Source organism: Camellia sinensis, chromosome 3 (assembly GCF_055761805.1).
Source record: "Camellia sinensis isolate YWXY chromosome 3, ASM5576180v1, whole genome shotgun sequence".
NCBI lineage: Eukaryota > Viridiplantae > Streptophyta > Magnoliopsida > Ericales > Theaceae > Camellia > Camellia sinensis.
This window is the reverse complement of record NC_138963.1, coordinates 173,397,004-173,469,092: the sequence shown is the minus strand read 5'-3', so window position 1 is coordinate 173,469,092 and position 72,089 is coordinate 173,397,004. Positions and strand designations below refer to the sequence as shown.

The window sequence follows — 72,089 nt, the reverse complement described above, 5'->3', positions numbered from 1 at the left end:
AGCTACCTCTATGGTGGAGGTATATTATTAGCATTTGAAAGTTGTTTTCCACATAGGGTGAGCCACAACCCAGTAGAAATATTCTAACACAGTATATGAATCTTAGCAAAATTATAATTTGAATGCATATACATGTCATTTGTCAAACATTCCTCGTTTTCCATCTCAACAATGCAATGCCAAATTATAAATCAATTCATGAAAATAATCCTTTTACATAAAAAACCAAGGCAATGGATACATCACACTGAGAATCTCTAGGTACATATTTGCTAGTAGGCTATACAAACACTACCAAAGCCATTTTACTGGTACTAACCAAAATGGTCGACACATAACCGTGTAACACTTTGTACTTTTTAGAATAGCGGGATTGCTTTTGACACTCTTATTATTGTACTTGGAGTCTCTTTGGTTCATTTTGGGATATTGATTGAGGTGGTATTATAATGGTAAAGTAAGATTGAACCAAAAATATTGATTCGGAAAATTGTCCCACGAGTAGTCTTCACTATTTTGCCCATTTCTCTTTCTACACTTTGAATTTGGATGTGAGGTTAGAACCATTGGAAAGATTGTATTTGGGGCTTTGATTTGGACACAAGAACAACCTAAAATGGAGTCCAGATGAGGGAGTTAATGCCTGTTTGAAATTTGGGTACCTGTGTTGGAAGTAAGTCGGTTCGAGCAAACTTTGGACTGCTCGAGCGGTCTGCTCGAATTCTGGCACTTTAAAGTCACTTTTTGGCCCAAAATCTTCATTTTTTCTTCCTCTCTTCTCTCACTCTCCTCCATACCCGAAACCTTAGAGCTCCAAACACTTTATTTCTCCAATTTCTCCCTTAAATCCACCCTAGATCCTTCAAGAAAATTGAAGAACAAGTCTAATTCGAAATATCTACCGATTGGTTCACATTTTCGTTGAAATTTCAAGTGGGTTTCCATCTTAAGCTTCCATTCTTGAGGTAAGGGTATCTTTAACTTATTATATCTTTAATTTAAGACCCACATGTGATAATTTCATTAGATATTCACCTTTGTATATATATATATATATATGTGTATATATTTATGGATTGTGTTTGCTAATAAATAATTTGGATGGATGAGGGCAATAATTCATGATTATGGATGGAATTAAGTCTATTATTGAGGATTATTATTGTTGATGATGAAAATTAGTCTCTAATTCATGAAAGAGAGAAAACTCTTAATTTTTTACAAACCCTAGTTTTGAAACTTGTTCAATAAAGAGGGGTTTTGCTCAATTGATTTTTAAAACATGAAATTGGGTATGTTTATTTGACTTGGAGGTTGAAATATGAATTATTGGATTGTTGTGAATTGAAATCATCTTAGGAGAAATTGAAAACTTTAAATTCACGCATCATATACATTACTTAATTTTTCTTGTGATAATGTGTATGAATGGCTGGAAGAGTTAAAAGGGGGTTTTGCCTAATTGGCCTCTAGAACCTAAAATTAAGTGTATTTACTTGACTTTGATGTTGAAAAGTTAGACTTTGAGACTTTTACACCAAAACTGGAGATGATGATGGTTACGAATTGAAGAATCTTCTCATTGTTGACATGTGAACTATTGAATTGTTGTGCATTGAAATTATTACAAGGAAATTGAGATTTAAAAAATTATGCATCATAAACTTTTAAAATTTTATTTTGTGACTTTTAAAATGTTGGCGTATTGAAGGAGTTGAAAGGGGGTAAATAGTCTATAAGTCTGGGTAATGAGTCGAATTTGGTTGAGTTATGTAAAGTAATTGGTACCTGCACAGGGGGTCAAAGTGCCTAATTGTCCTGTTTGTGCATATCGCCGGATGAATGTAGGAAAATATTTTTGGGTGTCCACGTCCCTGTAGTTTCAGGAGTCGGCAAATATCATTTAGGTGGCCCATCGCCTCGCCGTTTCTGGAATTGGCAAATGTGGGCCTATTTTCACTATACAAAATCTATATCTATGTATATATTTTGAATTACGTTAATTGGGATGTCATAGTATATTTACCACCCCTACTTTTAGAAGAATGGTTATCTAATATCCTGCATGGTCATTTAAACTTATAAAGAAGATTTGATTTAACATAATTTCTATACTTGCATAGTATGATCATGTGCATTTCAATTAATTATATAATTTGTTAAATATACTTCCTACTGAGCATTCGCTCACCCCCAAAAATTAACCATTTTCAGGAAATGAAGTTGACGAGCCACCTAAATGATTTACTATGGAAATCAATTTGGACAAAGCATGAATGATCACTTGTTTGATGTTTTGTGTTGAAGCCTTGGGGTTATTTTGTATAAATGTGAAGGATTTTCTTTTTAAATCATGGACACTTTGATAAAGTGTTGTCCCTTTTTGATTTCTCTATTTTGTATAACTTTGTAGCTTTTGAACTATTTCATTTTAACCATGGATGTAAACTGACTGTATTGAAATTCTTGAGAATAGTTCAATGGGAATAAGTGTTATGGAATTGTATTATTATTTCTTTATCTACTGTTTGTATCAATGTGGATTGAGATAGGGGAACAAGATTTGGGAGGTGTTTTCTCAGGGCGTTACAAACTGCGTAGGTTTCTGGACTTTCACTAAGGACACACATGCCAACATAATAACCACAACTACACCTCCTAACCAAATTCATCAAGGTATTCACCCATTTTTCTTAAAATCAATACATTTACAATGTTCAATATGAAATGATGCTAAATGCACAATGTATGAGAAATTAGTTTCAATTCAACCTAATCTTCATGCAATGTCTACAACAATCAAGACTATTCTCCATCGATAGTACATAACAGTTATTTCTATACACAGATAGTTTTACAATCAAAATATACAATTCCATCATTTTACAATGGGAGTGATATTACATATCCAACTCCATCATCACCATCATCACCATCATCATCATCGTTCCAATCTTACAAAAGCTCACAATATTTTCCATTTCCTTATACAATTCCAAATATCCAAAATTTAGGGCAAAGCCCCCTATTTATTTTACAAAATCAATTTCAATAAGAAATATCCACAATTTTAACATTTCTCACCCATAAACATATTCCACAACCATTTTCGAGAATCCATTTGGAAAACCCCCCTTTTGATTTCACATCCAAACCTTAGGTTTTCCCAAAATTCCCAAATCATTAATCCTTTTCAAAGAGAAAATAAATAAGCTAAAAATCATATAAAATAGTCAAAGAAAATCCCTATCTCAAAGTATAATACAAGAGGAAACAAAGGGTAGAACTTGACGGAGCGGAAAATACTAACTTCTCTGATTAAAATGAAGCCCTCGACGTGCTCATCATTTTTCTTTAAAGAACTAGGGTGAAGAGATCAACAGATTGAGAGTATTATGAGCTAGAAGTAAGAACTAGAGAAAGAGAGAGGGAGAGAGAGAGAGTGAGTGAAGGTTTTCAGGATTTTGAAATGTTTAGAAAGAGAAGGACATAAAAAAGTGACACAAAATGGCCCTCTCTCGGATTGATATACGCACACATTGCACGAGTGACCAAAACACCGCTCGAGCGAACAAAGACAAAAAGTTGACACGGCTCGAGCGAACAAAATCAACACTTGAATGCACAATGACCCCCTCCCAATAGTTTTGCAGATTGCAAAAGACCGCTCGAGCGATAGATATCACACTTCCAGTAGTTTTGCAGACTGTAAAAGACCGCTTGAGTGCAAGAAAGACCGCTTGAGCCAAGAAGTAAAAATATGGGCAACAACCCATGGAAAAACTAACTTTTCAACATGTTCAAACACAACCAAAACTCTCAATAGCCAATCTTAACAAGCAATAAGATGGAAATAAGATAAATAACAATTAAGTACATGGGTTCTAGGATTCAAAAGTAAAAAAATGGGTCGGGTCTAAACCATAATCGTTATAACTGGTCCTACTTCTAACTTATGAATAAGGGGTTAACACCTCTCCCTAGGTTTCATCACCTGAAAGTGTTTAATAGTTATAAGTGTATGACAGAGTGAGAAATATTATACTGAGAGCATAAAGATATAAAATCACCATGGATAATTATTTGGGTTAAACAATAAAATGTTTGAATCGAATAAATAAATCATTTTAAATAACACACATATAATGCAGAAATCATATAAGCAAAGTAATAATAACTATGGTACATAACATAACATAACATAACATAACAGAACAGAGAGTTAATAGATCTATGACAAATAGAAGGTCACAAAGTGACTAACCAGATGGCTAATAGTTATTTGAGTCCCCTAAGACATGAGATCTACGTGGTGGTATTTATAAAATAATTGCTCAGAAACACATTTAATAAATAGCTATATCAATGAGTTTCTCTTTTTTTTTTTAAAAACAAATATGATTCATTTAACAAATAATATATCTTAAAAACTAATATAATCTGTAAAATACAATTTATAATAGGGCAAATTATATTAAACCCCCTCAAACTATTGATTATTTACAGTTTACCCCCCTAATGTTTTAAACCTAACAATTACCCCCTCAAACTATTTGAATTTGAACATTAAGTCCTTTTATTAGTTATTTGTTAGATATTTGGATGAAAAATTGTCAAGCGTTGTGCACATGATGATCATATTAAATTTTTACAAAAGATAAAATAGGATTATTTTTAATCATAAAATTCAATATAATCATCATGTGCACAGCACTTGACAATTTTTTCATCCAAATATCTAACAAATGACTAACAGAAGACTTTAATGTTCAAATTTAAATAGTTTGAAGGAATAATTGTTGGGTTTAAAACATTAGGGAAGTAAAATGTAAATAGCTAATAATCTGGAAGGATTTAATATAATTTACCGTTTATAATAACTCAAAATATAATAAAACACACCTTAATATTGATTCCTAATTTGTCCTCCCCTATGCTCTACTGAGCTCCTTCCCTCACTACAATTTTCCATTTTGTTTTATCAACTCTCTTATATATATATGAGCCCAATTGACGACTCACTGTCCCTTTGCTTATCTTACCTATGTTTTTCTATCATGTAATGCCTCGAATAAATGACAATAACCCATATAATACGTTAGTTAAATAATAACACATGATGAAATAATTATCTTCCATTAATCCTAATTATTTACAAAAGGGTAACATATGTAGGTATACTATAGCGATTTCGGTTTTGACCCGACCTTTGTTGTATTCCGGACTCGGGTTTCATGGTTTAATATTGTTATTTATGTCTTCTCTCCCTTCCACTCTTTGAGTTTGAGTTTTGGAATGTGTTGGGCATGTTTGGAACAGATGGGTTGTGAATTGGTCTAGAATGAAGTTGTCCAGATTTTGGCTTTTTCGCTCGAGCGAAGCTTTTCTCGCTCGAGCAAGCATAGTGATCTCTCAGTATTTCTTTCAGACTTGTAGAGTTCTAAGAGGGCATCGTTCTTCGCTCGAGCGAGAACTTTTGCGCTCGAGCGACGGTCTTCTATCTGCAAAACTTCTGGGGATTTGTATTCTAAGCTCGAGCGACTCTTCATGTACTCGAACGAGGTCACTTATTGTGTCTGGTTGTTCGAGCGACAACTCCTTCACTTGAGCGAGCCTCGCGTATATCAGTTCGCAGTAGACCATTTTTATATCATTTTTTGGTATCTCTTCTCACAAAAACCCTAAACCATCTCTCTCTCTCTCTCTCTCCAAAGTTCGATTTCTCTCTACAAATACACCTAGATCTAAGGATCTCTACACCCTACATTCTTTGATAAAGAGTTGAAGCATCTCAAGAGCTTCCATTTCATCCGATTAAAGTTTGATTTCGTCATTCTTGAAGTTCCTCCTCATCTCCATTGGGCTTCTACACTTGAGGTAGGGATATTCTATACCTTAATATGATCTTTAACTGTAGCGAGTTGAATCAAATTGAATTTATACTTTAATCTCAGTTGGGGATTTATTTTAAGTTATGAAACTCCATTCATTTTGGACCGAATTGATTGAATCATGACCCGTTAGTAACCATGTAATATTGTTGTGGTTTTATTATTATTATTTGATTACCATAAAAGAGTTGTGAATATTTATGGTATATACCATTAAACGAAATATATTTTGTGGTGAGAAAATATTATATTTACTTTTGTCATTAAAGATGTTGAAATGCATTTTAATTGATATATATATATATATACACATATAGGTGTATATATATATGGTCAGATATTTGTTTAGTTAAAAAAAAAAAAAAAAGAAATATCTATAAAGGTGACCAAATAGATTTTTTTACTTACTTTTGGGAGTTCTTGGAGTTCTTGCCATGAGGAAAGAAGAAAAAAGGGGTTCCAAGTTTGTTTTTCATGGGTTTAATCTAGTGTAATTCATTTTTGACCCCTAGTGCTTTGGATCAAAATGTAGAGGGCGGGAAAAGCATCATTTGGCTCTGAACAGATTTAATTTCTGTTGCCAAAAATTTTGAAAGCTTCTTGGCTTGAGGTAGGAATTTTTCATACACTTCTTTATGCACTTTTACTTGATTATATGGAGCTTAGATTTATATATAATTTAATTAGAATTTTTGAAAATTTTGTGATTTATTTGTTTAAAAGAGAAATTTTGAGAAAAATAAAGAGTTGATGCCCAAATTGCGAAAGTGTAAACTTGGAATATGTTTGTAAGGTTATGAAAGAGCTATGTTTTAAATTTGAACAAAAACGGACTTCAACTCGATTAGTTTTGAAATTTTTACCGGTTTACAACCAAAGGAGCATTTTTAAAGAAAACAAATGAATTATGTTTAACTTTTGGGGCTTTTGATCAAAATAGGATGTCATAGTTGAATAATGCTTGGAGAATGAGTTTGGAAAGAAAATAATATTTTCTTGAGTATTAACGGTATTATTTTGCTTAATGTATCTATTGAAATAAAACCGATAAAGTTAGAAATGCACCTTGAGAGATTACCAGACGTAATTGTGATATGAAAAATACTGTAGTTGTTCCTATTTTATGAGATTTGGAATAGATTGTATTTATCAAAATTTTTGAAATTTAATTCTTTAAATATCGATTTAGAAATATCTGTTTTGGGCTATCGGTGGAGGATAGCCATGATTGTTGTAGAATGCATGAGACTTAGGTAAATTTAACCGCATTCCTCATTTGTTGCATTGGACATTGCCTTACATTATTTCATTGAAAATGTATCTATTTTTTAGAAATGTTTGGAAATGTATATGTTTTCAAAAAGATGAATACTTGGTGAATTTGGGTAGGGAGGTGTAAAACCGCGCGGTTAGGTGTCGAGCCTTCCAGTTTACTGGTAAAAATGACAGTGGTAGTGCATTAGGGCTTACTTGCAGACACTCACCTAGATATTCACAGAGCCTGTATTCATGAAACAGATATGGTTTAAAATGGAAATGGTTTTATATCTGTTGTTGCATCTCAACATTGCATGCTTTATAAAAAAAAAAAGATAAATTGTTTTATCATGAGCATGGCATGAGCATACTCCTCTTTAGTCTTGTCATGGTCCATATGTTGTGTTATATATCTCTACTAGGTTGTGGCTCACCCTATAAGGGAAACCATTTCAGGTACAGGTGTTATGCCTCCGCCAAGGCACTGACTTGGGAGGAATCGAAGCTGAGGCTCCATTTTTGTTTTATGGTTATTTATTGAATGTAAGCCCAGGGCTGTATTTGTGTTAAGTTGAAACTCCATTTTGTGTAACCAAGAATGTTCTTGGATAAATTTGTAAGCCTGTAAAGTACTTATTATCTGTTTGGCTTTCATTTCATACTTGTTGTAAAATGCATGCTTAGGATTGGAACTGGGTCATTGAGATGTGAACAACATGTATTTGGCATTTGGGATTAAATGAAAATGGATGTATGGAATAGTTAGCTATAAATATGTGTTTGTCTATCAGGTGAGTTTGTTGTATAAATAGATATATCCTGCCTAATTTTTTTTCAGGGCGTTACAATCTTTAACCTAGGTATTTGTTATTATGTATAAATGATGAGATTTGGTGGTGTTTTGACAAAACCTAGGGTTTGAGATCAATTCTAAAAGAGGGGTTTTCATGTGATGTTATGTAAATGACTATGGGGTTTGGATGTGAGGGTATCTTGTGTTAAACTAGTTGATTTTAGCCTTTGGAGTGATATTTGAAATAGAGGGAAAATTTGTCCTAATATATGTATATATATGATAATTATTTTGTATAAATAATAGAATTGAGTTGAAGAATGTGAAATTTCGGTGGATATATGAATGAATGGTGTAGTTGGATTTGTTTAATCACTCACCTATGAAAATTTGATAAATTATCTGTTATAAAGATTGTATATCTGTTTAGAAATATCTGTATTGGATTATCCGTGGAGGATAGCTATGATTGTTGTAGAAAATGCATGAGGATTAGGAAAATTGAAACTAATCATTTTACTATGACGGTTTTGAGACATTGAATATGTCTCATTGAATGTTATTGAATATGACGATGTTTTTAAATACATTGTATATGTATAATGTTTTGGGAGGAGAAAATGGATGTATTCCATGTTTCGGGAGGAGATAAGGGATGGATTCTATTGAAAATTAAGTTGGCCGGAGTGTCCAGGGTGAAAATCCTGAAGTCTTATGTATATATGGGTGCCGATCCCGCGGACGAAATTTTCATAAAATGGCAAGATTGAAGTATTTATATGATTGTCATGTTGATTGAAAACCATTAAGTTGTAGTCTCAGTTGGGTTATTTGGAAAATTATGCACTTGGCATATGAGTTGAAGTGAAACGAGTTAACCTGAAATGAACAAATGGAAATGGATTGTGATATGAGTATCAACATTGAATGTTCATGAGAAAGATGTACGTTGGTCATAAATATTGAATGTGTACTTGACACTTATAGCTTAGTTAAATCTCATATATTGTGTTAGACTGTTTCTACTGGGTTTTGGCTCACCCTACTTAGGAAACCATTTTCAGGTACTGATGATATGCTTTCTCCAAGGACGTAGCTTAGGAGCACCTAAGGGTTGGAGGCTCTATTTTTTTGTCATTTTGTGTTTAAATGTTTATTCAAGCCGTGGGCTTTATATGTATGGAGCTTATGACTCCCTTTTGTTGTAACCAAGAAATATCTTGGAAACATGTAAGCCCGTAGGGTATTTATTTTGTTGTTATTAATTAGTGTTGCATGCTATAGATTCAGGATGAACATTGATGAATGTATGAAGCATGTGATATTCTTTTGTAATACGAACTCTGATGAATGAAAATACACCAATTCTATTATACAGTTTTTCTTATGAGTTGGGTTATTTGTATTACTTTTGGGGGCGTCACATATACATTTACAAGTCTAACTTTGAATCTATAGCATATGTTACATTATAAAGAAATAGAATGAAAGTTGAACAAATAAGAAGTGTCTTAAAGGCTTACAACTTTTCAAAACAGTACTTGATTATAACAAAATGGATTTAAATCCAATACAGTTAAAACCTTAGGTTTGTACAAAATAAATACAACAAATTAAACAAAATGAAGCTTTTGTTTCCAAGTCCTCCCAAGCTATTGCCTTGGTGAAGGCATATCATTAGCACCTGAAAATGGTTTTCCTAAATAAGGTAAGCCAAAACCAAGTAGAAATAATCCAACACGGTATATGAATCTTAATAAAGATGTATGGTGATATGCATATGCAATGCTTGTGCCAAAACATTTTATATCACTTTGCCAAAACCATGTAATGCTAGGTTTATCACAATTATGAAATCATTTCCTTTACAATAGAAAACAGGGCAGTAAATCATAATCTCCGGGAATGTCAAACAAATACAACCTTTCATGGAAATTCTGTTCGTAGAAAACTGTAGACCGGCACCCATGTAAACGTAGGCTATACAAGCACTACTATTGCAATTTCACGAAAATTTTGTCCGCTAGATCAACATCCATATAAACGAGTGGTTTTTAGGGCTTTCACCATGGACACACAAGCCAACTTATTTCAATGAGGCAACACTTACTTCCTAGATTCACCATTTTTTCTCAAAACAATGCACATTTTCAATGTAGTATGTATGCAACAATGCTCAATGTAAAATGACGAGAAATAATTTCAATTTTCCTAATTCTCATGCAATTTCCACAATAATCATAGCTATCCTCCATCAATAGCCCAAAACGGATATCTCTAATAAATAATTTATTTCCATAAAGGTAAACTTTTCAAATTTCAAGATGTGAGTGGTAATACATACCCAACTCCACCATCCTCATCAATATCAACCCAAATTCACATTTCCAACATCAGTTCCAATTATTTATACAAAATCAACATTTGAGATATTTAGGGCCAAAACCCCCTTTTTCTTTAAAAAGCAAATCCAAGGATGAAAACGCATCATTTGATCACAACTCATCATTGTTTACATACCCATTACCCTTTTTAAGAATCCATTTGAAAACTCCTTTTTTGATTTCAAACCAAAACCTTAGATTTGTCCAAAAATCTCCAAATCACAATATTGTTTTATAAATAGCAAATACCTAAGTTAAAAATCGTAAGAAAGCACGGAGAATCCCTACCTCAAGCTTAGAAGGGTGGAAGAGAAGAACTTGAGAAAACTTAACATTGGTGAAACCACAAACCTCTTGGATCAAAAGGAAACTTTTTACACGATCTACAATGTATCTCAAAGGATCAAGGTGAAAAGATACCTCTAGGTGAGTAGATCTAAAGATCTAAGTGGAAAAAGTAGAGTTTAGAGAGAGAGAGAAGAGGAACTCACGGTGTAGAGAGGAAAAGAGAAGGAAAATAATGAGAGGAAAGTGTTTTGAAGACTATTTATAATGACTAGGTACTAATAGAATAATAGCCCCAAGGTCAACAAAAGGAATAAGTCAAAACCCCTAAAAGTAGAGCCCAAAACCGTCCCAAAAACCTGGAAAATACACACATGGGTCAACCCTCAAGACAGTGGTGTCGACCTTGAAGAAAAAAAGTTAAGACACTAGTGTTTTGCAGCAGACAAGGGTCGACCCTAGAAACCCGTGGTGTCGACCTTATATTTCAATAGACAACCCAGAATAAGACAACAAGGAAAGGATTAACCCTAGGAACCTGTAACGCTCCTAAAATTTGGGCAGGATATATCTATTTATGCTACAAAATCCACCTGATAGACAAACACACACACATATGTATATATATATATATATATATTGCTAAGTAATCCATACACCCATTTCCATTAAATCTCAAATGCCAATTATATGTTGTTTACATCTCAATGTCCTAGTTCCAATCCCAAACATGCATTTTACAACAAGTATGAAATGGAAGCCAAACAGGTAATAAGTGCCCTACAGGCTTACAAATTTATCTAAGAACATTCTTGGTTACACAAATTGAGTCTTGCTCATTACATCTTAAGCCCTTGGCTTTACAAATAACAAACATACACACATAAGGCATATTTAAGAAGCTCTTGCTTCCCAAAACTCCATCCACGCTATTACCTTGGAGGAAGCATCTCACCTGTACCTGAAAATGGTATTCCCATATAGGGTGAGCCAACAGCATAGTGGAATAATCTAACACAATTTATGAGGTTTAGCAAATGTATAAATACCATGTACATAAACAATACCGATCCTAAAATATCCACAAGACTTGCATATCCATATCCCACTAAGACCAACCTTATTTCATTTTTCTTTAATTTTATTTCCAGTTCATATAAGCTACTCAATTCATGAATTAAATTTGTTATCTTTCAACAATCAAAATGAGACTACAACTCAATGATTTTCCAATTATGCAAGTCTCACATAAACACTTCAAACCTGCCATTTTACGGATATTTCGTTCGAAGGAATCGACACCCATTTATATATAAAATTTTGGGTCTTTCACCCAAGACACTCCAGCCAACTTGCTGTAAATAGAGTCCATCCCCTTTCTCCTCCCAAACAAATATACATATGTAATGTATTTATAAACATAATCACATATGGAGTACATCCCCTTTCTCCTCCCAATAAACATACATATACAATGTATTTATAACATGGTCGTATTCAATGACACCAACAATGGATTAGCATTAAATCGCCTAATCTTCATGCAATTTCTACAACAATTATAGCTATCCTCCACCGACAGCCTAATGCAATTATTTCTAAAGAGATGCTCATTATCAAAATTAATAGTTTATTCAAAACTTCCATAGGTGAGATAATACATATCCAATATCACCATTTATAATCACAACCCTCTAATTTCATGTTTTCAATGTTAATCCCAATTATTTATGCAAAATACTAATTTAATCAAAATTTGGGCAGAATCCCCCTTTCACCAAATATCAACCCAAACACCAAAATCAACAATTTTGGTACAACAAGATCTTATATTTAAGTCTCATACTTGTTTACCTCATATTCATCAAAACCCCTCTTTTCATTTCACACCCAAATCCTAGATTTGTCCAAACCACAACCAAATCTTATCATCTATACACAATAGCAAATAATTAAGCTAAAAACCATATTAGAGCGTAGAAAATCCCTTCCTCAAGTTTTGAAGAGAATCTGAGATGAAACCCCAAAATCTACGGTGTCAAAATTCAATCTCCACCGCACACAATGAAGCCCTCGAAGTGATGACCAACTTTGGTGAAGAACTTAGGCCTAAATCCCAATGGATTTGGAGAAATCAAAGGGAGAAGATGACTTCTAGAGAAAGAAGCTCTAGACCTGGATATTTGGAGAGTTTTAGAGAGATGGGGGGGCTGCAAAAAGTGATCTGAAACCCTAATTTACGGACTGATATAACAAGGTCACTCGAGCGTGAAAAACACTTTCCCGTAAGCAATTTCGAATGCATTTTGCATTTTTGCTTTTGGCGAGTTAACCGGGCAGCTCGACCCTCGAAGTTGACCGGGTCAAAATCGGGATTGCTACAGAACCCATGGTGTTGACCCTATGTTTCAGTAGCGATTTCCAAGATTAGCAGCAAGATAAGTGTCGACACTACCAAGCTTGGTGTTGACTCCAGAGGCCAACAACAAGATAAGTGTTAATCCTAGAACCTCTGGTGTCGACCTCGGATGTTGAATCCAAACAAGAAAAAAGAATGAGCAATAGCTATAGACATGATTTTTCGAATTCAAAAGTGTTGGCTTTTTGGCTTTCGAAGGTTACTTTTGTAATTATGAGCGTGCCAGCAAGGATCAATCAGTCCTTACAGAATTGTAATTGCCAACCAATTATTCAAACGATTGTGTTATGGTTCTTTCAGCCTCAATAAAGAGGACTTTTACTGGTGGCTTACTGGTAATTTGACTTCAGAGAACTTGAGCATAAGAATAATTAAATAAACTGAAGTATTTCATTAGTATGAGAAACTTATAATGATCTTAGTTCTGTAGAGAATTACAGCGGCAATAAACTCGAAAACTACTCCTACAAATGAAGTGCAGCGCAGGAACTTAAAGGACAGAAATATAAAGGACAGGAAATAACACTGAAATATGTAAAGTAATTCTTCAGATCTTTCTTCGTGCCTTCTCTGAAGTTTTTCCTGCTATTTATACTTCCGAAGATAACCGTCGAATTGCATTTCAAACCGTCGAACTGCTCCTCCATAATCGCTGATCATGCTACCTTATAAGTAGTTCCACTACGCCTTCACTTGCAGTTAAGCTTCCCCCCTATATTCGAATTTGAATGTGAGCAACCGTTGGAGCCACGTCACCGCATGTCTCTTCGTTGATCCGCTACTACTCAGATCTTATAACAACCAATAGTGACTGCCACGTGTATGATCAGGATCGAAGACCTACCTGGTCTCCCCATATTACCCTTATTTTGCCACGCGTCGAATTGTTACTGGCTAGCACAAAATGTGTAGCCAACATTACCCCCGCACTAATATACCCAAGACTTGGTGATATTAGTGGATCAGAGTCCCTTTTCCCACGTCTTAGAACGTGCATGGGTTTTGCATCTTCCCAGAAATGCAACTGTCACACACCATCTGTATTAATACTCTCGTTTTGATCCTTTAAGTACTATCTTATTATTCGAACAGACGGATACATTTCATGGCCAAATTAATTCTTTCCTCCAGTGATGAAGCATACGAAGAGTCATATGTCGATGCTATTTCTCATCGAACGCATGCATTTATTAGCCACCTTTACCCACCTTTCTATATTCAGGTCCTGGACGCCTTTGCAAATCACCGACCTTTGGATTACGAACACATTGCTCTTAATCCTTCGATTCAGAAGGCTATAGAAATAAGAATTTTCCCCTCTAACCTGCCTTTATCGTTCAAACAATCTGCTCTCAAACCTTTGATTCGGAAAATTGCAAATATGAATTTGAGCAACTCTTCTTCGCAAATTTCTGTATGGGATCAAGCTGCAACCTCCTCCTCTTCTGGGGGTTCTAACTGGACAGACTGGTCAGTACGTGAGACTTATGATTTGAAGGAGCGAATCAACCACCATTTTGTTGAGTTCACTGACCCTTTAGAGTTTCCTTCCTATGCTCGAAGTTCAGTTGTTTATCCTTATGTGCCCATTGACCTTCGGCACAGTCTGGAGGAGAATCTTCTTGTAGCATGGTATACATCTTCCATGCCTACAAAGATAGTGCACGCTGCCCCATGCCCAGAAGAAGCACAAGGGTATAACCCATCATTCTTAGCCCAGAAGGCGAAGATCTGTTCTTCTGACTGGCTTGATTATATTAATGCCTTTGTTCCTTCTGCTCCCGTATCACCCTCGGAAACAGAAGCGTCCACATCTTCTTCTTCGTCTCCCGAAATTGAAGTATGCATACCTTCTCCCCTACCAATTCTTTCCTGGACAGAGAAACTGAAGATTGCCCTATCAACGGAGAAAGTCTTTTCACCTTATAAACCTCCACCTCCTTCTACCCCGGCTGAGCGGAAACAGGCTCAACTTCTGCTTGCAGCCTTCTCTCACTTGCCTTTTAATGTACTTGAGGACGAAGTCCCTCTCACAAACCTTCGATGGGCTTGTGACATTCTGACTAGGGGTCATGTCCTTAATCCCCTTGCTCAGGCAGAACTTCATATGTTTCTGGACCAACTTCCATTGCTCCTTTGCTAGCATCGAAACTCTGTGGCTACTACACAATCTTTAGACCAACTTTCGTCCCTTCGAATTCATGCTCAGTACGAAGCAGAGAATTTTATTGAAGAATTCAATGATTTCAAGAATAAAGATTCTGCGTATTGGGATGATTTAGACATTGACGAATTGGAACAAGGATTAAGAGAGGTGGCTTTCGAAATAAAGGCTGAAGAGCTCTACTATGAAGTGAGAGCACATCAACTTATGCAGCCAATGCTAGAAGATTTAGAAGATAGAATAAGGAAAGAACAAAAGTTCATTGATCATTGTTGGACTAAATTTCATGATCTTGTTATTTATTCTATTCCTTATTTTTATGAGCTCGAGTTCATACCGAGATAGGGTCAGCTGATGTAATCGCTCTGCTCTTAATATAAACAAAATTCTTTTTCATTTGTTTTTGTTTGACCCTGTCTTCTTGTGTTTTCACTTGTGTTTAAAAGTCAACTCAGAGCTTCGAATTTCGAACAATTTCATCCCTTGAATCTGGACTTAATTGTTTTCAAATGAAACACTAAATGAGCCAATTGTAAACCTTTCCAATTTGTGGAATAAAGTTTTGGCTGACTTTCAATTAGAAACAGTGCTTTGAACCTAGCAATCTTACGCTTAAAGCCTGTTTTGACCATAGTCAACATCCAGTCATTGTCATTATTGTTTTTGATGTTTCAAACACCAAATCTCATCCTTAAAGAATCTCAAGTTTTGCTTCGAAAGACATTATCTTTGTTAAAAACCTAAAAACAGGTCTTTAAACTCTTTTAAGTGAAATAAACACTGGAGTATTTTATGTCTTGGGTATGGCAACCTACTTCGAAGCTGACTTCTCTGTTTCGAAGCTAGTCTTAACAACTGGGCTTTGTTTTCCCTCCAAAAGCATCAATATTGAAGGAAACTTTTGTATTCATACTTTTAATACTTAACAGCTCATGTAATCTATTTTCAAATGCGAGAGCTTTTAAAACCCTTTTGTTTCGCGTTCTGAAATCACTTGCTCTTCTAATCGCACAAACCCCTCTTATTACCGATCGTCGGCTTCTCTCTACTTCCTTTCCCGAAGAAAAGCATATCATCAATGGCTTCTCCTTCAGTATCAGTCGTAGAGCGTATGAGCCCATCCGTGGCCCTGAAGAGGATTATTGATGTAGAATGCGAAAAGTACAAAGCTGGGGAGAAGAACGCTATTGATGGACGCATCTTTGTCCCTCGACGCCATGTGCAATCGGACTATGTGCTTGGGCCCATATTCAAAGAGGCCTCACTGAACTCCCAGCCTTGTATCCCCGACTAGAAAACCAATGTCTTCTCTATGAAGGTGGTCTTGACTGAAGGAACTGGAGGATAAATCGCCTCCACCGATGCTGGCCCACGGTGAGACCAGAGTGGCAAGAATGGTATGATCGGGTTATTCCTGCTAGGACTCTGGACCTTCAAGAACTCTGCCTTCTCGATGCTCTCAGACTGTCTAGGGTAACTATTTCAGAGGACCCTTTCCTTGTTCCTGCTGCCCTATGTTTTTGGAATCCTGTTTTTAACTTTTTCCAATTTAGATGTGGGATGATGGCCCCTACTGTTCTCGATATTTGCCATTTACTGGGACTATCTCCTATTGGCACCCCCTTTGGACCAGATTATCCTGACTTAGCAGTCCCTTTCTCTCTCCCCTCCATTAACTCATCTTATAGTGATTTCTCTAGGGCTGAGAATAAAAGACAGGGCCCTGTGACTGATAGGGAATTTTTCTCTTTCTTATTGTATTGGCTTTGTAAATTCCTTTTTTGCACTTCCTCTCAGAGAATTATGCCTGAATTTGCCCCTCTTGCCAAAGCCTTTGTTTTACAGAAAAAGGTGGCCTTAGCTCCACATGTTCTAGGGCACGTATATAGAGTCTGCTCCCTTTTTTGTGAGAAACCCTTAGATGCTAATCAAGGGGGGCCATTCTGGATCCTTTAGTTTTGGCTTTTCGCCTATTTTACTGAATTACAATCCAAATGCCTTAAATTTTCCGAGCCAAACCCTCTTACTCATGGCATAAGGATAGCCAATGCTTCACTTTACCCTTCTACCTTTGCTTTTTACTTCTCTTTCTTTCACCAGCTTCCAGCCTCCCTGCCTACTTACCACTTTCATCCCTTCGAACCTTCCATTGGTCCATCCTGGTTGAGGAATTTTCTAAGTGACCAATCCTGTACTTCACTTGTTCACAAGGATATATGGGCTTCCATTCTGATTCCCAGAGAGTTATTTATCGGGACTTTAAACCCGAAGGCCTACAAATGCATTGCCGAACCTTACTGTCCAGCTCAGTTTGCTAGACAATTTGGCCTTACACAAGGAGTCCCAATACCTCTCTGTAGCAATACAAATCTCAGCCTTACCAGAAGGGATTTGAAAGTTAGGAAATCCAGGCTAGAAGAGGCAACTTTGAAATTTGTGGATGACTTAGCCACCTTTGAATACACCCCTTTCATTCCTCAAGGTACCGTGTTGAAGAGGTACCAAAACTGGTGGGTGACTAACATGGAGATTTATTTGGCCATTCCACCTTCAAGCCTACTAACAGTGTTAGATGTGACCAAGCCCAAAGAAACTAGAGAGGTCACTTCTTCCACTGTTTCAGAATTAGCACATGCTGCTCTTGCTGCTTCAATTCCTCCCAGAGTCACTCGGGCTGCCTCGAAGAAAGGTATACCCTTGTCTCTTCTCCTTTAGTTTTTCATAATGCATTTTGCCTTATCTTTAATTCTTCCTTTGTGAAGGTGGTCAATCACAAAAGAAAAGGAGCCTCTTTGAACTCGAGAAGGGAACACCCAATATTCAAGGGAAAGAAAAGGAAGAATCAGATGAAGAGGAAGAGTTATTTTTGAAAAGAAAGAAGAAGGCGATTGTCTTTTCATCCGACTCGGCAACTGCCAGAGAGTCAGAAGATGAACTCATCTCTTTGGAATCTAGATCGCAGCTTGAAGAACTTGAGGGAAAAGTTGAGAAAGAAGTTGAGAAAGAACAAACCCTGCCATTACAGAGGAAAAGGAAAAGAAAGGTGACTGTCTCTCCTTCCGATATGGTCGAAGACTCTGATTCTGAGACAATCGCCAAAGCCATAGAGAGGAGAAAAAAGATGCCTACTTCCGCTCCTATCTCAGTCGAAGATACCATCTATGAAACAGCCGTCAAGACAATAGAGCAAGAACATCCTAAAGCCATAATTGTCTTTGAGAGAGCTGAGAAGAGACGGCGGCAACAGTATCTGAGAGATGAACCTGCTACTGCTGACGTACTACAAAGGGAAACTGTAAGAGGGCAACAAACTGCCAGAGATTACATTATCGCCGGCACTTCTGGAGCAAGTAATTTTATGCTTCTGCGATTTTTCCTTTGTTAACCTTTGGTATCGAGGTTTAACATTGCCTTACATTTCTTCCTCTTGCAGCAACAACTTCTGAGTTCATCTTTCCGACGAGACCTCTCTCAGTTTCATTCGAGGTAGATCAGATGCAGGATGTAGGGACTACTCAGACCATACTTCCATTTTTAGGGTCTATATTTTCTACACTTTTCCTGAGGCCAAACATTCCTGCACCTTTTCCTCTTGGTTTGGCTCCCTATCTTTCTTACTTGACTCTTGACTTTCCTCAATTTACTTCTTTACCGAGCCTTGCTCCTCTCTCTCATTCCAAAGAGACTCCAAGTGCTACCTTGTCTTTGATGGGTGTTGACAGCTCTCCAATTCGTGACTTACTACCTTTACCTAGCTCCAGCCATCCTTCTCTTGATTCAATGGTGACTAGGACCATGGAGACCATCAAAGATGCTCCACCCATTTCTCCTATTGCTATGCAATCTTCCGTGTCTCCCATGGAAACTCTCTCTGCTCCCCTCATGTCTACTGATGAGATTGATATTTTTGAAGCAAGATTAGCTAGTCTTTTTGACATCACTTCTACTTCCCCGACATTTGATGAGGAGGCTGAGCCATTAGTTTTAGCTGATTCTTTGCTGGAAATTTTCGAGAGCTCTCATTCCTCCAGCAGCCAACCTTCTGTGCCTTCGATAGACTTGGACACCTGTCTAGACCTGCTAATTTCTTTTTCGAGGATTCCCTTCGAGGCTCTACAAAGGCCTATAATTAAAAACGGGTTTCTTCAATGCTGCAAACTTGCTGAGCAGTCTGGTATGGATGTCTCTAACCACCTATCCCAGGCAGCAGCTACCATCGATTTTTACATCAGCATCTGCTATGCTGCCAAGGCCGCAGATGAGAAATTGGTCAGAGATCAAAGTTTTGTTTCTCAGGTGCATACTGAAGTATCGACGCTTAAGGAACAACACTCCTCTGCTTCTCACTTCCGAACTCAACTGCTGGAGAGGAAAGCTCAACTCGAAGAGGAGCTTTCTGCAGTGAATCAAGCCTTACTCCGAACTGACCTCAAACTGCAAATCACCAATCAAGGACTGGCTGATCAAAAGAAAGATATGGCTGCAGCTATTCAACTGTTTTCGTCGTTTACCAATAGGAGATCTGTTGTACAAAAATAGCTAAAACATTGTAATGATTTTTGGGCCAACTTATGGCACAATGTACTTGACTTTTTATAAAACATTTCCTTGTTTAATATTTTATGTTCTTGTATTCAGTGTTTATTTTATTCCCTGTGTTTCCCAAATAGTTGGAAAATAAGGTTTTAAATATCTGTCATTAATCTTTTTGGGATGCACATAACCACTTAAATCTTTCAAATGGTATGCCCCAAAAGGCAAAACTCTATGAATTTGATATGGTCCTTCCCAGTTAGGTGACCATTTGCCAAATCTATGGCTTCTTATCCCTATTGGGAGTATTGTCTTCCATACCAAATCACCTTCATCGAAGCCAATGTATTTGACTTTCTTGTTATAATATTTGGCTGTTTTCTTCTTCTGAAAGAGAATGCTATTTAATGCCAAGATTCTAGCTTCATCTATATCTTCTAATTCTAAGCACATACTTTGATAGTACTGCTCAGGATCCAACTGGTTTTGGCATCTTACCCTTAAGGATTTAACATTGATTTCTACTGGTAACACTGCATCATGCCCATAAACTAAGGCATAAGGAGTAACTCCTGTGCTTGACCTTGGGGAAGTTCTATAAGCCCACAATACATCTAACAATAAGTTGTGCCAATCTCTCGGATTACCTTCCACAACCTTTTGTATTCCCTTTTTCAAGGACTTGTTAGATGACTCAGCTTGACCATTGGCTTGTGCGTAATATGGAGTGGAATTCACAAGGCTAATCCCGAACTCAGCCACAAAAGACTTTACCATTTTCCCATAAAAAATAGTCCCATTATCGACCGTTATCGTTTGTGGGATGCCAAATCTATGGATCAAATCTTTAATGAACCCAATAACCTCCGTCTGATCTACAGCTTTATATGGTTTGGCTTCGACCCATTTGGTGAAATAATCAGTAGCCACCAAAATAAAACAATGATGCTTCGACGAGGGAGGGTGTATTTTCCCCATCATATCCATGGCCCATCCTCTAAATGGCCAAGGCTTTACTATTGCATGTAGATCAGTTATGGGCACATGCCTTATTGTACCATGCTTTTGACATGCCTGGCAGCCCTTTGCATATTCTATGCAATCTTTAAGGATAGTCGGCCAATAATAGGAATGTCTTCGAAGCAGCCATCTCATTTTTACACCAGGCTGATGTGCACCACAAATACCTTCGTAAACTTCAGCCATAGCTAATAATGCTTCTTTTGGCCCTAAACATTCTAACAATAGACCATCTCCCCCTCTTTTGTAGAGATCATTGTTGTATATGATATATTGCACAGATTGCAATTTAACTCTTCTGCTGGCTTTCGAGGATGGGCCAGTCAAGTATTGTATTATTGGATGTCTCCAATCCTGTTCCTGCAGATCATTATAATTGATTTCCAGGACCATGTTCCTTTTACTTAAAGGAGGTATAGGTTTTTGGTATGTCGTTTGACTTACATCCCAATGGGTTCCATCTTTACTCTTGAAATTCGAAGCTTTCTGCGCCACATCGTTAGCTCTGTTATTCAAGAATCTCGGGACATAAGTTACATTTACTATTTCAAATTGAGAAAGCAAATGTAATGCGACGACATAATATGGCAGCATACTTATACTTTGACACTTGAAAATCCCTTTTACTTGGTTAACGACCAATTGGGAATCTCCAAATATGTCAACTGCATGTACTTGTAATCCAATAAGAATTTTCAATCCTACTATTAACGCTTCATATTCAGCTTGATTATTAGAACAAGCAGTTTCATCTATTCTGAAACCATGTGTGGTTTCAATTCCTTGTGGTGACTTGATTACTATAGCAATTCCAATTAGGCCATTGGCTTTCGATCCATCGAACCACATTTTCCATGGCTCGACACTAGCCATACTGAGTTCCATTATTTCTTGACTCTCTGTTTGAGATGGATGATCTGCCAAAAAATTGGCTAAAACTTGTCCTTTCACTGCCCTTTGGGGCATATATTCTAAGTGAAATTCTGACAGGGCTAATACCCATTTGCCAATTCTTCCCCTCAACATAGGTCTAGATAACATGTATTTAACCAAATCTGTGGTTGCAATCACCAAGACAGTTGTAGGCAAAAGGTAATATCTTAATTTCATTACAGCAAAATACAATGCAAGGCAAAGTTTTTCTACAGCTGAATATTTACATTCGCAAGAATTTAAAAACCTACTAAGGTAATAAACAGCTTGCTCCTTGCCTTCCTCATTGTTTTGGGCCAAGAAAGCTCCCAATGAATCTTCTGCTGCAGCTATGTACAACTTCAAAGGCATAACGCCATTAGGTGGCATCAGTACTGGAGGATTGGCCAAGTAGGCTTTGATTCCATCGAAAGCACTTTGATGCTCCGTTGTCCATACAAATTCCTCTTCATCTTTCAGCCTTAATAAAGGAGAAAAAACTTTAGTTTTCCCTGCAGTATTAGAAATGAATCTTTGAAGAAAATTAACCTGAACAAGGAACTTTTGTAATTCTTTCTTACTTGATGGAGGTCTGGCTTCAATGATGGCTTTGGCTTTATTCTGGTCGATCTGTATTCCTTTCTTGTGTACTACATAGCCCAAAAAGTTTCCAGATGATACGCCAAAAGCACACTTAAGAGGATTAAGCTTCAATTTGAACCTTCTCATTCTTTCAAAGGCTGCCTCTAGGTGAAACAAATGTTCCTCCATGGATTGGGATTTAACCACAATGTCGTCAATATAACATTCTAAATACCCACCAATAAGGTCATGAAAGATAGTGTTCATAGCCCTCTGATATGTGGCCCCAGCATTCTTCAGGCCAAACGACATTTTAACCCATTCGAAGGTTCCTATATTCCCACGGCATCTAAATGCTATCTTGTGAACATTTTCCTCCGCAATGCAGATTTGGTTATAGCCTGAGTGTCCATCCATCATTGACAAAATGTGATGTCCTGCTGAGCTATCCACCAACAGATCTACTATAGGCATAGGATATTCATCTTTTGGAGTTGCCAAATTTAAGTTTCTAAAATCAATGCATACTCTCATTTTGCCATTTTTCTTGACTACAGGTACAATATTAGATAGCCACTCAACATACCTGGCTGTTCTGATAAAGCCTGCCTTGAGTAGTCTAAGAATTTCTTCTTTGACTTTCTGGATCACTTCTGAACCCATTCTTCTTGGTTTTTGTTTGTATGGCTTGAAATTAGGCTTCATGGAAAGCCTATGCTCCACTAATGACCTATCCAATCCTGGTAGTTCATTGTATGACCATGCAAAACAATCTTTATATCTTCTCAGAATAACCAATAATTGGTCCCTATCAAGAGAACTCAACCAAGCACTTATATAAATGGGTTGTTGTACAGAGTCTTCCCCTAAATTTATTTCTTCTAAGGGATCTTGGATCTGAGTACTTACTGGAACTCCTTCTTTGATCTTCTCTGTCTTCGCAGAAATCTCCTTACTGTGTTCTGCTTCCAGGCTCTTTGATTCCTCCTCTTTATTCCCCTCCTCACAGACAAAATCTGTCCACAAGGTTTCTTCTTCCTGTATTTCTTGGACTTTTGTTTCTATGTCCAATGCACAGTATTTATCAAGGGTCAAAACTCTGGCTTGTTGCTGCTCCCACTGGTAGCCAATCATCATGACTTCTTTCTCTTGCTCTCGAACTTTCTGGACTATTGACTTTATATCCAATATTGAAAACTTGATTAAAGCCAAAGAACTGGCTTCTGGTGCTTCATCTTGCTGCCTATAACCAGGCATCATTGTCGTCTTTAACCACTAGCTCTTCACTAGCACTCTCTTGGACTAAATGCTTCAGGTGTGCTACTTCCTCATCAGCCGTTACTTCGGCTGAGCCATCGAATTCCATCAGTATACTGAGCGGTGCCACGCCATCAATATACAACTTGGCTTCTGCGAAATCTGCACAGGCTATGAAAGATTGAGGATCTGCATTAATCTCCTCCGTCTTCCCATTGCCTAGAGCCATTATCATCTTCTGATGCAAAGAGGAAGGCACACATTTATTAGTGTGGATCCAATCTCTACCAAGTAAAGCATTGTACTTCGCATTGTTATCGATGACGAAAAACGCCGTCATGCAGTCCTTGGTTCCCACACTCAGGTTGATGGGTAGAATTCCCCGGGCCATCTGCTTATCTCCAGCAAAACCAACGATGGTTGTGCTGGTTGGGATCAACCTGGGATTCCTCTTCCCTAATTTCTTCAAGGAAGATTTCGGTAATAAGTTCACCGCCGCTCCATTATCCACCAAGACTCGGTTTAACTGAATCCCATCGAAGAAGGCCTTAATGTACAAAGGCTTAACATGTTGTGTCATGGAATTCGAGGGATACTCAAATGGATACGAGAGGTTAATGCTTACCACTTCCTCGCTCTCATATTCAGCTTCCATTGGGGTGACCATTTCGAAATTATCTTGTACCATACTCGCTTGTGAATCTTCACTAGAGATCGGAATTGGATCAGTTTCCTGCCCCTCTTGATTCTCACCTCCAGCTTGGAATTCCTGTGGTAGTATGTGTACCATGTTCACTGATACTGGGGGAAACGAGCCAAACTGAATGGCTGGCTATACCTGTTTCCCTTCTTGGTCACCTTGGTCAATTACCTCAGAAGCATCCTGCATGATGCATTCTGGTATTTCATTGGTAACGGGTCCCTTCGAATGATTTTCCTCAGCTGATTTTTCAACCAGAAATGCTTGCTCAGCCATGAAGGCTTCGAACATTTCTTCTTCCACCATTTCTTTTTTCTGGCTTATGCCAATATCTTCTTCCGTTTCGCTACCACTCTCCATCAGAGCTTTCTCCAACCCTGCTAGACTTTCTTTCTCTCTGACCTTCAGTTCAGAATGAACCTTGGCCAACTGTTCTCTGCTACAGTCCACCTCATTTTGTGAAACTGGCTCTGAATTATGGTCTGACTTTCGATTCTTCTTTTCTCTAGTCTGGATCATCGAAGAACTTTCTCCACTTTCCTTCTGGTCTCTCTGGTATTGGGTATACCTACGCTGAATTTTCCTCCTTTGTGATCTGGAAATAACGGGGACCATATCTGGTTCCCTCGTTCTTGGGTGTTTCAGCAATACCCAGTTGTTGGGGGCCACCAAAGGAGGCTTAACCATCCTACTTTGATTTCCAAAATTCCTTTGGGTAGGCATTTCCCTAGGTTTGTTTTGCATCACAAACCAATCTGGGACTCCAGGTACCCACGAACTTACTGACCCAGACGTTGAACTGCCTCTTTCTTCTTTCGAGGTCACCTTCGAGGCTGGCTGTGAAGACAACTGTTTGGCCCTGTCTCCAAGCTTTGAGCCTGATTCAGGTTCTCGATGATGGTGATCATTTTCTGTCCTTCGTGAAGCTGGCCCAAGGGGCCAATTCCTGGTTTTGATCCCAAAACCTGAACTCTTCTCCAACCTTCTTTCAGAATGACTACTCTCCAACCTGTAATAGTTAGGTGATCTGGACTCATATAAGGGCCTCTTGCCTTTAGCATGCATTCTCTCACCTGCAGGCTCAACCACTAGTAGCTGCCGCCTAACATTAGCCGGATACGGCCTTTTATTATATGCATTGGTTGGTTTGGGACGCCTCTGCACATCCCTGTAATACTGCTTCCCATCGACTGGAAGGCCTTTCAACCACTTATAACTCAGTCTGCACCTGGGACACACTCGTTGCATTACAGCTGCCTCTAGGGAATCATCATCCAGTGCTTCTTCATCAGAGTCTTCCCTTTGATGTGAGAAATCTCGTCCCATAGCTGGTGGGCCTCTAAGGTCTTTTTTGGTTGCTGTCTGGTTGGCCACATGCATCTGTACATTAACTTCCTCCAATTCTTTCAAAGACAGGTTCTGAAAGTCTGACATGATGACATTGGCTGCCACCTCTCCGATTTCTGGAAATGGATTGCTATCAATCCCCATGGCTTTTTCAGCTTTGGCTGGGAACTTCAAACTCCCTTTCCGAATTTTTTCTTGGATCCTGTCTCGAAAAACAACACAGTTTTTAGTCGAGTGAGACCAAGAATTATGCCATTTACAATATATTTTTCCTTTAAGTTCATCAAGAGATGGGATTTTAACACCTTTTGGTAACTTAAGGAAGTTGGCCGCAAGCAAATGATCAAAAATGTCATCTGCCTTAGTTAAATCGAAAGAATATTTCCTGTGGAGATCTTTCTTTTTAAACTACTGGTCAATTGTCGTATCTTTATGAACTAATGCTTCACAGATCATAGGCTCTTTTCCCACAATCTCTGCTGCATCAATCTCATAATTAGGATCTTTGTAGTATGTCCTATATGATGCATTATTTCGATCTTGTTCCTCTTCTAGTAATGCTTCATATCTAGATACTTTATAAGTCAGTTCCACTAAATCTCTAAACTCTGTTGAATCAAACTTCTTTCGAAGCCTGAACTCTAGGCCATTTTGAGCCAATCTTACGAATTCCGTTTCTGGCAAGACTACTCTACATTTATTTCGAGCCCTCTTAAATCTAGAAATAAATTGAGTAGCCTTCTCTTCAGGCCTTTGACTCAATCTTGCCAAGTTTGCCATGGAAACTTCTGGCTCAGATTGGAAGAATTGGGCATGAAATGCCTCTTCCATTTGCTGCCAAGTCTGGATGGAACCAGGTGGAAGATTAACGTACCACACAAACGCCCCCCCAATTAAAGAATTCGGGAATAGTCTCAATTTCATATAGTCATGATTGGTGAATTCACCACATTGAGCGGCAAACCTAGCAATATGCACTACTGTTGATTGGTTTCCGTTCCCATAAAAGAGGACAAAATCTGGTACCCTGAAACCTCTTGAATATTCATGTACCCTATCGACCCATTCTGGGTATGGTTTTCTATACACAGGAGTTTGGACCCCCCGAGCCATTGGCCCACACAACTCCCTAACTATCTCAGTAATTTGGTCCCTAGGGACCATATTTTGTGCCTGCTGAACCACTACTGGGGGAACAAACACAGGATTTGGCGGACAAACTTGTGCTTGTGGTCCCCTTGGTCCATAAGGTGGTATATTCGGGACTGGCTGTCCCTGTGGTACAGGCTGCTGTTGGGGGTGTAGATAACCTCTTTGTGCCTGTCCTGTGAAAGGACCCACGAAAGGTGCTGGAACAGGTATTGTATCCCTTCCACTTGTAGGAAAACCTTCCAACCCCCCGGGTATAAATTCGAATAAGGGATTATTGTACCCCCTGGTGCCAGGTATGGCTTCGAATGTGAGATTTGGAATCATTCTTATGCCATTTTCTTGTATCGGGCCAGATCCACCAATTTGCATGGCTTCACTGTTGAATACTGAGGCATTCTGGCCTACTATAGGCCTCGAAATGGGTTCGTACCAAGACTGAGGTGGTAATCTTTCATGAATCTGATTACTGGTTTGACCATTGGAATGTCCATTAGCTTGCATAGGCTGTTTGTCTCTAGCCAATCTTTGCTGAGGGACATTTACCTCCTCTATGTGTCTTACATTCGTTGGTCGGTGATTATTCATTCGATCCAAAAAGGATACTGCCCACCTTTCCATTGTGTTTATTAATTGTTGCCCCATGGCATCTACTAAGCCGTCCCACGGATTGACTGGCTGAGTAGATGGGACACTGGATGGTCCAATTCCTTGGTCTCGTCCATTATTACGAACAAATGGTATTTGCTCTGAAGTATTGGTCTGTTCGGCCATGGGTTCCGATAAGATAGGAGTCTCCACAGGATGTGTTATCACATTATCCTCTGGATTGGATGTCTCCACCTCTCCTTCCACGCCTTCTTCCAAACGTTCATTTTCTCATTGTCTCCTACGTCTAGCCATTTTTAAAGGGTCCCACTGGGCGTGCCAAAAATATATGTTGGCTTTTTGGCTTTCGAAGGTTACTTTTGTAATTATGAGCATGCCAGCAAGGATCAATCAGTCCTTACAGAATTGTAATTGCCAACCAATTATTCAAACGATTGTGTTATGGTTCTTTCAGCCTCAACAAAGAGGACTTTTACTGGTGGCTTACTGGTAATTTGACTTCAGAGAACTTGAGCATAAGAATAATTAAATAAACTGAAGTATTTCATTAGTATGAGAAACTTACAATGATCTTAGTTCCGTAGAGAATTACAGCGGCAATAAACTCAAAAACTACTCCTACAAATGAAGTGCAGCGCAGGAACTTAAATGACAGAAATATAAAGGACAGGAAATAATACTGAAATATGTAAAGTAATTCTTCAGATCTTTCTTCGTGTCTTCTCTGAAGTTCTTCCTGCTATTTATACTTTCCGAAGATAACCGTCGAATTGCATTTCAAACCGTCGAACTGCTCCTCCATAATCGCTGATCATGCTACCTCATAAGTAGTTCCACTACGCCTTCACTTGCAGTTAAGCTTCCCCCCTATATTCGAATTTGAATGTGAGCAACCGTTGGAGCCACGTCACCGCATGTCTCTTCGTTGATCCGCTACTACTCAGATCTTATAACAACCAATAGTGACTGCCACGTGTATGATCAGGATCGAAGACCTACCTGGTCTCCCCATATTACCCTTATTTTGCCACGCGTCGAATTGTTACTGGCTAGCACAAAATGTGTAGCCAACAAAAAGTAATAAGTGGATCGAATTCAAACCAAAATCGCCATATATCAAGTGGTGATTCTCCAACCCTACACGTGTTTCTTCACTGTAACCATGCATTGCACAAGGTGCTCATTTGGTCATTCTACTAATCATATCATATATTTGTGCTTAGGGCGGTGATTGAGGGCCCGAAAGCCGTGCCCCGAATTGCCCGAAATTTCCATTTCAGGTAAAAAAAAAAAAAAAAAAAAAGGAAAAAAGAAAGAAAAAAAGAGAACAGTTTCCAAAACTGGAAATTAGGGGTATTAGGGCCAATTTTTTTAGGGCCACCAATCATTTTCCTTGTGCTTATCTACAGGTGGCTTATGTGCAATCATGAATTATATTTGGATAAATTTAGCCATTACCTTCCTCTCTAATTACACTTTTCTCCAAATAATATAATAATTACATTATCATTTTTTGCTCAAATACAATGACTCTTAATTTTAAATTAAATTACATTTTAATGCATATAATTATATAATTAAATATTTGATATTAATTAAAATATTTAAGAAGTCATATTTCTCCCCTCCAAATAGAAGTTTATCTCGAAAACTTATTAACTATGATCTTTTTCAAGCATTTATTTAACTATTTTATATAATAAGATGACTAATTTGACTTAAGAAATTCAAAAATAGATAATAGTATATTATTATTCGGGATGTTATAAAGTGTCATGGGATAACATGACCCGTTAAAATTATAAATATTTTGACATTTTATGTCATCTATTAAAAATTGTCATTAACATGGGAAATTCAACAATACGCACCCCTCTTTGATTACGAACTATTATGGTGTTAGTTATAACTTATTGTGATATTGATTATGATATTATTTTAATTATGATTTAAAAGGTGTTTAATTATACCTTATATGATATTTGATTATAATTTATTTTTTTATTAGTTATGACTCTAAAAAGATTGAGTTATGATATTTATGATAATTAACATAAGAAATGGAGATGTAAGAAAAACTGATGAAATCGAACCGACCGACTAACTGATCGAATCGGACCAAAATTTCAATTTTCGGTCTGTTTTTCAAAATATACGGTTTTTTTTTTTATTTTCAAAATTTGTATACCTATGCAAATTGAACCGACCAAATATTATAATATAATTTTTTGAGCATTATATGATAAATTACTAATATAATATACTTTTGTGATAAAAACTAGGGAAAGAAACATTACAGAGCAATTTTCACACTTTTTTTTTCAATTGTTTTTAATATCAAATATCTACAAACTTTTATAAAACCCTGTAAAAAATTAAGTAAATCCCTCTTCTACATCAAATCGTAGTATGCAGTCTATATCGATTTTTCAACTATCAAAAACAAAACAAAAAAAAAAACCAATTCGGTGTTAAACTTGCCCTTCACACTCATCGAATCAAACCGTTTACACCTCACAAATATCATAATTTAGATATGATTGCATAACCTTATATAACCCACGAATACATAATAAGAGCAATATTACAGGTAAATTGCACTTTGACCCATTCAACTATTTTCAACTATTTTCCCCAATCACTTTACTCCCTTCAAATAAAAATTGTAACAACTAACCACTCTCATCTACTTTTTTTTTTTAATTTGAATATTTGTAACTAAAATACCCTTTCATCAATTGGATAAATTACACTTTACCCTCTTGAATTATCACCTCATATTATTTTACCCCCTTGAACTATCACTTATCACTTTTAATTTGAACTTTTTTTTTATTTTTTTAATTTTACCACTAAATTAATTCTTAGTTAAAAAAAATTAAAAACCAAAACAACAACAATATGTATGAAAAAATCTAAAAATTATTAACTAAAGACAAGAAATGTAAAAATATACAAATTTTTTATTTTATGTTTAAAAAAAAAAAATTGCAAATATCTAAATTTTAGGTGTCTCTAAAAATTTGAATTTTTTTTACTAAAATATGAAAAGACGGTCTTGTTTGGGAATTGATTATTTTAGTAATTTTTTAGCTTTTTGACTAAAATATGAGGTAAAAAAAAAACTAGTATGTTTGGAATCACTTTTTAGTTTTTTACGAAAAAATGTGCAAAAAGTATAGAGAAAAAGGCATCTTTGACTTTTTGCTATAAATTATAAATTTTTTGGTTTTTTTATTAACTTTTTTACTTTTAGGATAAAACTCTCGCATACCAAACATGGCCGAAATTACTAAGAATAAAAAATACAAAAAATTAATAAAAAAAACTTAAAAATTGTACTTTAAATTAAAAATTAATTATTTTTTTAGTTGGGGGTGATAGAGTGATATTTAGTGGTAGCTCAAGGTGTAAAGTGTAATTTACTTTTATAGTTAAAAATGACATTTTCATTATTAAAATCTGAATTGAAAAAAAATAATAACTGAAGGTTTTTTTTTTGCTTTCTAATAAATGAGAAGGTTAGATGTTATAATTTTTAATTCAAAAAATAAAGTAATATGAGATAATAATTTAAGAGATTAAAATATAATTTGTCCTAACTAAAACTAACGAGACCAATATGACCAGGGTCTGGACTATCTCCGGTCCAGATCTAGAACAGTCCGGTTCGGTCTGATTCATCGGCTCACTTTTGAGTTATTTTTTAATAATTTGAATCGTTTATATTTTAGAGTTTGTTGAGTATATTATTTTTATAAAAAATCATGTCTTTTGAATAACGGATATTATATATTCGGATCACTTTTGTCAAAAAAAATAAACGGTCAAAAAATTAATGGTTCATAAAAAAGTAATTTGAACACATAGTATCCGTTATCCTATCGACTTAATTTTTTATAAAAATAATATATTTAATAAATTTTAAAATATAAACAATTTAAATTATTAAAAAGAGATTAAAAAATAAGCCCACTAAACCAGACTAGACCAGCCTATACCCAAACAGAAGTCGACAAAACTCAATCTCTGAAAAATACACAAGTCCACAAAATTAGGTCCCACCGTCAACTAACCGAGACTTCTATGCTAGACATCCCACCCTCAATAGACGTATATAGTAGACATTTATGTACCATAATAAATATCCTATATACGGAATGACTTTACACAAAAAAACACAAGTACACAACACAAAATGACGTCCCACGGTTAACCGGTCAAGTTGGGCACCAGCAGGTCAACATGTAGGAAGTCGGTAATCTAGGTATGGTAAAATAGCTTGATTGGTCAGTCCTCGATTCCGCCCGATTTTCATGGGATATGTTTGGAAGTTGGTAAAAAGGATGGGATGAAATTTAAGGAAATTGTTAAGGGTGTGTTTGGTAACGTTTACGTTTTCAGTTTATATTTATAAAAATTTTATAAACTGGTTTTTGTTTATTTTTTGTTTATTTTTAGAAAAACATAAACTATAAACGCGTTTGGTAATTAACAATATGTTTAAAAAAATTTAAAAATATAAAAAAGAGTGAGAAATGGCAAATGGTGGCAAGTGGCGGCGGAAGACGGTGGTGGCAAGTGGTGACGGTGGGTGGTGGGTAGCTGGTGGTGGCGGGTGGGTGGTGGTGGTGGATGGGTGACGGTGGCGGGTGGTGGGTGGTAGCGAGTGGGTGGTGGTGGGTGGCGGATGGCGGGTGGTGGTGGGTGGTGGAGGGTGGGTGGTGGTGGCGGGTGGTGGTGGAGGGTGGGTGGTGGTGGCGGGTGGGTGGGTGACGGTGGTGGGTGGTAGCGAGTGGGTGGTGGCGGTGGTGGTGGCGGATGGGCGGCGGTGGTGGTGGCAGGTGGGTGGCTGATGACGGGTGGTGATTTGTGGTGGGTGGTGGCGGGTGGGTAGTGGGTGGTAATGGTAGGTGGGTAGGTGACGGTGGCAGGTGGTGGGTGGTGGCGAGTGGGTGGTGGTGGTGGTGGCGGGTGGTGGGTGGTGGTGGCAGGTGGGTGGCGGATGGCGGGTGGTGGCAGGTAGGTGGCGGGTGGTGGTGGTGGTGGTGGTGGTTGGTGGGTGGGTAGGTGAGTGGGTGATGGTGGTGGGTGGTAGGTGGTAGTGAGTGAGTGGTGATGGTGGTGGCAGGTGGGTGGCGGATGGCGGATGGCGGGTGGTGGTGGGTGGTGGCGGGTAGATGGCGAGTGGTGGTGGTGGTGGTGGTGGTGGTGGGTGGGTGAGTGACGGTAGCGAGTGGTAGATGGTAGCGAGTGGGTGGTGATAGTGGTGGTGGTGGGTGGTGGGTGGTGGTGGCAGGTGGGTGGGGGGTGATGATGGTGGTGGTGGTGGTGGTGGTAGTGGGTGGGTGGGTGACGATGGCGGGTGGTAGGTGGTAGCGAATGGGTGGTGGTGGTGGTGGTGGCGGCAGGTGGGTGGTGGTGGTGGTGGGTAGTGGGTGGTGGTGGCGGGTCAGTGGCAGGTGGCTGGTGGTGGTGGGTGGCTGGTGGTGGATGGTGATGGCAGGTGGGTGGTGAGTGGTGGTGGCAAGTAGATGACAGGTGGTGGTGACGGGCGGTGGATGGTAGTGGTGGGTGGTGGCGGGTGGATGGCAGGTGGCTGGCGAGTGGTGGTGGTGGTGGTGGCGGCGAGGGGTGGGTGGTGGTGGCTAGTGGGTGGCAGGTGAGTGGTGTCTGGTGGGTGGCTAGTGGGTAGTGGTGGCGGGTGGTGGGTGGTGGTGGGAGGTAGGTGGTAAGTGGTGGTGGCAGGTGGTAGTGAGAGGTGGGTGGTGGCTAGTGTTGGGTGGTAAAAAAAAAAAAAAAAACTGAAAACTCAAAATAAAAACACATTTTTTGTGTTTTCATTTTTTGGCCAAATTTATAAACTGAGACCACTGATTTATAAATCAAAAATTTTACCAAACAAGTTTTTATTTGAATTTTTAAAATTTTTGTAAATATAAACAGAAAACTGAAAACGTAAGTGTTACCAAACAGCACCTAAGTAATTTGATTGGGTTGGAGTGGAGAGTAGGGAATATGTTTTTCGCTTGAACTCGATTGGACTTGCAAATATAATAATAAATAAATAATAATATTATATATATGTAATATACGTATAATATATTGTTAAATTTTTATAGAATATATAATATTTACACAATGTATTATTGAGTTTATATAATATTATATATAATATAATTTTAATACATATATAATATATAATATTATTTTATTATTTTTAATATATATAATATAATTATTTTTTATATATTAATATATAAAAAATAATACGTAAATATTATTTTTTAGTTCTAATTTTGGGAGATTTAATAGAAAATTATTTTTTAAGTGTTTGTATCTCAATTAGTTCGTAAGATATTCTTATTTTTCAATAAGTCCTATTATTTGAACATTTGATATACCAAATTATAATTCTCATATTTAAAGTACTTTTTGGATATTTCTACCCTTACAAAATATTTTTTGAACGGTTAGCAATTTGGTAATGTGAACATACATATTTTACAATGTGAATATTCACATTGACATGTGAATGTTCACATTGATAGTGTGGACATTTACATTGACATGCTAATATTCACATCACGAAACATTCGCATTGTAAATATGAATATTATTAGGGATATTTTGATAATTATGTTACCCATAAGACTTATTGAAATATAAAAAAATAATATAAATTAAATAAAACATAAATAAGTTAAAAAATATTTATGAAAAACTGTCCCTTTAATTATTAAGTTCTAATATTATTGTTAAATTTTTAATTATATTGCGGATTGGTTAGGGTGAAAAGTGGGGGTTACATTTGCAGATTTGAGTGGGAGTGAGGAAGAATTTCACGGCGGTTGCATTGAAATTGGGGGTAAGTGGCAGAAATAGAGGTGGATGGGTAGGGGGACCTGACCCATACCATACCCATTGCCAATCCTAAGTTAATCTGGGTTGTCAATAATAACCAAATCTCGAACACTCCATTTGGATGGAGGGTTTTTGTGAGAAAATAAAAGAAAAGAAAAGAAATAGTGAGACTGAGAAATCTCTTCACTTATTTGCATTGTTAAATAAATAAAAAATAGTGATAAATGATGAAAGATATTGAGAAAATGATTCTCACCAAATCTATATACCAAAAGTGATGAGATTTGATGAGAAAATAATTGAGTTTAATGAATTTTTTTTAAAATACCAAAATTATCCTTATAAAAAAACATAATTCATTAATATAGAAACTTATTTTGATAAAATAAAATACAATACTTTTTTTTTTCTTCTCTTATTTATTCTATCCAAACAAAATAAGTAAGATTCACCTTGTTTGGTTTGGTTTTTCAAGATTCACTTTTCAAAAAATTGATTTTTTTTTTCATGGAATTTTTTTAATATTCTAAGAATTATTTTTTAATTTTTAGATACACCTAATATAAATAGACTTAAAAAGTATAATATTTATGAAAAAGATATTTAAAAAATTCACTAAATATCAAAAATATAAAAAAAATACGAGAATTCAGTATATATATATTTTTTATATTCTTGTGTATTTATTAATTTTTTAAAATATTTTTTTACAAATATTTTACTTTTTACATATATATAAGTAAGGTGCATCTAAAAAAAATAAAAAAATTACTTAAAATTTAAAAAATATTCACTAAAAATAAAAATATACGAAAAATAAAAAATTTAATTTCTAAAAATTAAAATTCAAAAAATTGAACAAAGACAATGAATTATCTTTTATTTTATTTATTCATAATCATTGTTTTTTCTTTCCGCTAGGTAGGGGTGTAAATTTGGCCTGACCTGGCCCGGCCCACGTCGAGTCTTGCGGGATCTTACTAAAATTCGAGCCGGGGTGGGCTAGCCCACGGGCCATAAAATTAGGTCCAGGTCCAGGACATGCCAAGCTGATGGGCCTAGGCTTGGGCTTGAGCTCGGGCCTGGGCCAGGTTTGAACTTTTTTTTTAAAAAAAAACTTCCTACCAAAATTTGGGTTAATTACAAAAAAAAAATCAGAGGATTTCACGTGTTTTTCAATTTAAATCATAGAATTTTAATTTCAACAAATTAAACCCTAGAGTTTCATCCGTGATTCAATGTGGTCCACCATCCGTCTCCGTTATATTAAACTAATGGAAATCTGTGCAGAATTTGAAATTCAAAACTACATGTTCAAACACTTGTATCTCCCTCGTCATAACTCCGTTTTGCCTTATTTTTGCGTCGTTGGATTCGCCTCATGGCCTAGTTTTCATTCCACTCTTCATACGCCTTGTTCCATATCTTTTTACCTGCCGTCGGAGCTCTGAAAGTTGGCCAAAAATAAGATTTTTCTCTCTTTGGTTAAAATTTTCATATTCAAACTCACATATTCAAATACTTGTATCTCTCTCGTCGTAGCTTCATTTCACCTCATTTTTACGTCGTTAGATTCACCTCATGGCCTAATTTTCATTCAACTCTTCATACACCTTGTTCCACATCTTTTTACTTGCCGTCGAAGTTCCAAAAGTTGCAAAAAATAAAAATTTTCTCTCTTTGGACAAAATTTTCATATTCAAATTCACATATTCAAAGCAATTGTATTTCCCTCGTTGTAATTTCATTTCACCTCATTTTTGCGTTGTTAGATTCAACCCATGGCTTAGTTTTTATTCCACCACTTATATGCGTTGTTTCACCTCTTTTTGCATGCCGTCGGAGCTCTGAAAGTTGGCCAATTTTTTTTTTTTTTTTTCCCTTTATCACAACATTATTCTTGGCAGTGGAGATGCAATGGATGATACTTGATTAGAAACCAATGTACCCTAACATGCTCATCAACCCATTTGGTTTTTGATTTTTATATGTAGTTGTATACCTATCATTACTTGACGACACCGCCACCATTACCACCACCACCTCATTTTGCAGATAATGATGATGAAGCAGCAACAGTAGCAAGCCAGGAGGAGTCGCGGAGGAGGAGGAGGAGGAAAAAAAAGAAGAGAGAAAAAGCCTATTTTTTGTCAACTTTCGAAGATTCGACGGCATGTAAAAAGAGGTGAAACAAGACATATGACGAGTGAAAATGAAAATTAGGCCAGGAAGTGAATCCAACAACGCAAAAATGAGGCAAAACGGAGTTATGACAAGGGAGACATAAGTGTTTGAACATGTGCGTTTGAATTTAAAATTCTGCCCAGATTGCCATTAGTTTCATATGATGGAGATGGATGGAGAGACCAAATTAAAACACGAATGAAATTCTAGGATTTAATTTGTTGAAATTAAAATTTTGAGATTTAAATTGAAAAACACGCGAAATCTTAAAATCTTTTTTATAATTAACCCTTTTATTTTTTTAAAAAAAGACATTAAGGTCTCGTTTGGGAACAGACTAATTTAGTAACTTTTTGACTATTTGGCTAAAATATGAGTTAAAAAAAACTAGTATGTTTGAGATTACTTTTTGACTTTTACCGAAAAGATGTGCAAAAAGTAAAAAAAAAAAGAGAATTTTTAACTTTTTAATATGAATTGTTGAGTTTTTAATTTTTTTAATAATTTTTTGACTTTTTAAACAAAAAAATTACTTACCAAACAAGACCTAAGTCTCAAACGGACCGAATTTTGAGTTGATCTTAAGCAAGCGGATGGAACTCACGAACCATACCGGATTTCAAAATAATAACCCAAACCCTGAATTCGGGCCCGGACCCAAACAAACTGAACCCACCCCAAAGCCGGTCATGTCCGCGGGCCATTTTTACGCTCCCACCGCTAGGCACCTTCACCTACCTCTCCTGACCTTACCTTACCTTGCAATCCGAGCAGCGTGGAAGTGTCACGCTCACCATCATGGCCCACTCTTGGTGTTTTGACCATTGAGACCCTCATGCTCCTTAACCGGCGCATCCCTTCTGTACCACCACAACAACAACCACCGCCATTCCAATCTCACGCTTCATATCGTTCTCTCATTGTTTGTGATTCCTCACTCCGTTTTTACAACCATGAAGCAAAGCTCAAGACGAAAGCATCATCATCGTCAACGAGTGGTATATATTACTCTCTCTCTCTATATATATATATATGTATGTATGTATGTATGTATGTGTATACACTTGTATATGTGAATTCTCTGTTTTCTAGGGTTTTGTTGTTGTTGTTGTCGTCGTCTTTTCTATTTTTCTCTTGCTTTGCGAACTGCAGAGAAGTTGGGCTGAAATATGTTGTTTCGGTTGCACCTGCCTACAGCTGTTCTGGTCTAAAGTGATGATGCGCAAATGGCTCAACATCAATGCTAAGGACTCCGATTACAGCGCCGACCCTCACGACGCCGGCTCCGATTCCGATTCCGATTCCCAAGGTCAGACACTAATAACCATCAATTTTCAACTATCCAACTCCTCCCTCCAAAATTCACAATTTTTCAATTTTGTTGAATTATCATATAGTTGTATCATAATCATTTATATACATATATATATATATATTATTTATTTATTTATTATTATTATTTTTTTTGAAGAATCTGAGTTTGAATGTGGGGTGTTGTTTTACAGAATTTTGCGAGCGGGATAGTGAATCGGGATTTCGGAGTGGCAACAAAGGGAATCCCACTGGTAATATCCACTTTTTAAGGTTGGGTTATTTATTTATTATTTGTAGGGGGAATTACACTGATATGGTGTCAGTCAAAAATATTTACAAAACAAGGAAAAATATTAGTATAAATATTAATAATTAAAATAATATTTTTTTTCACTTTTCTAAATAATTTTTTGCTGTTCCACTTTTGCCCCTTATTTTTAGGCTACTTGGCTTTCATGTCCTTTACGTATCATATACCGTATGTGACGGGTTCAAAGTGGTTGTACCTTACTTTGACCAAGGCTTGATATGCATGCTTTTTGAGACTGATCTTAGAAACATATGTAGAGAATCATCATTCTGTTCCTTGAACTGCTGTTGTTGCTTTTGTTTGTTAGTGAATTGTACAACTCTGTATTCTTAAATATCGCATCATCACTGCAGTCAGGTATAAGTGCATAACCTTTATTATCTCTAACTTCAGAAATCTTCAGCAGGTAGGTACTGACTTTTAAAATTGTACAAAGCACTCTTAACTTCAATGATAAAAGCTAAGGAAAAAAATGATCATCAAATGATTATCCCCACAATTTTTCCCCTTTTTATGATAAAGTTGTTGCTTTTGTTTTTGGGGGGGTTCAGGGAAAAAAGTTGTGTGGATGAATCGTTGTTGAAAAATGAAACACTTTATAATGTGTCGTCAATGCTTTTATTCCCTTCTAAAACATTTTTACAGGATGGTCAATTTGATCATTGTTCTGGGGAAAATTCTCCGGTGTGCAATGTATACTATAAGCAATCCTATCACAAAATTACGTAAGTTGAATACAAATTCACGTTATGTTTTATTCATAAAAGTGAACTAACGTGAATTTGCGTTAAACTTACGCATTTTTATAATATTACTCATGTAAGTTCATGAAAACATATATAATTTTGTAGTAGGGTTGTATTGCACACCCCGAGCATTACCCTTGCCAAGTGGGGCAACCCATGTACAAACACCAAGGGGTACAACCCAAGGGAATGCAACTCATACACAAAAACAAAGACCTATATCAACTATACATCAGAAGGCCTCTAAAAATTGATTCAAGGATTCATCAAGCACACTCAAGAAACAACTATACAAAATGGATAATAATAGTTCTATTTAATCTAAATATAGACTCTTGCTTTCCCATCAAACGTTTCTTTTGTGCTGTTCCCACACAATACACACCAACGCCAAAGGCACCAAAAACCAAATTTTCTTCTTCCTTTTTTTCCCCACTCCAAGTCCTCTTTGAGAATAAAGAAGCTCCCCTACCTCAAAGATTGCACATCTTGCACCACCTCTCAATGTGGACCATAAGATGGCTCATGAACACGCCATCATGCATAGACGTACAGCACCAATTAACATGGACTTTCTTTCTCTATACAAAATTGTCAATGGAGAATTTTACCATCCACTGCAGTCCACAACCTTAGAAGGAGCCTTGGTTCCCCTATTACTTTCAAAGGAAATGGTACCCTCCTGTGACCTGTCACAACCTCGTAAAAAGGCTTAACCTCAAAACTTCTGGACTTTAATCTCATCCATCTAATAGCATTTCCCTCATCAATAGGAATAGTGTAAAAACACCGAAGAAGCTCCAACATCACCCATACCTCCCAATCATTCAGATCTTTGCAAAAGCTAATCTCCCAAAATTACATGATTACTGGTCTTCCATCTACTGTGAGATACTCATTGATGGATGCATCTTCTTTGTTCGTCACAATGTGAGCAATAAGAAAACATGCCCTTCTAACTTCACTCCAAAATATGCAAACAAGTATTTTTTTTTTCATGGTCACTTGAGCCCTTGACAGAAAGTTTGACAAAGCAAGGCCAGTGGTATTTTCTAAGTCTAAATTTTGGGGGGCCTCATGCATTGGGTTACCCATTTTTTATACCTATTATTGAAATTTAAATTTATGTCATGAGAATGTTTAGTGAGTTGCATTTTGCAATTTAATTACATTTTGGTACATTTTTCTTTTGGACTCAGATGCTCTTTCCAGAATAAGAAGACGGAAGTCAGAGACATTTAGGGCACAGTATATAAACCCAAAGGAAATCAAGTAAGCTACCCCTTTTACATATATTGAAACAGAAGCTGAGTGGCCTTTATTTGGCAAGTTCAAGCACTACTAGTTTATGAGGTTCTGTTAGCCAAGCCTTTATCTCTTTCTGCTGTCTTTTATGTTTCTAGAGTATGTGTTGGCACATGGAACGTTGGAGGAAAGTTTCCACCTGATGACGTAGATATTGAAAGTTGGTTAGATATCAGCAAGCCTGCAGACATGTATGTGATTGGGTAAGTGCTTAATGGGGAAGTCCTCTGGTTGTGCTGTTTCTATTAGAGCATCATAGCCATGCAAATCATTTCTTCTTCTGAAAATGGTGCTTATATCATTTTCTTTGGATCCAGTTGATTTTATTGGAGTAAAATGATTTGTCTAAGAGTTTTTATTCCTCATATGTGTGTGTATGTACATGTGTATATCCTCTTCTTAAAATACCAGCAAGGGACATGTCTTTTTATGCATGAGAAAGTTCATTATAGAGTAATTGGTATGATTTATATGTACAGTTTTCAGGAGATTATACCATTAAATGCTGGCAATGTCCTTGGTGCTGAAGATAGCCGTCCAGTGCTAAAATGGGAAAACATTATTCGTGAGACCCTTAATAGAATTCAACCTGTGAAGACAAAATTTAAATGCTACAGTGACCCCCCTTCTCCATCAAGGTTTAATCCATCTGATGATGCCCCAGATATAGAAGATGAAATAGTGCTTGAATCTGATAGTGATGGTGAGGAGGAAATCCTTCCATCAAATGAAGAATCCAGTGGTTTTGATGAAGTCAGGGATGGATCAGTCACAGGTGAAAATGTGTTCATGAATTCTGAAGCTTCAGTTTCTAGCGATGATGCCCATATAGGCATGCTACTTCGATCAGATTTAGAGAGGCAATTTTCTTCTCCAAAGAGGATGGATAAGTTGAACTTCCTTAGAACAGAAGATTGTACAGGAAATGCAGAAGCATCACATGTTCAATACAATAGCAAATTAATGAAAACCCTATACAATAGCAAATCAATGAAAACACTCAGTGGGACAGAAAGGATTGGTTTGAGCTGGCCGGAGCCACCATTGGATATGCTGGCCAAGCACATTTTAGACAGATCTAATTCCTTGAAGTCTATTAAATCTTTCAAAGCTTCCAAATCTTTTGGAAAATATAATTCTCTCAAGTTTTATAGGACTGGTGATAATAGATTGCGATCAGATGCAGCTTTGCTTGCAGAACTTGATCTTGAACCGCATATGTACCAGAAAAGAAGACCCCATTTTGTAAGGATAGTAAGCAAACAAATGGTTGGAATTTTTCTTACTATATGGGTTCGCAGAAGCTTTCGTAGGCATATCCAGAACTTGAAGGTGTCTACTGTTGGTGTTGGTGTTATGGGCTACATAGGTAACAAGGTTTGTTATTTTGTTTTGTATTTGTATTTTTCTTTTTTTGTTGTTGTTTTAATAATGATTACTTGCATATTGATAATACTGCTTGCTGACCATCTTTATTAGATTTGCTGGTCATTTATATAAAATTTACATTGTAATTCTATTTTATTTTTTCCCTGCATTTTCTGCTTTATATATATTACAGAAAATTGGGTTAGGCAATTTATACTGTTGTGGACTGAGTAAATTCATTTAGTGCATTTTGTCACTTGGGCTCTTTTGTTAGCATCATCACAGCAAGCATATATATGATAATGGAAAGAATAAACTAAAACTAGATTCATCACAGCAAGCATATATACGATAATGGAAAGAATAAACCAAAACTAGATTTTTTTGAAAATTACTTTATGACAAGTGTAAACAGACTATATCCTTGAATTGTTCCCCAATTTGCAAGTTCTTCAATAGTGCTATTGGTGCCTCACTTCTTTGTTTGGCTTGTGCATAAGCTTCTGATGTAACTGCTAGTGCCCTCTAAATTGGAATGAGGTAAATATATTGGTGATGAGTCAAATTTGGGTTCACTGTCTGTCTCCCTTTATTTTGCCTCATTGACTTCAGCTTTATAATATCATGAATTTCATTCCTCCATGGATCTCATTGGTGATATGTCTCACACCCTTGTACAAATTATATTATAGTTGAGAAAAATGTTAGTTTGATATATATGGTTGGACTTGTTTCCTAATTGCTTAAGCATTTGGGAATTGTGATGATCTAGCATGGTATTAGAACTCTGTTTCTAGGAAGTCTTGGATTCAAGTATTGTTTTGACTCTCCACATGTGCGACAGAGTCACACATGAGGCGTGTGTTAGCTTGATATGTATTGTTGGACCCATCCTAATAGCTTAAACTTTTGGGACTGGTGGTGCTACAATGCTCTGATACCAAAGTTTTGATGCCATGTTGGACGATCAATTGCCTCACAAGTTTAAGTTATTAGGTAATGGCCACGGTATATGTTGCATATCTGCTACATCCTTAGGAAGTTTCCTCACTATCTAGATTGAACTAAGAGGTGGGATGATAGTAATAGTTTTATGGTTTTTCTATAATTTTTTACTCATTGTTGCAGTTGCTTTTGGTGGCTCCCCAGCATGTGGAGCCCCCTTTGCGCAACTCACATGAGTCTCGTATACATTTTTCTCACAATAGCATGTCTAGTTGGTGAATTACTTTATGTTGCCTCTCATTGTGTGGATTGATATTTTGTAAAGAGTATTTACATGACTTACATTTTAGTGAGTTTACTTGCTTTCTTTCTTCCTCATTTGTTAGAACGCATTAAGCATTCCTGCATGCTGTAATAATGGTGATTTTTCAATCTTCCAGGGGTCAATATCTGTCAGCATGTCTGTATATCAGACACTAGTTTGCTTTATATGCACTCACCTAACCTCAGGTGAAAAAGATGTGGACAATGTTAAAAGAAATGCAGATGTGCATGAAATATATCGAAGGACTCATTTTCATCCACGTTCAACTATTGGACTTCCCACAAGCATCCATGACCATGAGTGAGTATAGTGCATACTTTATGGAAACTTTTAGAGGATTTTGTATCTTTTTGTATGGCATCTCTCTCTCTCTCTCTCTCTCTCTCTCTCATGCATGTGAGCCCAATAAATATATATATATATATATATATTTGGGTGGGTAAATCTGTTATTTGTTTTGCTACGTTTGTTGGCTCATATGGAGGCAGCCATTGTTCTTTTTTTTTTTGATAAATAAACAAGCTTTATTGGAAGAGCATCAAGAAGATGCAACGAATACAGAACTACTAAAAGAACCTACCACCCCCTAAACAATAAAATCATCTAAAAAATCTAACAAGAAAAACAAATCTGGATCAAACTTCTTTCCATCCAACTATACAAAATGGAAAGAAGACGACTCTCGAGCCACGAAACACTATGACGAACCTCTTGAAAAGTTTGCCTTTTACGTTTTAACCAAACTAGTCACATCAAACAAAGAGGCACCATAGACCATACACGTCGCCGCTGCCGCCGACCAACCCGAGCTCCACGCCAACTCCACAACATATCCACTACCCGCCGTGGTTGAACCCAAACAATCCCAAAAAGACAACACATAAGTCCCCACAATCGGCTAGCCACCAAACAGTGCAAAAACAAATGGTTAACAGACTTAGCATCCACATAACACATAAAATACCGATTCACTAGAAAAAGACCATGCCGCACCAAATTATCAAGCGTAAGATTCCGTCCTAAAGTCGCCGTCCACATGAAGAATACCACCTTAGAGGAAACTCTCGACACCCAAATACTTTTCGAAGGAAAATCCCTCCTCATGTCCCCCGCCAAACACCGGTAAAAGGATGAAACAGAGAAACGCCCTTTAGTCCGCACCACATTCCACCCCAAAACATCTTCCCCCACCCCAGTCACACCCAATCCGTACAAATAATCCCATAGCTACAGCAATTGATCAAACTCCTAGTCTTGGACCGGTCGCCGCAAAAGAATGTCCCAAACCACCACACCCTCAGCCCGCAAATGAGATGCTACCCTAGCGTCCTGATCCCTTGCAATTCCGAAAATTAGCGGGAAACAATCCGCTAACACAACTCTGCCACACCACTTAACCTTCCAGAAACGCACTCTCCGCCCATTACCCATCCGAAAATCCACCCTTGCCCAAAATTGCACCCGCCCCAACTCAATCCCATTCCATAAGCCACACCCATAAGAACCAACCACAGCCCCTGCCCCCCACTCCCCCCTAGCCAACCCAAACTTACTAGCCACCACATTGTTCTTGATTATGCAACTAGGTAAAATAAACAAAAAATAAGGACATATTTCATCCAGTTGATTAATTTGCTATTTTTGGGATGCAAAGCTGGCTTGTAGGTCTTACATTATCTTGAACCTATAAATTTTGTTTAGAACTCATTTTCCAATAATTTCTTTTAAGGGGTTTGTTTGTGAAGAGATTTCTGCTGCATCTATATTTTTGGGGGGATTAGCTGCATCTACATCGATTTCTATCCATAACTGGGGAAGTATTGGTTCTAAAAGGTTCTTGTTTCTCAGTAAATGAAGTAAAAAAATAAAGTCCCTCTTTGTTCTGCTCACAATTTGTATAATTTTTAATTTTTACAAAAAATAAAGAAGAAAACTGTTAGGCTGGAGTCTACCATTGGTTTATTCCTCCTCTTTTTTCTAAAGCATCGATCACGACAACCTACTTTCTACTTTCAGTGCAGAATATTGTTTAGCAGAGCTGCATTTTTTCTCCATGCATGAGCTACTTTTGTATTTGTGCTACATGCATCGCTGAAGGATGAAAGCTTTGTGCTCATGTATGTATTCGTTCATTCATGCATTTATTACTAAAGGCACGAGGTCTTTAATATTGTATGAATGTGTAGGTCCATTGTTTAACATTAAACTTAACTGAAGACATGACTTTTAACAGAACCAACCAGAGAAAATGGATCTATGTAGGGCCAAGACTTCTTGAGTTGAGCTTATTTTAAAATTTAAGAAAATTAAGAAAAAATGTGAACAACGTAGAAAACGAAGATAATAACTGTCATTTTTTTTTATAGGATTGTTAAGGACTCTCATTTTTCACCAAATATCTCTTTAACCCCTTCAACTTCAAAATCGTACATTTGAACCCCCTCAACCATAAAATTGAATCACTTTCATCCCTTTAGAAGAGAGGTGTTTATACAGTTTTTTTTTTTTTTAGTAGTTGAGAGTTCTAAATGTATGATTTTGTAGTTGGAGGGGTAAAGAGATATTTTAGTGATTGTTGAGGGGGTGCTTGTGTAATTTACCCTTTTTCTTTATTCATTCATAAGAGGTGAATATGTCAAATGGTTGTTGTACCTTTTGCAGAAGAATAATCTGGTTGGGTGATTTAAATTACCGGATCAATTTGTCATATGAGAAAACTCGACAGCTTATCTCCGAAAAGGACTGGTCCAAGTTGGTTGAGAGTGACCAGGTAGGTTATAATTATAACTTTTATTATTCTGTTTTCGCTGTTATAGTTTGGATTCTTAAACAATCAATCTAATTTAGTACCAATCTTGGTTTTACACCGCTAAATTATGAATTTTGGTAGTTTATCATTCTGTTCTATGTTAGTCCATATATTTAGTTTCCTAGACTTACAGAATGCTAGATACTTATGAAACATTCTGAGTTCTGTGGATTAGTGCTGGTAAGCTCTAGCTCATTTATTTGTCACAGTCATACATTTTCTTGTGTTTCCCCAAAACCTTCTTTCCTCAACTGAGTGTCCCAATAATACTCATTCCTGTAAAAGAAGCAACCACACCTTCGATCATCTAAGATACTTAACTTATTATCTACCATATATAGATATAACAATTTCTTGTTGGACTTATTGATTTTTCTCCTTGCACTCATTTTAGTAATCCATGTGATATGCAAAACATACAAATTCTGAAGTGCACCATACTGACTGAAATTTAATAAAGTATCTTAATAAGTTTTGATCTTAATAATGTGTGTATTTTTGTTAAATTATTTGTAAGGGGAGTAAAACTCATCTATTGATGTTCCAGTGAATATATTTTACCCGAACTGTTTATGATTTGATCCTTTATTAACTTTTTAGCTACTCTTTTAATTGGTAATCCAACTGAAACTAAACAAGTCTTAATAGTATCACATGCTCTGTTTTATGTTCTGGCCTGCTTTACTATGGATGATTAGCGTATTTTGTGTATTGCTAAACATAATGTTTCTGAAATACTGATGTTAATATATGCTCTAGATTATAGTTTCCATGCGGTTGATACAATACGTTAGTCCATGGTAATTTTGGATGGCATTCTTTTTCTTATTGTTAGAAACTTTTAAATAGGCATATGGTGCCCAGATAAGCTGATGGGTGTAGCCAATGCCTAGTTGATTGGACCGTTTTAGGTTGTATGCTTGACAAATTATTTATATGTTTAATTTGCATTGCAACTATTTTAGTGCTGTTTGGTAATGTTTACAGTTTACTGTTTTTTGTTTGCAGAAAACATTAAACATGCTTTTGTTTATTTTTGATAAAACTGAAAACAAAAACAACATGTTTGATGCAACATGTTTTAAAAACTTGTTTGAAAGCAAGTGAGGGGGTGGCTGGAGGTGAATGCTGAGGGGAGGTGGTTGCCGAAAGCAATTGGCTGTAGCTAGAGGCAATTTCAGGCCACGCTGGGTGGTGGCTTGAGGGTGTGGGAGAGGGAGGAAGGAATGAGAACTTGTTTTCAAAACAAGCGTAGAAAACTTTTTTTGGTTTCAAGAATTTAGTAAATTTGATGAACTGTTCAAATTTTTTTGGAAATAAAAATAAACACCAAACGAGTTTTTGTTTACAGTTTTCAAAACTTTTGTAAACAAAAACAGAAAATTGTGAACATAAACATTATTTGCATTGCAGTTGCTACTTTTTTTAGAAGTAAAGAGAATTTGTTTAACGAAGGGAGAAAATATACAGATTTAAGCACGTAAATCACAAGGAATACTCATATTTGTAAGCTGTAGAATTGAAAATTAAAGCAAAAAGTTGAGTCCACTTTGCATACAGAACTGTTGCTCCAAATCAATAGGTTGAAGTATTCATTCTCATTTGTCATCGTATATTGTCGTATCTTGCATGGTAGTTGTTTTATATGGCTGATTCTTTGAGCATTCTATATCTGGATTTATGCTAGGAAGCATGGACAAAAAATTGGACCCATGGTTGGACACAAATACATGTCGGATATGCTATGTGGTGTGTTGATTTTTTTTTTTTTTTAATTTAGTGTACATTCCTGGACATGTCGTATACGCACGGCCTTTGTTTGAGAGATAACCAAGACTAGGGATGGCCAACAAACCAGGATAGTTGGGACTTCAACCCATGTGTTGAAGTTCTGAGGCACTAGTCCCAACCTACGTGGCTTCAAATGCTTACATCTGTTATATTGTTAAGAATGTGATTTAACACATGCACACACAGGTTGATTTTGCTAAGCAATTAATGTTCGTAACATCTATGAATTGATGGAAGTCTATGAAGCACGAACACCTCTCTGGAGGTCACGTACGAGTGTCCGACATGTGTCGGATACGGATACGCGCTGGACACGTTCCGGATACGCTAAAAAGAGTCGTACACATTGGGACACACTATGGACACGCTGCGGACACGCTTAGGACTATTTTTTTGAAAAAAATTTAAAATTTTTAATTTTTTTACTAAATAACATACTTAAAGTTGATAAATTTGATAAAATTAAATATTTGACATAAAATACATATTAAACATTTAAAAATATGACATATAATAAATATATAAATTATATTTTTTGCACGTATCCCCAACGTGTTCTGTCCTACATTTTCTGAAAATTTCCATGTGTCCGTGTCGTGTCATGTGTTTGTGTCTGTGCTTCTTAGATGGAAGTTCAACGCAGTGATTGCTAACTTTCATGTATGTTTTGACTTAAATGGTATTGGATGATGTTGTGACTTAGCATTTGACATAAATCAAGGTGATTCGATTTCTAGTTGCTGATTACATGGACATCTTTTCTGGCAGCTTATAAGAGAGCTAAGGAAAGGTTGTGCATTTGATGGATGGTGTGAAGGTACTCTAAATTTTCCGCCAACCTATAAATATGAGTTGAACTCAGAGAAGTACCGTGGGGAGGATCCGAAGGTTGGGAGGCGTGTTCCATCATGGTATGCATCTAGAAGATTTTACTTCTGATCATTGTATGCTATTTTATTGCCTCATGTCCAGTGGATGATGGGTATAGGAAGAATATCTAGTCTAACAGACAGTTTTGTGTGATGTGAACCTCTGAAATAGTTACCAATAGTCTTAGAACTTTTCCCTGGGTGTATGTTTATCCTAAACCGGGCTTCACTTTGGCAGCTATGTTGATTGATTCTTTTTATTTCCCTTATTGTTGTGAATGCTCATTTGCATTTGTAGACTTTTATGCATCTTCTTCTTTCAGGTGTGACCGTATTCTTTCATTTGGGAACGGATTGAGGCTATTTAGCTACAGGAGAGCAGAGCTTAGGCTTTCTGATCATCGACCTGTTACTGCCTCATATATGGTAGAGGTTGAGGTATTTTGTCCTAGGAAGCTACAACGGGCCCTCACATTAACTGATGCAGAGATAACAAATCAGGAAGTTGTAGCAGATAACGGAATTGATGTTGGATTGAGCACTGAAGATTGGGAGAGGTGAGTACCCTGCCTTGTGTATTTCAATTGCACAAACGTAGGGTTTTTTCTATATAACCCATACTTTGTTTCAAAGGTTTTGGCAAGTAGATTTGGTGTAGGACCTGTGCAAACAAACTCTCTGAATAGTTCTTATGTTTTTCTTTTCATTTTTAGCTGACACCTTGAAATCACAACATTAATTGCAAAATGATGTTGTTTATTTATAGTCAGTTACTTGGTGGGCTAAAGTTTGGAATTGCTGATTTCTAGAGATGAAAAAGATTTGTGTATAGGATTGGATTAAAGATGAAGTTTGTTGGGTAGAAGTTATAATTTTAGAAAATTGCTAGTTAGTTCTCGATTGTGATACGTAATTGCTTGAGTAGTAAATAATAGTCTTCCAATTATCATCACTAAACACTTTCTAAATTTAATTTACGTATAACGAAGGTCATAGATGTAACAGTAAAGAAGAATTATATGATTACTGTTAATGGAAATACCAGGGGGAAGGGAAGATGGAAGACCTAAGCTGACTTCATTTCCGCAATATTCCATGATCTCTCTCTGAATGACGAATTCTGTCTGCTGCAGGATGCATCTGTTTGGGAATCGTTAGGAGGGATTAATTTCTAACAAGAGGCTGTGATTGAGGGATCATATGATTTATGGAACCTGCTATTGCTACTATGCATTCATTCTTTCAATTTTGAATGTTCAGCAATCAAGGTTGTATATGTTTTCCCCCCCTCATAGCTGCTAGAATTTTTTATTATTTTTTTTTTTGACTTTTTGTATCTTGTAGTTCTTAGAATTAAGGCATCTCGGTTCATTCAGTGTATAATTATGTTATGCTAATCATATCTTGTATAATAAACATTTGCAATTTTCCCAGAAACTCTCACTAATTGCATGGAAAGCTACATATGCTGGAAATAAAAAATAATGCGCACATTTTGTGGGGACAATTCTGCATTCTTTTGGATGCTCGGATGTTTTCTCCTTCTGAATTTTTATTATTATTTTTATTTGTGGGTAAATTACACACAGGTTTGGAAAAAAATAAGTAGTTTTATAGTTTGGATATTTACATTAGGTTTTTTTAACGTTTTAATTCGCGTAACACTAATATAATATCTTTTCATCAATAATTTGTTAGTTATATGTAAAGTTGAAAATGTATCAAATTATTTATGAACAATTGGAGCTCGGTTCGTTTTAAAATTCGTTTGAACTCGGTTTGTTTTTTAAATGAACAAGTTTGACTTTAATAAGATTCATGAACATAAAGAAAATCAATTAATATTTTTTAATAATATATCAAATAAATATTCATTAATTTATTTTATTTTTCTATTTGTGTTTGCTGTTTGTGCAAAGTTTGCGTATTTGATTGATAAAATTTATTAATAATATAAGTATTTTTATATAGTTTGATTATTTTTTTCTTTAAAAATAAATAAATTAATTTAAGTTTTTGTTTTAAAGCTCGATTTCAAACTCGGTTCATTTATCTCATCGAGTTGGCTCGAGTTGAGTTCAAGTTTTTCAAATATTTGACGAGTCGGGCTCGAGCTAGATTATTTAAGCTCGACTTGAGATGGATTCGACTAATTTTTAATAAACAAGTTTGAATGATTCGACTAATTTTTAGTAAACAAGTTTGAATACTCAAACTCAGCTTGGCTTAACTCATTTTAACCCTATATAGATGAAAAAATAATGTTATCATTTATTTTATTTTAAAACGTATAATTTTTTTTATATTTATCTTTGTGTTTTCAAACTATTTGCATTAGTTTTAATTTTTTTTTTTTTTGATATTACTAAAAGTGAGGTCAGTGTATTTATAATAAAACTGAGAATTATTATTATTATTATTTAAAATTTCAGTTTAATTATATCAAAATTTCGACTTCTTCCACCTATTTCATTTTAGGAGTAGTATTTGTATTACCCGGAGTTTTTAAACATCATTTATCCTGTGTTTGGCAAGGGCTTTTTCAGGTTTTTTTGGCTATTTTAACCACAAAAAACAAAATAGGCTATTTTAGCCATAACAAACAAAACATCACATCCAACCTATAATCATTACATTATTCTCTCACAAAAAAAGTCAAAAAAGCCAAAAAGCCCTTCCCAAACCAAGCTTTTTAGCCCAGGCTAAAATAGCCAAAAAAGTCAAAAAGCCAAAAAGCCAACCCACTTCCCAAACGGAGGTCAGTGTGTTTGATTTTAATTTTTTGAAAATTAATTTTTTTTGTTTTTTATGTTTTATTTTTTTTAGTAAATATTTTTAAAATTTTAAGTAATTTTTTAATTTTTTTAGATGCACCTTACTTAGATGTATCTAAATAGTAAAATATTTGTGAAAAAATATTTTAAAAAATTTAAAATGTGAAATATATATTGAATTTTTTTTTTTTGTATTTTTGGTATTTAGCAAATTTTTATAGATTTTTTTCACAAATATTTTTTAGAGTATTTATGTTAAGTGTGTCTAAAAATTTTAAAAATTGCTTAAAATATTTAAAAAAATTCAATGAAAAAAAAAAATACGGAAACAAAAAAAAAATTCTAAAAAATGAATTATGAAAATGAAAACCAAACAGAGTGATTAGTATTTTTTTGCACTCAATTGTGCAAGGGTGAAAGCAAATATATATATATATATATATATATTTTTTTATGGGTAATGTATAAAGGTTTAGAATACAGAAAAATGTTTAAGAGCTACAAAAAAATCTCTCACAATTTGATTTAAAATTATGTGATATGATAGATATTAACATTTGATTTATCACACACTCAATTGTGTAGAATATATCTCTATTTTCATATCATTATAAGTAAATTTAAGAGTTCAAATTATAAGTTTGTAACATTTTCCTAAAATGCATATGGTGAGTGGAGGGTAAATAAAGTAGATGGATTTAAGGGTAAATTTAAGAGTCCAAATTATAAGTTTGTAACATTTTCCTAAAATGCATATGGTGAGTGGAGGGTAAATAAAGTAGATGGATTTAAGGGTTGGTTTGGCATGAAAGTTTGGGTTGGGTTGGGTTGGGGCTATTTTAATAGTAAAAAGACAAAATAAGTTTTTTTAGTCTAATAAAATAAAATGTCACATCTAAACTATAATCATTTTATTTTTTTTCCACAAAAGTCAAAAAAATTAAAAAATTCATTCTAAATGAGATTTTTTAACCCCAAATTAAAATAATTAAAAAATAAAAAAGTCAACTCACACTCAAAACAGAGACTTTGAAACTTTTCTAAATTGAATTAGAGATTTCTTCTAAAATAAAACATCCCAATCATGGATATTAATTACAAAAACATCAGTCATATTATTTTAGCTTCTTAAAAAAAAAATAAAATTGAATATAGCTTCTTAGGATAGGTTGGCCACTGCATTATTTGTGGTGTTTTAGAAAGTTGGTAAAAAATTAATATTTTGATTTTTTTTTTACTCTTTAATGGCTTTTTTTGTGTAAAAAAATTGACTTTTTTCTTTTTTTACTTTTTTATGTAAAAAAATTAAAAAGACAAAAAAATAACTTTTTTTTAGCAAGTTCCCAAATTGCCCCTTTATTAAAAAAACAAAATCTCAATAGAATATAATAATATAGTTTTGACAATATATACCCAAGCATTAGCAAGTCAACAAGTTTGACCGGCAATGTACACAAATAATAATAATAATAAATAAATAAATAAATAAATAAAAGAAGAAGTAATACTAAGGATCTTAAATATTTTATTAATATTTTTATCAAATATCTCATATGGGTGAAAGACCTACATGGGACTCATATCGTGTGGGTCATACACCCATGTAACACATTTGATAAAAAATACTGATAAAACATTTAGAATCTCTAATATTTTTCATATAAAAGGGGTGATGTTACATACCACCAATCTAGCCACTCCTAATTGTGTATTAATGACTAAGCATGATGATGTCAAATAAAATAATATTTTTTTTAATAAATGATGTGGATTTTTTTTTTTCAATCACAATAATAATATTTGAAATAAAAATACAAAATACTGGTTATCTAGAAAATTACCTTAAGATTTTTCTTTTCCATATTCACCTTATTTCGCCTGTTGCGAATACATTTCAAGCATTTCAACAAGTAGAAATGAAAGACATTATTAGAAAATTGTTTGTAATATTACTCTCAGTGAATAGTACTCTCAATTGTTTGTAAAATTGCGAATACATTTTATTCATTTCCATATCTTACTCTCAGTGAATATTACTCTCGTTTGTATCACTACTCTCAGACCTCAAGAAAATTGAAAAACATTAGACAAAGTGTATATAGAAATGAAAATTTGTTATTGAATACTTGAAAAATTACAAATATTACAAGAAAGATAGACAGAACATTCTTATTTACTTATAAAACTTTGCTTGACTCTAATTCTATAGGATGCAGCCACACTCCTTTTTAGGCAAACAGTGGATTTCAACTTCGGAAGTAAAATGCATAAAATTAAAAGATATGGTTCTTATAACAAGATAAGAAACCTTTTACATTTTGATTTATTAATACAAACAACTTAGTAGTGGTATTTCCACTACTTTGGTTTCATTCAGTATGTGACTCTTTTGTCTTCATTCACCATGTGATCCACGTTGTTATGTTTGCTTTACTATATCTGTTATGTAGACTTTCTTTTGACTTCTTTTTTCTTGGATTCTATCATTTGAGCCTTTCTTAGTTTTGATATTGAGGGTCTCACAATACTTTATAAGTAAAAACTAAAATTTTCAAAATTATACTAAACTTAAAAGTTTAACTGATAAAAATATTGTAAAATTTTAGGGCGACTTTATAATTTATAAAAATTGAAGTTTGTGGAAAAATGAGTAGCATTGCTTGGTGAGTGAAAAGATGACAAGGAAGTAGAGTGCTACCTGAGTGGTGCTCTTTCTGGGAAGGAAGAAAAGGTGGTCTCAAGCTTTATCCATACAAAAAAAGTGAATTGCATTAAAATAGAAAGAAAAAATATCTTTCAAAAACAGTGGAGGAATCAAAATAAATTTCAACATTAATGAAAGTTCTCAAATATAATGACAATTTTTTTTTTTGGTTGTAAAATTATTAAAAAGTTTGCCTTGTGTCTTTCCCTTCTCCGTTCTCTCTTCTCTAAAATCCTAATCTGCCAACAATTGAATAATCGATATAGGTTCGAATTGGATCTCACAAAAAATATATGGAAAAATATGAAGAGATAAGATACGAAAGAAAACTAATCGCCAAAATTTTGTAGTTTTTTTCTTTTAAGATTTGGAAAAAATTTTGTAGTTAGAAACTCATAAATTTTATCCGAATTTTTATTTAGAAATATTACACCTATAGGCGCACATTAAATATTTAGCTAGATCTCATAAATGTTTCGTTTGAAAAGTTGACTATTTTAATAGGTTATATTAATTTCTGGTTATTTTAAGGATGTGAGGTCACTTCTGTGACCCTCGCAGCTGTGCCCTTGCTGTGCCTTTTAAACGACACCGTTTTATTTTTATTTTTATTTTTTTCCTTTTCTTTCCGCTTTGTTCTTACAGTGCTATTTCAACCCCCTCTTTTCTTTTTGTTCTTTCTTTTTTTTCTTCTTTAGCTTTGTTCACAGTGCTGTTTTTCAGCAGTGATGCTGTTTAAAATAATGTAATTTTTTTTATTATTTTAAAATTAATGTACCAAATAAAAAATTAATATAACTTAATTTTATATGTCTATATATAAAATTAAGCTCACCATTTTATTTATTTTTTTCTTTAGCTTTGTTCACAGCGCTGAATCTAAGATTTGAGACTCAATATGATATTTTTGATTTTTAGTAGAAATAATGTAAAAAAATTCATTATTATTTTGGAGTCAATGTACTAAACCAAAATAAAAAAAGGGTAATACTCCTTAACGTTTGATGAAAATATATGGACACTCCTTAACATTTTCAATATATCACAAATATCCTTTGACATTTGAAAGTTTTATCACAAACACTTTATGACATTTAATTAAATAAAAAACACACCTATCTTTCAACAAAAATACATGAACACTCCTTAATGTTTTGTGAAAAAATTATGGACACCTCCTTTCACTTAAATAGATATGTGATAACATTAATTAAATCACTTATATGTATCTATGCGTGTATATGTGATAATGTTAATTAAATTATTTATGTGCATATCTATATATAATATGTAAAATTATTTTAAAAGTATGTTGTGATATTTACAATGTAGAAGAATAAATTTAACTTATATCATGTTATGAAAGTGTAACTTAATTTAATATAGTATAAGTGATAATTTTAATTAATTAATTTATATATACGCTTATATATATAGACATATAAAATTAAGTTATATTAATTTTTTTTTGTTTGGTAGATTAATTTTAAAATAATTAAAAAAAGTACATTATTTTAAACAACATCACTGCTGTAAAACAGTGAACAAAGCTGAAGAAAAAAAAAAAAGGGGACTGAAATAGCTCTGTAAGAACAAAGCTGAAAGAAAAGAAAAAAAAAAAAAGTTTGTGTCATTTGGGTCTCTGACTTTTCAATTGTGACACATTTGACCCTGAGTTTTGAATCTTGTTCTAAATAAGGACAATTGAAGATACTATTGAATTTTTTAAGGGCAAATTCATCAATTTGATAAAATATAAATTAATTTGACAAAAATAAATGTCAAAAAATTATTTTTGAATTTTTTAAAATTATTTTTACCTACTAAAGATAAAATTATATAAAATTGTATAAAATTGATAAATCTTTTAGACATTTATTTTTTTTACCAAATTAATTTTTATTATGTATTTGGATGAAAATCATGTAAAATTAATTTTTAAAAATTAATCATGTAATTTTTATTAATTTTTATCAATTTTACATAATTTTATCTTTGGTGGATAAAAATAATTTTTAAAAATTTTAAAATATTTTTTCGACATTTATTTTTGTCAAATTAGTTTATATTTTATCAAATTGACAATTTTGCTCTTGAAATTAAGTAATAATATGCTCAATTGTTCTTATTTGAAACAAGATTCAAAATTCAGGATCAAATATGTCACAATTGAAAAATCGGAGATTAAAATGACACGAGACCTAAACTATAGGGCCTATTAATATAATTTGTCTTAAAAATAATAATAAAAAAAAAAACGGTGCTGTTTAAAAGGCACAGCAGAGGCACAGCTACGGAGGTCACAATAGTGACCCCACATCTTTATTTTAGTAGGCCAAAACATTTGTATTTAACAAGATGATTTTTTTTTTTTATAATTGAATGTGATATTTGTGAGAAAAAAGTAAAATAATTATGAATTTAATTTGATATTTTATCTTATTGATAATCTTAATATTTTTTTTATTATTTATTTAAATATTAGCTAAAAAATAAAAAATCTTTGACAAACTAGGCCAAAAACTCATAAATTTTTGGATAAAATTTATTGAGAAAAAGGAGTGGTAGGATGATGTTGTAGGTGGCACAAGACTAGCCCCGAGTACATCCTCCACCTATAGAAGCACTTTAGCATTGTCAACAGACCGACTTTCCAAATTCTTCCAAAAACACAAACACAAGTGGCAGATCAGATCAGATGACAGATGCAACCCACAATAGTGCACATTCAAATCAAAATATCAATTAGATTACTCATGTCATGATGTTTCTTCTCAAGGTTAGCTAACACTCACTCCATTCTCAAGAACCCCCTCATCATGTTTACGCCCTCTTTCTTTGTCGTCTTGTCATGTAATTTCCTTGTGTTTTTGCAGACATGGAGATCAACAGCTTTTGGGCTTTATGGGTACCTCAATTTCACCAAGGCCGGTTACTTGTACGTCCCACTTCATTAGATTGAAGAATAATATTTGATCTGCTGAATTTTGCTCCCTCCGAATTGCCTGAATGAATATCTTATCTTGTTCATTCCGACCATGTAAATATAACCAATTCGGACGGAGCAAAATTCGAATATCTTTTTTCTTAGATATTCATTCTGACCGTGTAATCATGACCAATTTGGACGGAGCAAAATTTGGTGGATGTAGCATAAAAAATGAAAAAATGGGAAAACTGTACAAAAACGACACAATTCGTACTTGCCCACTTGCACTCCATTCATTTGCAATCACATTCCATATTAATATATATATATATATATATAAATATTCTCCTTTAATTAATTGTTATTTAGTCAAGTAAATATGAAAGGATATGATGCAAAATGGATAACTTAAATGTGGATAAATTACACCCACTTAAGCATCTGGTTAATAGGTTTTCAATCTGTTTAAGACCTCTCCAATCTTTCATCTTTTGTTTCATCAACTTTAAATTTGATGAAAAACCGTACAAAATTGGTATTACAATGCTTCATCTTTTGTTTTATCAAATTGAGAATATTGGAATTTTTCACCAAATTACTGTAGAGAGCCGCTAGCTCTTGAGTACCGGATGACTGACTGGATGTCCCCCGGTCAACCACCTCCTTGCAAATTTTTTTGAAAAATTTACACGGGCCGGTTGTCCCCCCAGTCGTCCTCCTGGTCGACTGGTGGTTTTGATGAAATTCCAAATCACTCTATTGGAACACGCGATATCAGATTAAGCTTTTTTCATCAAATTTAAGTGAAATTTGATGAAAATTTTGAATAAAGAAGTGGAGATGCTCTAACAATGTAACAATTGCCACATGTAAAATTAGGGTTAAAATGATATGAATTGGATAATGTTTACTACTTAAGATTAGTGAAGTCTATATTTTGTAGCTCAACTAAATTTGAGATAATGTGTTTTTTTCATGTATATTGATTCCTGTATGTTCTAAATTCACAAAGAAATTAAATATGCATAGGGATGCCTCTGTGCTCAAGAAAGGACCGCTCCATCAAAAAAAAGAAAGAAAAAACCCTGAAAATTTGAAGTACATACACACACACACTATAGATTCTGGGCACACATGATGCTTGTGCAACTAATTTCAGGAAAATGACCCATCTCCACAAAAATCTTCCACAAAGCAAGATTTTTGTGGGATGTAGCACAACTGTTTTGGTACTTTTGTGATGACAATTTCTTCTATTTTCATCATTGAGAAAGACAGTTCCAAATCATCTAGAGATATCACAAGGATTTGATCTTTGTTAAATTAACTGAAGGTGTTGATATTAATGTCTACACATTTTGGTAAATGGTTCAATGGTAAAATCTTGGCTTAACAACCTTGAGGTTATAAGTCCAAATGTCGGGGCAACCACTTTGTGCACTATGCGGTTAGGTGTGTACCCAATCTTTTTCCTCCCAAACACACATTAATGTGTATTAGTTGAGCGTTGTTTTTTTATTTTGGTAAATAAAAAATTGACACGAGTCATAAATGGGTTTTTGGGAAAAAATAATCATTACACAACTTCACATTTGTGTTCACACCAACTGAGGTGTCCGTTTTATAATACAGTATAGATTTCAAAAAAAAAACAGATGGGTTGGATGGTTGATAATTATGCCATCACAGATGAAGGACATTAGATTTGAATGTTTGTTATGGTTCTCATTGATTTACTTACTGAAGCTTTACGGTTGGGTTGTTGTTAATCCTAATTCCTTGAAATTTTCTCTGCATTCTGTGGTTTATTGAACTCCAGGGAACATTCCAAAAAATTCAATCCTGAAGATACGCAAACACGCATAGAGGGGAAGAATTGCATAGTTACTGGAGCAAATTCTGGCATTGGTTTTGCTACTGCCGAGGGTCTTGCTTCTCGGTGTTGATCCTAGTTTTTACATTTGTTTATTTCTTCATCAGTTGTGTGTAAATTTGGATGACATTCACTAACAATACTTTTTATTTGTATGTTGCACAATGTTCTTCCAGAGGGGCAAATGTCTATATGGTATGCCGAAATAAGGAGAGGGGAGAAGTTGCTCGTTCTAAAATTCAGTCAACGACGGGTAATCAAAATGTTTATTTAGAGGTATGAACTCTCTTTTTGCTTTTTACTAGCTCTTTTTCAGACCCTTTAAAGATGTTTATCTATTATCATTGGCTATTGAGGAATCGTAATTTGGCTTTCTTGAGATCTATAAATAATCCATATTTGTTAGCTCGTGTTTTAATTTTAAGTGGCTTATTAAATTTATCTCACAGGTGTGCGATCTTTCATCTATCAACGATGTCAAGTCATTTACGTCCAGATTTTCTTCGAAGGCTGTTCCGATTCATGTCTTGGTAAATTTTTTTTATTTAAATAATGTGACTTGTGCATAATTGATGTGATATCTAATATTGACACAATTTGTTGCCTTTAGGTTAACAACGCTGGCTTGCTCGAGCATAACCGTATTACCACTTCAGAAGGGTAAATCCTTATTAGTTCAAAATGAAATACTAAATATATATTTTTTTCTTTTTCATCTCTGGAGAAATTGATACAATTTGTTTTCTTGTTTTCTTATTTTGTATATAACACCAGATACGAGTTGAATTTTGCTGTGAATGTATTAGGCACTTATACCATGACAGAATCAATATTGCCATTGTTGGAGAAAGCTGCACCCGACGCTCGAGTTATTACAGTTGCCTCAGGTGGAATGTATACAGTTCCTTTGATTGACGATTTACAGGTGATTGATTTTGTATACTTTTCATCAATCGCTTACATTTTGCTGTTTAATATTTTTGAAATTTCTGACTAGTTGTCTTGTTACAGTTTAGTAGTGGAAAATTTGATGGGGTAGAACAGTATGCTCGAAACAAGCGAGTCCAGGTTAGATCTTTTTTCACGAGATTCTGATGACATTTTTCTTCCTGTTAAATCTTTTTTTGCATATTAATAATTATGCGATTAATGTTAATTTACAAGAATAAAATAGTAATAGTAGTTTTGCTATCGCTAAAAAAATTGAAATTGCAAGTAGCAAATTATGTTGCATTTTCAGGGAAAGGATTCTCATTGAACTGATAGAAACCTTGTCTTAGTTCATAAATTATTAATGTTCCGAATCATGTAAATAAGATTTAAAAGACGAAGGGAAAAAAAAAAGTTGAATTATGAATTACCAAATGTCAACTTCATATGAATAGATATTGCATTTAATTTAATAAAATTAATACTGCAAAAACACGAAAAGGAACAGAATGACTCATCTTATCCTAGATGTACAACATGGCCAAGCAGAAACTGGAACCATACTCTCTTATTTAATTTTAATTTACTGGAACCACATTTATGGTATTGTATATGAGATTCACTAATTATATAAATCCATGTCTAATGCTATTTATGCTTCTTTTTTAGGTGGCATTGACAGAAAAGTGGGCAGAAATGTACAAGGACAAAGGGATTGGGTTCTACTCGATGCACCCTGGCTGGGCCGAGACACCAGGGGTTGCCAGGAGTCTGCCTGGCTTTTCGAAATCGTAAGCAACTTATCATCTCGATATTGGTCAAAATATACTCAAATCAATTCTACATATACTATACATTTTGGCCACTTTTGATTTGTAGATGGGATTTGGCGAGGGAAATTATCTGAGAATAACTTATCCCAAGGAGGGCATTTTAGAAATTTTGCAACTGAAGTGTTATCCCAAGATAAAATCCCAGGATGCAAGATTCTTTCATCTTGGGATTTTTTAATCTAATCTTGCCCCCATATCCGCAAATCAAATGTGACTAGGGTACTAAATATGATTTCACTTTGTCACAAATGGTTGTTGTTGCAGGTTATCGGGAAAGCTTAGAACAAGCGAGCAAGGCGCAGACACTGTTATGTGGTTGGCTTCGCAGCCGAAAGAAAAATTGGCGACAGGTGCATTTTATTTTGATAGAGCTGAGGCTCCTAAACACCTGATGTTTGCAGCTACCAGTGGCTCTCATGTTGCTATAGATTCTATCCTTAATAGTCTTCGTTCTTTATCCACTCTTTCTTCGTAAATCGACACAACCATTTTGTCATAAAGTGAAACATTTCTTTGTAAATCGAAACATACTCATATTGTAAGACACTATTTGAAGAAGATGTTCATGAATCAAAAACAAAAAAAGTGGTGGTTGTGATTTTTGTTCCTAAAAAAATATGATATTGCACCAGCCGGGAATCGAACCCGGGTCTGTACCGTGGCAGGGTACTATTCTACCACTAGACCACTGGTGCATTTTAATGAGTGAGTCGCTTGCAATTTTATATAATTTAAAGAATGTGACTTGATGCAATGCTTTATTTAAGATGCTAGTTGGATCATATTATTAGATGATATTATGTGAGGGAGAATACCGTCGTACGCACTCTCAAAAGCTGTGTATTAGATATAAATTATGATATTTGTAAGATTAATTATCACAAAAGTCATAATTTTATTTTATGAGCCATAACTAAAAATAGTGTAAATTACAAATATATCATCTAAGATTTGTTTAAAATACAAATTATTTATTGTGATTTGAAAAATTACAAATACATCTTTATTAGAATTTTTGTTTAACATAATTAAAAAAATAAAATTTATAGCTTCCTTTTTTTTTTTTTATTATAACAACAAAATTACTTGAATTATTAATTAAAATAAATTTCTTACATTATTAAAAAATTGTTAATTGGTTTAATAATTTATTAATAAAAATAGTTATTTGTTATGAAATTAGAATCTTCAAGGGTTGGGATGTAATTTTCAAAATCATAGATGACAAATTATATTTTAAGCAAACTTCATTTAAAATGGAGTGCTACTATAAGCACCTACCTAATTTCTTTAGACCCTCTAATTTTCACTTCTTTTTTTTTTAATTACAATTATATCTTAAAGTAAAATTATATTAAAAGACAACTTTTAATAGAATACTTACCCATCAAATGAAAGACAATTAAAATAACAATTTACAATATTGTATATCCACCTCCATTCCATCTAAACGTATTCCTCACCAAGCTAAACCCTAAATGCATTCCTCTTTATCGTCATCCTAAACCCTAAATGTATTCTTTTTCATCACCATCATAGTCCGGTCCAAATCAGTTAATGTTTTAAACAATCCTATTACAGACTTCAAGTTTCTCCAATCAAATTTCTATTTACATTTGTAGTCGTTTTCACCATTCATTGATATTTATAGAGCAATGGAGGATGATGACAATAACTCTGATGAGGTTGGCATTGCATTGGTAAGTTTATCTATCTTGCATCAACGATTCTTAATTATTTTCAATGGTTGCTGTTTTGCTTGAGCTTGTTCAGGACTGGTTTGTCGAATATTAAGGTTTTGTTCTGTAACATAGTGCTTTCAATATATGGTTTCGAACAAAACTTTTATTTTCGGCACTATTCAACTGAACATAATTTCTGACGAAACGAAGAGATTTTTTGACGAGTCAAAGAAAAGACGATGAGGGTACTCCAAAGGTAGCAAGTGCAGCAGCAGCTCTGCCGTCTGTGATGGTGAAAGGGGGGGCGAGGACAGTAGGCTAGGCGGCTAGCATTGTACAGTTAAGCCTTAGTTGCTGGAAAAGTGAGAAACAAATAGAGGCACACCATATTTGGAAGAAAAAGAAGAAAAATGAGGAGGAGGAGGAGGAGGAGGAGGAGGAGGAGGAGAGAGAGAGAGATAGGGAGTAAAATTAGGTGAGTGTGTACTTGAATGTGATGATATTATGAATAGAAGTAAAATTAGTATTAAGTGGAGTATTCAAAGAAATCTTATTAAAATTTAGAGTTTAGGGTAGGAGTTCAAAGAAATTTGAAAGGGAGGGTTCTAAAAAATTAAGATAGGTAGTAATAGCAACACTCTTTAAAATGCTATATATTTGGATCATATTATTAGACTAAAATGTCTATTTTAACATTTTATTATCTTTTATGTTCAAACGTTGGTGGCATTCAAAACACTCATTAAGTAATATCACATATCACATTTTCTAATCACATTATTTTTATTTTTTATTTTTATCCCATATGTTATTAAAGTAATTAGGTGAATTCATTTGGTAAGAGGAATGATAATTGTATTATTTATACATGTCTTGCTATATTAAATAACCAAATTAAAAAAAATCATAGCATTCATATAAAATTCAAACATGTATAGAGAGAGAATATGAATCCTTGAAAGGCACAGTAGAATCACAGTTTGAATTTGTTATGGGCAATTATAATAATAAAAAAAGAAAAAGAAAAAAGAAGCAGATGCCCAAGTTGCAAGGCCAGCTTTGCTTCAAGCATATAATCATTGTCTCCTAGCAGTTACTACCGAATATCCTCTTTCTATCAAATGTTTGACCTCTTCCTTCACCAGTGAATCAGAAACAATCTCTCAAATTTTTGCACTCTTGATGATTTATGATCATGAACACACACACACCATTCACTTGTTTATTCATTCTTTTAGTGGTGGAAACACTACTTTTTCTTTCTTTTTTTTCTTCTTTTTCTTCTCTAGTGGCCATTGGATTTTCACAAAGTAGATCAACAACACATTTGAGTATGGCTCCCCAAAAGGAGGGTGAAGGATATGTACATATCTCTCACCCATTAAAACTATCATGATTACTGATAATAATGGTGTTTACTACATTTACACATATACTACTACTAAGCATATCACTCGTATGTACGAGATAAAATAATACATTATTTATTACGATAAGTATATTTATTTATTTATTTATTTTGTCTCTTGTAAATAAAATTTTATATATACGTTTAAAGGTTTTGTTTCAAATGTTTCTTTACTATAACTTATATACATAGATTAAAATTATTGTATTGACAATTAATAATTAAAATTATGCTTTGTTATAAAAAAATGACATAGTTCTAATATTTCACTATTTTAGAATAAAAATATATGAATTTTAAAAAAATTGTCATATTAGTTTTTGAAAGGGAAATAATTAAAGAAATTTTAAAAACTTAATGAGTAAGAAAAAATTATCATAACATGTAAAACTGTTACAATCACGGTTAAACCAATGAATTATTCAAACAAAAAATGGTTTAGCTTAATCAATTAGGTCAAAAGACCAACCAGCTTACACAAAAATTAATTAATTAAAAATTAAAAATTTTATTTTATTAAAATTTAAGCTGTCACTAAATATGGAAAGCAATCTATTAATTTAAATTTAAAATTGACACAATATAAATTAAAATTATCATAATTATCTCATAATTTATATATTAAGGAGTAGTAAGAGTGGCATTGAAATTATCAATATATCTATATATTTTACAAAACAATATTTTTAAGGAGAGATATTATGAGGGTTTTAAAATTTTACACAAAATTATTTTTAAAATCAAAATCTCTATGTAGGATTGTAAAATAAAAGTTCAATGAAAACTAGCTAATCGGGATTTTCTTTATTGTTTAAAATTAAGAAAATCAAAAAAATTAGTATGAGATATTGATCATAAGGCTTCTCACTAAAAATCTCTTTTTGCTTATATAAATGAGAGTATAAGATTCATTTTATGTATGTGAAACAATTCATTTTTTTTATTTTTTTATTTTCGATGTGGGATTGTAAAATAAAAATTAAATGGAAGTTAGTCAATGGGAATTTTCTTAATTGTTTTAAATTAGGAAAATTCAATAATTTATATAAATGGGAGCATAAGATTCACTTTATGTATGTAAAACAATTCACTTTTTTCTTCTTTTTCCAATGTGGGATTGTAAAATAAAAAATTAAATGGAAGCTAGTCAATGAGAATTTTTTTAATTGTTTAAAATTAAGAAAAATTAATAATTTTAATATGAGGGTTTGAAACTCCTAGAAATTTTCTTTCTAAAAATCCTCTTTTGCTTAATATATAGTATAGATAAGTGAAATAACTCACTTTTTCCTTCTTTTTCCAATGTGGGATTGTATAAAATAAAAGTTAACAGTTGTTTGGACATAAAGTTTATTTTGAATCAAGCAATCTCAGCTTTTTAATCTTTAATTAGGTCAATTTTTAATTTATTTTGAATCAAACGAATCTAACATATATATATTTTGATAAAACCGCTAAAATCATAGTTAAACTAGCGAATCAGTCAAACTGAAAATGGTTCATCCTATCGGTTAGGTTAAAGGGCCAATCAACTTATACAAAAATTAATTAATTAAAACTTTTAAATATTATTTTAATTTTAAAATTTAAACTGTCTTGAACTAAAACATGTACAACACTATAATATTAAATGGGAGTATAAGATTTATATAGTGAAACAACTCATTTTTTCCTCATTTTCCTGATGTGAGATTGTAAAATAAAAGTTAACAGTTGTTTGGACGGAAAATTCATTTATAATCAAGTAATCTCAGTCGTTCAATTTTTAATAAGGTTAATCTTAATTTATTTCAAATCAAACAAATCTAGGTAATATATTTTGATAAAATAGTTAAAACTGCGGTTAAACCAGTGAATTAGTCAAATCGAAAACGATTTAGCCAAATCGGCTAAGTTAAAAGACCAACTAATTTACAACAAAATTAATTAATTAAAACTTTTAAATTTTATTTTAAAATTTAAACTATCTTGAATTGAAACGCACAATATTACAATATTAAATGAGATTATAAGATTCACTTTATATAAGTAAAACAACTCACTTTTTCTTTCTTTTCTAGATGTGGGATTGTAATTATTTTAAAGTTAAATATTATAAGAATTTCAAAATCTGATACAAAATTATTTTTAAAATCAAAACTTCTATGTGAGATTGTAAAATAAAAGTTAAATGGAAACTAGTCAATGAGGATTTTCTTAATTGTTTCAAATTAAGAAAATCAAAATAAATTGGTATGAGATATTAATCATAGGGTTTCTCACTAAAAAAAATCTCATTTTGTTTATATAAATGGGAGCATAAGATTCACTTTATGTATGTGAAACAATTCACTTTTTTCTTTTTTTCCCAATGTGGGATTATAAAATAAAAGTTAAATTGAAAATAGCCAATGGAGATTTCCTTAATTGTTTAAAATTAAGAAAATTTAATAATTTATATAAATGAGAGTATAAGATACACTTTATGTAAGTGAAACAATTCAATTTTTTTTTCTTTTTTTTTCTGATATGAAATTGTAAAATAAAAGGTAAATAGAAGCTAGTCAATAAGAATTTTCTTAATTGTTTAAAATTAAGAAAATTCAATAATTTTAGAATGAGTGTTTGGACATTCTAGAAGGTTTCTCCTCAAAACTCCATTTATAAGATTTACTTTATATAAGTGAAACAATTCAAGCAATCTCAGTTAACAGTAAAATAAAAATTAACAATTGTTTGGGCGGGAAGTTTATTTTTAATCAAGCAATCGCAGTTCTTTATTTTATTTCGAATCAAACAAATCTAACCAATACATTTTGGTAAAACCGCTAAAATCACAGTTAAACCAGCAAATCATTCAAACAAAAAACAATTTAGCTTAATCAGTTAGGTCAAAAGACCAACAAGTTTACACAAAAATTAATTAATTAAAACTTTTTAACTTTATTTTATTAAAGATTCAATTGTTACTAACTATGGAAAGCAATATATTAATTTAAATTTAAAATTGACACAATATAAATTTAAAATTATAATAATGTATCCCATGATTTATAAGTTTTAAATACAAATTTAAAATTATTATAATTATCTCATAATTTTTGTATTAAGAAGCAGTAAGAGTGACGTTGGGATTATCAATATATCTATATATTTTACAAAAGAATACTTTTAAAGAGAGATATTATGAGAGTTTCAAAACCTCATACAAAGTTATTTTTAAAATCAAAACCTCTTGAGATTGTAAAATAAAAGTTAAATGGAAATTAGCCAATGAAGATTTTCTTAATTGTTTAAAATTAAAAAAATCAAAAAAATTAGTATAAGATATTGATCATAAGGTTTCTCACCAGAAATCTCCTTTTTTGTTTATATAAATGGGAGTATAAGATTCACTTTATGTAAGTGAAATAATTCACTTTTTCTTTTTTCTTTTTTCGATGTAGGATTGTAAAATAAAAGGTAAATGAAGATTAGCCAATGAGAATTTTCTTAATTGTTTGAAATTAATAAAATTCAATAATTTTAGAATGAGGGTTTGGAGCTCGTAGAATGTTTCTCTCTAAAAACCCAATTTTTCTTATATAATATATAGATAGATAGTGAAACAAATTTTACTTTTTCTTCTTTTCCAGATGTGAGATTATAAAATAAATCATAAACTAATTAAAGTTTTATTTTTACATGGTTAAATGGAGGTGAACCAATGATTTTTTTTTAATTGTTTAAAATTAATAAAATCAGTATGAGACATCGTGATTAAACCGACAAATCGGTCAAACCCAAAATGGTTCAGCCTAATCGGTTAGGTCAAATGACAAACCAACTTATACAGAAATTAATTAATTAAAACTTTTAAATATTATTTTAATTTTAAAATTCAAACCGTCTTGAATTGAAGTATACACAATACTATACTATTAAGATTCACTTTATATAAGTGAAACAACTCATTTTTTTTTTTTCGATGTGAGATTATAAAATAAAAGTTAACAATTATAAGTTTATTTCTAATCAAGCAATTTCAGTTTTTCAATCTTTAATCAGATCAATCTTTAGTTTATTTCGAATCAAACAAATCTAATCAATATATTTTGATAAAATCGCTAAAATCATGGTTAAACTAACGAATCAATCAAATCAAATATAATTTAACCTAATCGGCTAGGTCAAAATTAATTCATTAAAACTTTTAAAATTTAAACTATATTGAATTGAAACATGCACAATATTACAATGCTAAATGAGATGAGAGTATAAGATTCATTTTATATGAGTAAAACAACTCATTTTTTTCCTTGTTTTTCCGATGTGGGATTATCAAATAAAAATTAGCCAATGGAGATTTTCTTAATTGTTTAAAATTAAGAAAATCAAGAAAATTAATATGAGATATTGAACTCTCACAAGCCTCCTCATTAAAACCTCTCATTTTCCTTATATAATATATATAGATAGATTATAAAATGGAAATGACAAAAAAGCCCTTCATTTTAGCAAATTATGAGGAACCATTTTCACCAATTTTTATTCAGGGAGACTCTTCTTCTTGAGGGGGCTAGTACCTAAGACCCAAGAGTCTAGGCTTCCTCAACCAGTACTGCTCAAACCTCTGCCTTGCATACTCCATGTAATCAAACTCAATGTTGTTCACATAGGCCTACACACCACCAACAAACAAACAAGAAAAAATTTTAAAAAAATGATCAGTCAATGTTAAGTCTTTTAGCAATACTACATACCAAGAAAAAAAAATTCAGAATTTGAAATGTGTGAATTAGAATCATTGTAGTGTGACTCACACGCCACCAAATATAAATCCACACCATGCACTCTACTTTTTGGGCAATTTTTGGATTTTTATTTTTGTCTGGGTACAGACATTTTCCTAAGCGGTGGATTATAGCATAGACCAACTAAGGCTATATTTGGAGCTTGGATTTGTGGATGAAAAAAAAAGAAGGAATGGGAAAAGAAAAATGAAACAGAAGCATATAAATTCAAGATTCAAAATCCAAAAAGAAGCCTAAAAGCAGCCAAACTTACAGAGATTATTCCCCATAAACCCCAAAACAGATGGTTTGCTAATGTGTACTTCTCTGTATCATGCACAAGCTGGTCCACTTCATTCTCACTGGGTTGATTTCCTACACACAGTGATGGAGATTTTAGATAAATCAAAGTGAGAACCCACTTGAGATATTAGCATAATAATGCCATATAAATCAAATATCATCCAACTAAGAAGAAAAAGAAGAAAAATATCATCCAGTTAACAAGACACAAAATAGTTTCCTTTCTACTTTCAGGGGTTGCTTTCAATCAAAGGAATAAATTGACGCAGTGCCAACCGCTTGATTGGGATGTATCTATGACTTCATCAATTAACAAAGTTTAAAACCTTCTTGTTATTATTGTCATAGTTGTTCCAAGCAATCAAACAAGAAATTCAGGGCAGCAAAGGGTAGAAAAGCATATATACTATGAAATTTCACAGTTCCTCTTTGAATTTATGTTTTTCAATGGTCACTTGAGTAGGCTACTAATCAAGAATGATCACACTAGGTGTCCCTTATTCATACTTAACAAGAAATTTGAAATTGCATTGACAATTGATTGGCGTATAAGGGGGCGGAATGGGACTATTTTACCTGTGGTAAAACCATCCCATATTTGTTTCTTATTTTGTGATCTGGAATAACTTATCGGGACAACTTATCCTTCCAGTCTAAATAGACCAAATATGAGGTGTGTTTTATGCAGCTTCACAAAGATCAAACATAATTCTAGAAATCCACATACTTTTCTCTCCTAATTATCCAAATGAACATCTAACGAAATGGACCTACCTCCAGAACTGAGATATACTTGCACAAATCTCTGACGCTCCTCCAGACCTGTTGGTTAAGAAAAGAAAACTGATTCAAGTCCAAGTATGCAGCATAATCTATTTTTTTTTTATTATTTATTTATTTATTTTTTACTATACAAGAGGAAATGATACAAAATTAAGGCCACTGAAAATCATCAGCAAGAACAACCAACAATTTCTTACCAGGGTACACACTGTAGTTCAAAACATGAGGCGTGCTCGAATGATAATTTGCTACCATCTCACAGAAGTGATTTGCAAGGTCATAGGCTACAGGATTGTAACTTGCATACTCATAATCCTGCAAAAAGAGCAAATAAGTTCCAAGAAGTTTAATTACCAAAAAAAAAAAGTTTCAAGAAACGAACTTGATTGGGAAGAAACAATTCAATCGTCTTTCTGCAAACATGGAGAAGAATTGCAGCTAAAGGAAAGTGTTTGGTCAGATGGAAAATTCATTTTCAATTCTGTGAAATTGTTTGGATGTTTTCCCATTTCCATAATATTTCTCTACTCTTATAGCTAATGGTTTACAAAATAATTATGCTTCCTCCCTACAAAAAGTAGACATTCATTAATTTTCTCAATCTATTTTGTTTCAGAAACAACATTTTTACTTTCTATGTGAAAGGATAGATTCAGATTCCCACTCTTGCAAGCAACCCAGCTAACCCTCCTAATTAAATACCGTTACTGTCCAGGATCATAACAATGAAATCTTCCGAAAAACAATTGGGGGAATAAACTATAAAATAGAATTTTTTGTACCAACAATTATACAAAAAATTAACCATAATGGCATAGATGACTTACAATTATAGTGATTGATCTTGTTTTTTCATTGATCATTATGTTACCATATTGCAAGTCATTGTGACAAAACCCGAGATCTTGGTGCTCCCCCCACAACTCTGTTTCCAGTACACAAATCTCGTCCTCTAAAGCATCCAAGCAAAACTCTCTAGCATGTTCACGGGTACACAAACTTCTGGCCTGACTTAACCAGTTTCTGAGATTGAAAATTAGGTGTTGATTTTAAATGTGTATTTGTAGTACAAGTGAAAGTAAAAAATAAAAAATAAATGGGTAGGCAGATAAATACCTCATTCTGTCCCAGAGGACCACGGTTTTTGGACCGGGCATGTCAAGATTGTGGAAATCCTTCACCTTAGATGCTATCAGAGCAGATACAACAGGGTCACGAAGATCAACAGCCGATAGTGTCTGCAAAACAAAAAAAGGAAGGTAGTATAAACAATTAAAGAACACATAATGGGTCCTTTAAAGAACATCATTTAAAAACAGTTTTCCAAAACAGTTTTCTTAGTTTCCAAAAAATAAAAATAGAATACTGAGCAGACACAAAAATGAAATAAATTTAAATGGAAATAAGATAATATATTTTAGTGATCAGAGTTTCATCATACCCTAGCATGAATGAACTCCTCGACCCGGCCCTCTGGGAACTGGCCAAGAAGGTGAGGACCCTGGCCGTGCCTCGACAAACACTCAAACGTCCGGATTTCATCATTCCTGTTGAAGAATCGGTCAGCTCCTTCACCATAAATTCGAACCAAAACTGTTCTGGAATCATTTGCCATCTTTGTAGGCCAGCTTATCCTGTAAACTTCATTAGTCATAGCACCACTTAGGTGAACCACTTTCAAGGTGTTTGAATCAATCATGTCCCCCCAATTTGAGGCCAGTGATAATAGTAGCTTTATCAATTCTTCTGGTATAGTGAACCCATTTGTCTTAACCGCCATTAGATAAGCTATGCAAAGGCGTTTAACCTGACCTGAGGACAGAAAATGATGTTTGGTTTCACTTTTTTAGCAAATTATTTCCAAAATTTAAACTTAGCAACCATTATAGAGTTGTTTTCGAATTTTTAAAAATAGAATGATATGAAAATAATGGATTTTTTAAGACTTTACATTATTTTGTTTATGAAAAGATGAAAAATGAAAATTAAAAAGTGAAAGCGAAGAAAATAAAAGCACAACCAATTCTAACACTAACCATATTAAAAAATTGACTAGATTGGACCAAACATTGTTTCTCTACATACATATTTACAGTTACAGACAAGCACATGTATTAACAGAGAAATCAAAGAGCTTACCAAGAAACTAGGATTAGGTAAGAAAGTTGTAGAGCTTTATAACAATCCAAAAGCCTTGGCGTTTTTGGCTAACAAAGTCAGAAATTAAATCAACTGGGCTTTGGAAGTTTAAATTTAGAGGAGAGGTATGTATTGGTATATATAGATGATTGTGTGTATCAAATAATGTAACTTTATCACTATATGGACCAAGAATCTGCTTTCTCTCGCTTTCTCAATAAAGTATCCAAGCTTTTGTTTTTGTTTTTGTTTTTTTTTTTCTTTTCAAATTCATGATCTAAATACAGACTTAAAAAGTGTTATACAAACTTACTGTGATGTCCCGGGTCCTAGACTTGACTGGTATTGCGTAGTCAGGTGGTTTGTTTTGCTTTCGGCATTTTGATTTTTGTATTGGGTCGTTGAGGTTTCATTTCCGCTCTTACTTAACCTCTCTTAATGCTTCTGGGTTGAAATTTTGAGTTTTGGGTGTTGGAACTTGTAGCGGGGTGTGGAATCAAAATTTTTGGCTTTGGCTGGCAAAACTACTAGTGCAGATTTAGTAACCGCTCGAGCGGAATCACTCAAGGATTTTGGGAAATTCTGGACAGAAAACTGCTTATGCTGATCTGTAAACTGCTAACAAAATCTAGGTTTTTCTCTGGCTCAAACCGCTCGTGAGAGGCATCAGAATCCGCTTGTGCGGATTTGGAATTTCGCTCGTGTGGTTTTTGATGCGTCTGTCTCAAATTTTGAGCTCTTTTCCTCAAATCTGATGCCAAAACGCATTTTACACACTTTTTCATAACTCTCTCTCTCTCTCTCTCTCTCTCTCTCTCTCTTTATATATATATATATATATATATATT

General features: G+C 34.2%; 3 protein-coding genes and 1 non-coding gene across 9 annotated transcripts; 2 read left to right on the top strand and 2 right to left on the bottom strand.

Moving 5' to 3' along the window:
- Window positions 1-36,959: 36,959 nt before the first annotated feature.
- Window positions 36,960-49,639, top strand: LOC114264498 (type IV inositol polyphosphate 5-phosphatase 3). Of its 5 annotated transcripts, XR_014364776.1 has the most exons (12): window positions 36,971-37,348; window positions 37,503-37,659; window positions 37,856-37,915; window positions 39,920-39,992; window positions 40,124-40,228; window positions 40,505-41,402; window positions 42,779-42,963; window positions 44,680-44,780; window positions 45,325-45,433; window positions 48,032-48,174; window positions 48,456-48,689; window positions 49,266-49,639. XR_014364776.1 is itself a non-coding variant. In XM_028205128.2 (11 exons), the coding sequence occupies exons 1-11, from the start codon at window positions 37,304-37,306 to the stop codon at window positions 49,288-49,290; spliced, it is 1,989 nt and encodes a 662-aa protein (XP_028060929.2). In that variant the 5' UTR covers window positions 36,960-37,303; the 3' UTR covers window positions 49,291-49,639. The 5 variants fall into 5 exon arrangements, 3 of the variants coding, with proteins under 3 accessions (XP_028060929.2, XP_028060927.2, XP_028060928.2); XM_028205128.2 differs by lacking the exon at window positions 44,680-44,780 and having other exon boundaries at window positions 36,960-37,348; window positions 37,548-37,659; XM_028205126.2 differs by lacking the exon at window positions 44,680-44,780.
- A 6,528-nt stretch (window positions 49,640-56,167) lies between these two features.
- LOC114264501 (NAD(P)-binding Rossmann-fold superfamily protein) lies at window positions 56,168-60,929 on the top strand. The gene is made up of 10 exons (XM_082921471.1): window positions 56,168-56,389; window positions 56,487-56,548; window positions 58,359-58,478; window positions 58,589-58,688; window positions 58,862-58,942; window positions 59,023-59,072; window positions 59,187-59,337; window positions 59,424-59,480; window positions 60,012-60,133; window positions 60,440-60,929. Exons 1-10 carry the CDS (start codon window positions 56,372-56,374, stop codon window positions 60,648-60,650), a joined length of 972 nt encoding a protein of 323 aa, XP_082777597.1. The 5' UTR covers window positions 56,168-56,371; the 3' UTR covers window positions 60,651-60,929.
- Window positions 60,800-60,870, bottom strand: TRNAG-GCC (transfer RNA glycine (anticodon GCC)). Its single transcript has one exon. It is a non-coding gene; the product is annotated as a tRNA-Gly (tRNA).
- Window positions 60,930-67,632: 6,703 nt separating the features above from the next.
- LOC114264502 (putative choline kinase 3) lies at window positions 67,633-71,457 on the bottom strand. Of its 2 annotated transcripts, none has more exons than XM_028205135.2 (8): window positions 71,242-71,457; window positions 70,544-70,914; window positions 70,219-70,340; window positions 69,930-70,125; window positions 69,300-69,417; window positions 69,094-69,141; window positions 68,291-68,391; window positions 67,633-67,904 (listed from the first exon to the last, which is right to left on the bottom strand). In XM_028205135.2, exons 2-8 carry the CDS (start codon window positions 70,880-70,882, stop codon window positions 67,803-67,805), a joined length of 1,026 nt encoding a protein of 341 aa, XP_028060936.2. In that variant the 5' UTR covers window positions 70,883-70,914; window positions 71,242-71,457; the 3' UTR covers window positions 67,633-67,802. The 2 variants fall into 2 exon arrangements, with proteins under 2 accessions (XP_028060936.2, XP_028060937.2); XM_028205136.2 differs by having other exon boundaries at window positions 70,544-70,909; window positions 71,242-71,392.
- Between the last annotated feature and the right edge of the window lie 632 nt (window positions 71,458-72,089).

Excerpts from the sequence above, each read along its gene's own strand:
- LOC114264501 (XM_082921471.1), top strand. Across the intron at positions 59,338-59,423 it reads CTTTGATTGACGATTTACAG|TTTAGTAGTGGAAAATTTGA; the intron begins GTGATTGATTTT and ends GTCTTGTTACAG. Across the intron at positions 60,134-60,439 it reads CTGCCTGGCTTTTCGAAATC|GTTATCGGGAAAGCTTAGAA; the intron begins GTAAGCAACTTA and ends TTGTTGTTGCAG.
- LOC114264502 (XM_028205135.2), bottom strand. The coding sequence starts at position 70,882 with ATGGCGGTTAAGACAAATGGGTTCACTATACCAGAAGAATTGATAAAG. Across the intron at positions 70,341-70,543 it reads AGGAGTTCATTCATGCTAGG|ACACTATCGGCTGTTGATCT; the intron begins GTATGATGAAAC and ends TTTGTTTTGCAG. Across the intron at positions 69,142-69,299 it reads GAACTACAGTGTGTACCCTG|GTCTGGAGGAGCGTCAGAGA; the intron begins GTAAGAAATTGT and ends CTTAACCAACAG.
- LOC114264498 (XM_028205126.2), top strand. The coding sequence starts at position 37,304 with ATGAAGCAAAGCTCAAGACGAAAGCATCATCATCGTCAACGAGTG. Across the intron at positions 37,916-39,919 it reads CAACAAAGGGAATCCCACTG|ATGCTCTTTCCAGAATAAGA; the intron begins GTAATATCCACT and ends TTTTGGACTCAG. Across the intron at positions 48,175-48,455 it reads GGGAGGCGTGTTCCATCATG|GTGTGACCGTATTCTTTCAT; the intron begins GTATGCATCTAG and ends TTCTTCTTTCAG.